The sequence below is a fragment of the Perca flavescens genome, chromosome 13 (genome assembly GCF_004354835.1).
Source record: "Perca flavescens isolate YP-PL-M2 chromosome 13, PFLA_1.0, whole genome shotgun sequence".
NCBI classification, from domain to species: domain Eukaryota; kingdom Metazoa; phylum Chordata; class Actinopteri; order Perciformes; family Percidae; genus Perca; species Perca flavescens.
In genome coordinates, this window is record NC_041343.1 from 24,772,221 (window position 1) to 24,844,309 (window position 72,089).

The window sequence follows — 72,089 nt, forward strand, 5'->3', positions numbered from 1 at the left end:
CGAGTGCTAACTGTTCACAGTGTTGTAGCAGATCAGGGCTGATTGTAAGAGATTAAATAGTAAAAATGTCAGGAGACAAGGCTGGCTGTGAGCAGCGAGAGTCATGAAACCGCATATGGAAGATGTCAGCTGTAAATTGGACGGTGGAGACGGGGAAGTCTAGCGGCCGTACAAAATGCATGAACCCACAGCAGATTGGCTGTTCGTTGTTCTCTCTCTCTTTTTTCGCGTCGTCCTCGCCACATTTCTCTTTGTGGGCCAGAAAAGCACAAACAATTCTCTCATTCTCTTTGTCTTGTCTCTTATGTTTTCTCTCCCCTCATGAGATCCTCGGTGTGTGAGTGACACACGTCAGGTGGCTGCAGCTGCATTTCTGAATGGGAGCTGTGGGAAGAGAGGATGAAGGGCAGGTCAGTTGGGAGGTACCAGGCAGCAGTTTGGACAAGGGTTGCTAAGGAAGGGCGAGGAGGTTGGAGAGACAGCACGTGGAGGTGCGTGGAGCAGCGTTGACGTGGGAGAAGGCCTGATGCCTCGGATGCATACGGGGTGAGAAGAGGAGGAGGAGGCGGTGTGAGGGTTGATCCCTCTAAAAGCCTTGGTTCTTTCAGCAGGCTCCAATTATTACAAGCGTGCGAGGAACAAGGGCTCTGCTTGGGGGTGAGCCACCCAGGAGAGTGCCTAGCCTCGGGGCGATTTTCAGAAGAAAGTAACATGGGAGAAAAATAATAGGAGGTGGGAGCACAAGAAGGAAGGAGGGGATGGAGGGAAGGAGTGGTGGGTTCAGGGTTTTGGAGCTGTTGTTGGGAAAAGTTAGGGGGATTTTTTATTTTCTTCTGTTTTTTCTGTTTCTTCTTGCCTTCATGGCTCCTCGGCCCTGCACTCTTTCTCTGAGGCCTTTCATGCTTTCCGCTACACTGTTCTCCACTCTGGCCTTTCTCTTTTCTTTCTATCAATCCTCCCATGCTCAGCTCAGTTTTTTTTCCTGACAACGCCATCTGGAGATGTCAGTTAATATGGTAACAAAGCTCTTTAGGCAGACAGATCGCTCCTCGGACAGGCGAAGGGCTCCCTCCCTCCTCCAGGCGTCTTTTTTATTCACCTACCCCAACTTCTCTCTCTCCCTCCCTGCCTCTGTCTATCTATTCATGATTGATCAAGCTCCTCAGGCCAGCCAGGTTTACTGGTGTTGAGGTCTCTGTTTCTGCCTCTTTCTTGTATTTCTTGTTTCATGTATCTTTTTTGTAAACTGTCACTTTGTTTCAAACTAGTAGGTTTTTTTTCCCTACTACTCTTCATTTTTATCTACGCTACCAGGCATTAAAAGCACAACAAACTAAAATGTGACGTTAAACTTAAATAGACGACTTTCTACACATATAATGTTCTGTTTACAATCATCCTTGCATATTGAACCCATAGAACAACAATTTTCAGTACAGTCAATAAAATCCTATCGCACACAAGTTTTGAGCAGCACTGGCCAAGGCTATTGAAACCTGAAGACAACATGCAAGTTTTAACAAACCACCATGCCACACTTAGGAGGGAATGGGCCATCGGCATGCAACGATCCGAATTGACGGAAGCAAGGATTGCAAGGCATTTTGGTATTCACAGAAGCGCCGTGTCACGTCTGCAATTGGGTTATGCACAGACTGCTGCAACCGGATTGACGTGTACGCCGTCGTGTCCCACTGCCAACAACAGTTGCTGAACTTCTACAGCACTATTGAAAGAGGTGGATGCGATTCCACGTGGCAAAACCAACACCCTTGTCACTTCCCCCCTAACCCTAACTCCTAATCTGCTGCTATCACAGTGTCCACTCTTCTGGTTTCAGGCTTTCAAGATTTTGGAACCTGGCTGGAGGGATTTGCTCCCATTCAGCCACAAGAACATTAGTGAAGTCCAACACTGATTTTGGGTGATAAGGTCTGGCTCACAGTTGGCGTTCCTGTTCATTCCAAAGGTGTTGGATGGGGATAAGGTCAAGTTAAAAACGGTTTGTTTGAGGGATTACTTAGAACAAATGTATAAAATATTCACAGAAAACAATGGTAGGAATTCACTGACAATATAAATGTTGCATAGCTTCACAGAGTGGAGAAGAGAAGAGGAGAGAAATAAATATGTTCCTCCTTATTTGTGATTTTCGGGTGTGGTTCTAAAGTTGGATGTAGCTGCAATTAGGAAAATCCCAGGAATCAGCATAAGAGCATGAGAAGAATTAGACAGTAATGCAAAAATGTATATTGTGTCAGGTTGGAGACAACAAATGTATAACAGAAATGGATATTATATTTCCTGCGACTAAAACCACTTTTTTCAAACTGCTTTTTTTCTAAAATAAATTCTCTGTCTGTTTCTCTCCTCTTCCATCCCTCGTGCATCCCCTCTTCATCCATATTTTTCACAAACCACACACACGTCTTAAGACTTTAACATTGCCTGTAAACCCAGGCCCTAACCCTAAACTTACCCCTCGAAAAAGTGACAACCTGCTGAAACCGCCTCGCTTCATAAAAACGTCCTCATTCCAAAGAGATAAAACTCAACCAAGGACAAGAACACACTCACTGACGCACTTACCGCTCTTACCCACACCCTCTCTCTCTCTCTTAGTTATTCGAGGCCCACGGGCCATGGCGTGCTGTGACTGATATGGTTTCTGACATGTCAAACGGGGAGGCAGTGCGGCGCTGCCTGTGGCAACCAGAAGAAACATGCTAATAGCGAGGTGCATTAGTGCACTCACAGACGGCCTCGCTAATCAGACAGGACATTCGCCCCACTCTGACTCCCCGGCAGTGAGAGTGGCTCCTCCATCAATCTCACCACCCATGAACCATCACCAGCAACAACTCTCTCACCCACACACCCACCCACACTTACCTCAGCCGTCTACACCTTTAAGCTTTGCGCAAACCCACAAGGAGCTGTTATTATGTATTTGAATAAAAGCAATAATAAAAAGTGGTGTCATGATGGACAAAATTTGTCATACTGATTCATTAATGTAAATACTGTAATTTTCAAAAATAATTTAGCCTTGACATACATATTATACATATTCTTATTATTATTATTATTATTATTATGATTAATTAACTAATCTGCGGTATAGTTCAACACATTCTGCAGATTCAAAACCTTACATGCGTTTCGGGATGTTTTTCTTTTTAGGAATTATGCAACAACAAATATTTGCTTGCCACAGCATTTACACTCTTTGACTTGATTACCGCGGCCAGTTTTTGCTTATTGTTATTAATTTTTACATTTTGACTCGTAATACCTTTTGAGAAAGCTACTGCTTTTTGGCCAACCGTATAAAAACATTGGGCCTCATTCACCAACCGTTCTTACGAAGAAATGTGTTCTTAAACCCTTCTTACGAACTTTTTACGAAGATTCTGGCATTCACTAATGTTTTCTTAACTTGGATTTGTTCGTAGCTAAGAACAAAATCTACGAACACTGAAAAGCACTCTTACGCACATTTGAGAGATGACAATTTGCTCCAAATGATTGCTTACTGCATTTTATTTAATTCTACAGTCGTTTACAATGATAGTATTGTACTGTAATGTATTTCTGATCATTTGTTGAAAAAAAAAATCATATTATGCAAAAAAAAACACTAACACTGCAATTTACATCAGCAATTAAACTGATTAAATCCTGCTTGATCGCTATTTATAGGGCCAAAATCCAGTGGTAGAATGTAACAAAGTACAAATTCGTCCTAACTGTACTTAAGTACATTTTTCACGTATCTGTACTTTACTTAAGTGTACTCAATAGTGCATAGCCTACTTTTGACTTTTACTTTGTTACATTTTGCAGCAATTATCTATACTTTCTACTCCACTACATTTCTACAATGTTCCGTTACATTTTCTGATCAGTTTCCCCCTTGCCAAAATGTCTTCCTGACCGTCACACGTTTGTCTCACCAGTAAAGTTTGGTTGCCGTAGATACTGTATATATGGGGCACCGCTGATCCAAGCCGGCTCCGGTGCTGCAGAACCCGGGCGCAGCGCCGCTTACCCTCGGTAATACACCCTCCGGTAAAAGTGAAAATTAAAACGTTTGTTTTAATTATTCCCGTTTTTAAATCATAGTTGCTATATCTATTTCTCTCCACAGCGTAGTTTACTCCTCCGCCAGGCTGCGTAAGACGCGTTCATATTTTATTTATTTGGCTGGACCTGTTCACATCTCCCCATTTGCGCTGCTTCACACACTTTATTTGCTTACTTGCATGGTTAAAGAAAATAAAATACATCCATGAATAAAACCAACCGCATTCTGATTCTAACAACACATTTCCGTTTTATGCTGGTTAGGATAGGAACTTCTTTTAAAAGCCAGGCTTTGTTTGTGGTAGTGGACACCTTATACTTTTACTAAAGTAAATATGTCTCTGGTTATTTGTACTTTTATTTAAGTACTGAGATTCAGTACTTCCTCCACCGCGGCTCCGACAATCTCCGAAAACCTGTCTCCCAGGAGGTGCACAGGAAGTGTCATGTTCTTATATGGGAATTTGCGGGGCGTTTTCTTATGCTAATTAGGAACAACTGGCACGCGCTTTCAGTTACGAAGACGTGGGATTCATCAATCCTAAGAACACAGGTGCGAACAAATCTGCTGTTTAAGAACACGTCATGAATCCGACGTAGACTTTTCTTAAGAACCTTCTTAAGAACATATTTAAGAGAAAACTTAGGAAGATATTGGTGAATGAGGCCCATTGTTGTAAGCTTGCAGTACAGAATCAGAATATTTCTAAAAATGTTACTGCCAGAATACAGTACATGGTCAGCAAATGTTCCCTGGATAAAAAGGGTTCAAGGAAGTTCTTTTAGCTGTTAGCCCACTACTAGCTCCCCCACTACACTGCAAAAAAATATACATGTGAAGTAATTTACATCAGCCTTCAAATATGAAATAATTGCTCCTCTGTCTTAACTTGGGGATCTCTTAATTTGTTATTAGGACAGCTCCAGAAATAAGCAGAAACTCCACTAAAGCTAAAATCTTCCTTTAAAGTGGACATTTTTTGCAGTGAGAGGGTCCCACTCCATTCCATTAGGTAACCATCATGAAATGCTGGCATGTATTAAGCTAATAAAAGCTATAAATATTACATATACCATAATATACATACCCTACATACTTAATGTGAACTCCCTTCCTGTCAGTGTACAGGTGCTGTCTCGAACAGATTTTTAAAATGGCCAGCACAACTATGATTAGGATTTTAAAAAGTAGACCTAAATATTAAATATACTCAGGCAATTGAGCAATGACAATTATATTCCTGAAAATAAAGTCCTAGCCATTGATTTGATTTATCATGATACCATTGCACACACCAAGTTAATTGCTAAGCTGTAGGAACATGGCAACATCAATCAAAACAAGTCCAACAGGGAAAGAAACCCCCAGATTACCAAGACGTATCTGTAAAACAAAACTAAGACAGAAGGCAAATAACCCAAACTATCAGTTGTAAACATCCTTAACAGTTTAAAGACTAAGTTCTTGGTTCAAACTAAGACCTACTGTACTCAACTAAAACACTAATCAAAGTTACAGTACCATTCTGTAAAAGCAAAACATATGGTTAAGCAGAATGTCAGAGAGAATATCATAATTTACATTCTGTTATTAAACCCGTCGGTTCCTCCCTAACTTGCCATCCACCTATCACTCTCCAACGCAGAAGCATGAGAAATGGAAGTCCATCACTTCGTCCTCCAAATAATCATGCTGTCAAGTCGCGGTGCAGAACAAACTGTTCTCCTCAGCACTGTTGTTCTGCTAGCAGCAACATGGATTCTGCTCAGCACTTCCATCACTCTGGGTTTGACGCTGCTGTTGTGTGTCACGGCACAGATAAACTATTTTGTTGAGCTGCCTCTATAGCGAAATGCTCTGAGTGAATTTAAGTTTTTGTTGTTAAGCTTTTGTTGTGAAATATAAAACAGAAAAGAGTTAAGTGCTGGCGTTGACAATGTGGAAGTTAATAAAGGCCATCTTGGTTCATGCTGGTTCAGACTTCAGAGCCTATATGTTTTTATTTTATTATCTACATAAGAATAGGCGCATTTCATAACCCTCGGCTATACGAGTGATGCAAAAGACAGTTTGAAATACGGTTTGAGCGGCCATAGCGTCCGGACTGAGATGCATCTGTAGAAATCCGATTGGATTTGCAAAAATCACATTTCATGTTTATTTTCTGGATGTGCCAAAAAAAAGGATTTGGTCTGGCAGTCTGAACAAGGCCATAGAGGCATGGGCCTATGTCGGGGCTGAGCCCCGAACAGCCCCGATCCAATTGGTTGTACCTCTAACTAATCAGGGTTTGCAACCCCCTTATTTTGGTGTGTTGAAGATCATGAACAATAGAAAAGATGGCCAAAGCAACAATAATAAGAGTTATAAACCAACTTGGTAATAAACCAGAAAAAAAATCTGGTTATTCTGTGTGATCATAATCAGTAAAGCCTCGGACTCTTCGCCATCTCACACCCTCTAACCCCCATTCATGCCAGGCTGACAGACAGCTGTACCACATGTGGAGCTGGATTCAAATCGTTGTGATCACGCTAATTCAAAAGCTCCCGGATTAGGCGAAGGATATTATTTTTTACTGAAGGAACGAGTCAAATGGACTCCTTCGGCTCCGTTATACACTAACGGGTTTGATGTTGAGGACATAAATCAAAGACGTATAATTCTATTTGATTTCGTCCATCAACCATGGGGATATTATTAAGAGCTATCAAAGAGCCCCAATTGAAACCTTTTTGCTCCATGAGAAACACGTACCCTCTTCCCCACCATCCGTTCAGTCCTGCTTAAGGGAATTATAAAAAAATGAAAAAAAGAATTTCATTAAAAAAGAGGGGGGGTTAGAATATTATTAACACCGAGGAGGCTGATTAAACTTTAATTGTGAGCCAACAGTCTTCGGGCTCTCTCGAATAGTGGCTTCAACAGGTCTTAATCTCCAGTGGCTGACCAAACAAACGCCTCGATTGGAATGAAAGTCGAGTAGAAACAGGAGAAGAATTATTGACATTTTCCATTCCCCTTCTTTAGAATTCAAAAGCCGCCAACTTTATTTGGAATCAATAGGTTTCCACATCTTTTTGTTTGGGATCACGGGTGATTCAATTGGGTGATTACAGTGTTAGTCCGTCGGAGCATTCACAGTCAGTGTGCTCATTAGGACCATCCCCAGTGTTGATGTTCTCATCAGAACTCATCAATCCATTATTTATGCCTCAAAAAGGAAGACAAAGAAGCAAGGCAGTCTGGACTTACATGCTCCAGATCAATCTCCTCTCCTTCCTTTCCTCTGCTATGTCTTCCTACTTCTCCACCTTTCCCTCCTCCCTCTCTTCCTCTTTTTCCATGCACCTATTCCCCATTTCTGATTTTACTTTGTCTTTCTTTTCCTTCTCTACATCTTCTTTCTACCCCCCCCTTTGTTTCTTTCTTTACCCTCCTCCCACTGCACCTCCTTCACCACCACCAGCCCTTTTTTGTCTCCTTGTCCTCCTCAGCTTTGTTTTTCCTCAATATACAAGAATATACAACATATTTTGACTCTTCTTCACCACATCCTCCTTCACCACCTCTATGTCCTCCATCTTCATCCATCCCTGCATCTTCTCTTCTCCCTTATCCCATTACTTTTTCCTGCTCCTCTTTTTCATACATGTTGGGAAACTCCTCCACCATCCCCTCTTTCGTTTTCTTCAACCCCACGTCCTTCTACTTTCCATCTCATCCTTGTCCTACCCTTGTCTCTCCTGTCTCACATTTTGCTCCTCCCCCCAGATCTCGCCCCTTGTTCTCTATCTTTTTCTCCTTCTCTCCACCTTCTTATCCTCTTTTCACTCAAACCTCATCCTTGTCTTCTTCTTTCTCATCCTCTTCCTCCTCATTCCTTACACCAGCGTCACCACACACAGATTCACCAGCACGTCGACTGAACCAGCACACAAATTGAGAACGAACCGAATTTAAATTCATTGTGGGATTTATAGGCTGCAAGGCTTGTACGGTAATTCTGTTAACAAAAGGTATCCTTAGATGGAATTAAATATTTATCTGTTCTATGAATAACAATTGGCGAGGGAACGTGGAGGCAGTGTTTACTTTTTCGGGGTTGGTGGGGAGGACGACTGATTCTGTTCTGCACACCGCCTCGGTGAGCTGATTACAGAAATGGGGAAGGGAGGGGAGGGGAGGCAAGGGGAAAGGGGTTGACTGGCCGACCCAGGGATACAGGCGGTCATTATGCACGGTGAGGAGTCCTGTTCCAGCTCTAATCCTCAGCCGGAAAGGAAGCCGAGCTGCTCGGGACTCAGCAGGGACTCCGCTTGACGTCCGACCTGACATTCAGGGCTCCTGCTGCTTGTTTGTGAACCAGGAGCTGTGAGGGAGCTGACCTCACTTTGCTCCCTGTGATGACATCTATTTGATCCACATGTGGAGTCACATGAGATAAGATCACATGGAAAGAGGAGGCCTCCATATTACATGTTGACATAGTAAGTTAAGTTTTATTTAGTGATGTCATTTTTTTAGTCTGTATCCACGAAGTTCCACTTCCGCGGTTGCTCTCGTTCTGCTGGAAATTCCGCCAAATGTCACTCTTTTCGGATGTCCCGTGTCCTTCCGCTTTCTTTGTGTTGGAATTTTAAACTCTGGTCGATTTATGAGAACTATGTTTAACTGCTCCTCAGATCTCTGATCTCTGCTCTCTCTGGTAAATCCAGACAGCTAGCTAGACTATCTGTCCAATCTGAGTTTTCTGTTGCACGACTAAAACAACTTTTAAACGTACACATGTTCCACCAAAACAACTTCCTTCCCGAGGCTATTTTGGAGAGGCAACATGGCTCGGCGCTTAGCACCGCCCAAGATGATTGTGATTGGTTCAAAGAAATGTCAATAAACCACATTATGTGTTTCTCCCATTGCAGTATGAACTCGCCAGAACCTCCTCCGTACACAAAGCTGGAGAACAATTACACATATAGTACAAACATAAAGACATATCATCAACCATGACAAAGAAACATGTTTTATGATATCCTCGGATCCAGGTCTTAACTGGCAGCAAACAGATTTTGGTTTAGCAACTGGGTAGCCTGATGTATAAAAGAGTTCTTAAGCCTGTTGTATCTAAACAAAGGGACTCTAAATCGCCTGTACCCGAACCCAAGACATGAAAAAGAGGATAGGTGCTGGCTGACACAACGGAAACAATTTAGGTTTAGATGTACGTAACTACATAGGCACCAAAACTATTTGGTGAAGTTAAGGAAAAGATTGTGGTTTGGGTTAAAATAAGTATGATACGTAAGCTATGTGACATAAGTTAAGTTATGTATACAAGTTAAAATAAGTCAACGTTGACTTTTGGTTTCAAAAGGACACGAACAGTGGCCTCCTGGGTGACAGTCCTGTGTTTGTTTGACTTTTCCATCCACCTGAACCTCCTCCCTAAGCAGGTTTGAGACAGCTGTTGAACCAGGGAATTTGTGTTCCCACCACCACAAATGATCCCAATTGACTTTTAATTTGGCATTGTTTCCGTGATGCCAGCACGTCATTTTAAAACATTATGTGCCACCACCATGTTGTAAGAGGTTGTGGTCATTCCACATATTTCTGTGAGATGAGGCTGAAACAAGCTCATATACTGTAAGTGAAAGTCCATAAAAACTTATTAAGACCTTGCACCTTTCAAGCAGTTTGGTAGAACCTCTGATTAAAAACGAAGTGTCTCTTAATTAAACACAATGTGGTAATTAAACACAATGTGGTCACAAAGCGTCCCTGACCACCTGGTTTGGTCGATCAGATCACAATCCGTCCTCAATGCATTTTGGGCGCAACAGTAGCGGCACAACGGTAGCTTGTTCAAATCAAGTCAGGGTTAATTTCTCTAGGGATAAACAAAGTTATATGTTATACTAGGTCAAAAAACTATATGTAACAATAAGTTTGATAAAGTTGTCCCGCCCTAATAGCTGCAACAAAGCTAACAGGCTGTGGTGGAAATGTCAATCAAGCTCAGTCTGTACAAGCCCAAAGTGCAATCCACAAAAGAGGTCTAATCAGACACATTAATGTGTAAGTTTAACATGGGTGTGCAGGGCTTTTTAAATAAACCATCAGTCATTTTTACATTGTACATGTCATAAGGAATCTGACTTATGGTAGACTTACATCTTCATTGTTCCAGTTGCTCTTATTGTGATGGTGGAACTTTAATTAAATTAGTATAATGTTCATACAGAGAAAGAGGTCCAATTACATGTAAGGGTTGCTGAAACTATCTTAAGGCACTGTTTTATGAATAAGCAGCTGTTCAAACTTTAGTGATCCAAAACTTTTCATTGTGTAACATTTTCACATCTTTAAAACACCAAAAAAATAAAACCCATCTCAACACTGAATTGGATCTTTTCCACCTGCTACTTGGTGATTTGTTCCTCTTTACATTTTTCCTTTATAAATAAAATTAGGCGATGTGACTTTACACGGGGTGACCCTTCGCTGACCCCATACAGGGTGGAAATACTTTTCCATTCCTCCAGATATAGATCTTTTCTTTAATTACCAAAGGCCGGTGTGGCTCCCTGCTTTACTGAGTGGAGCTGGCAGAGGCTGGAAACACTGGTTAAGCAAATTGGTATTTAACTGGAAACTTGCTGGCCTCCGAGCACTGCATTATTCATCACCTAGACAAGAAAGTAGCGCTTCATACATCCCTTCAGCAGCAGCAGCAGCAGCCTCAGCCTCCAGAGCTGAGAGGGAAACGAGAGAGTGAAGGCGGACAGATATATAGGGCAGAGAAATAAAGCAACTCAGTCCACACGGAGTGAATCCCCAAACACAAGCCCCAACCAACCATACACACACCCTCATATCCACACATCCGTCCAGCCTCCACACACCAATTATTGGTTTCTCTGTCAGTTTGTTGCATTTGAAAGGGACTTCTGGGAAGATGAGTTTGTTTTTTAAAAAGTGGCCCAGCAGCCCAATTCTGAGTTTTTCATCCAGCCTACTTAGCATTTTTCCAGTGTATTAGTGTGTGGTGTTTATGCTAAAAATGCAGAAGTCCAGCGATACTCTGGAGTGATGAAGAAGCATTTCAACAACCTCCAACTTATGTGTTTCTGTGCTTGTAAAAAACAATTTTATATATAAGGATTATTGCACTTGAAATGATTGACTTTTTGCATTATGCCATATAAGCAACATTCTCCTTAGGGGTTTGTTTGTTTACTGTACATGTTGATTATGTACATATGTTAGTGTGTTACCTGAAATTGTCGATGATTATGTAAAATGCATGGAGGCCTTATTTGAATTTCTGCACACCTTTCTGAATGTTGTCAGAGACGATCAAAATCATTGATCTGCCTAGATTTATTTATTTGCCTTAACAATTCCAATAGATTTTTATGAACATGCTGTTCCTTCTATCTGGGAACATGTCCACATGGTGATGATACAATTCTAAATCTAATCAAATTTGATTTTAAAACAAACTGTAATTGCAAGAGGTTTATAGTGATTTAATATGCTGCAGCAATATGGGCTCTAATCCATTTTATAACATCTGGGCTTTTCATCTGGCTGAAACCAGAACTTTCCTCTCCGCTGTCAATACATTTAATTTCATTAAAATTGTACTGTAACTAAACGCTGAAGTTTAGCCGGTGTCCGTCCGAGAACCGGGGCTTCATGTTGTAGCCGCTACGTTTCGGGCATCCTGTCAGTTTTAAAATGCATTATTGATGAGACATGATTAGAGAAGCCCATACCAGTGCGTTTCTTTGAACATATTTCTGTGAATTAAGTGGAAGTTCGCATTTATATCTTCCAGTTGGTTTTCAAAACAGTTAAGAGTTCTTCTGGATGCATTTTGGAAACTCCAGCAGGCTGCGAGAGACAATCCATCCAGCAGCAACACATAGCCTAGATGTATAGCCTAATTAAAATAGTGTTTGTTAAACAAAAATAAATGATGAAAAGATGAATTCACCCACCTTCAAAAAGCATAGCATCATAACCTGCGGATGTTGTTGTTTTTTGTTTTTTTTTCAGGGAAAGTAACAGACAAATCTGAAGCTGTATTCCTCTGGCCCGCGTCCCAGTTCTGACATGATGCAGACCTTTCTGCATTTGAAGGTGAGATGTAGTCGGATGGTTCCGCAGCCTGCAGGCCCACGGGCTCTGTCATTAACTTTCACTGCTGATTCTTATTTCGTGTATCGATGCGGTGATGATAAGCATCCGCCAGCAGCTGATGAAGAGCTGATTTCTAAATAATCCCGGTGTGTGCCACTTGCGCGCGCGTGTGGTGTGCATGCACGTGTGCATGAGAGGGAGAAATAGAGGAAAAATTTCGCTGTCCAGAAGTCCGGGGTGCTGGATCTTAGAGGATTTAAATGTTTGAGATGAATAAATATGTCACTGCATTACCATCACCACAATAATAACACTAATAATAATAATAATAATAACAACAAAAAGCCTAATAATAGGCTAATAAAAGCATATTTAAATGAACATCCTTTCTAGTTCCTTTATTGATCCCTGGCAAAAATGGTTCCCTTGTCTTACAAGCAAAATAGAAATGAAAGCAGGCCTCAGCCTGACACAATCGGTCCTGCAATAAGTAGGCCTACATGTATTCTGAAATCCCCTCACTTCCCTTTTGTTGCAAGCATGCGTGTTTGTTTGTGCGCCGGCACGCGGGTGGTCAGTTTGCCGGTCATATAGCCTACAACCAGACTGCCCCTGTATGCCAGCGCGCGTGCGTTTATGCAGCCTACTGTATGTGTGCGTTGTATTTATAATAGAGGCTATGGGATGCGCACGTGCATTCGCTATTGCGCACACACAGCACACTGATGGAGGGCAGGCCCTCTCCTCTCTCGCGCACATTAAATACAGAAGCAGTTACAGGTTGGGAGAGGAACAGCGGAGGAGATCTTTTTTGGTTTTTAAATTCTTACAGAGAATATGACTCATGTTAACTTTACGTAGCAAATATAGGCTGTCTGTATAAACTGAGTGTAAACGCGAAATGAATATTTAAATGGAGGGTGTGCTACATTATTGATAGGAATTGAAATCGCGTATTAAACGTGAAGCTTGACACAAACGAGACAGAGAGACTAACGGGGGGAGTGATGCCGGAAATGTATGCCCATAACAGGAGTTAAAGTTGAATTTGTTATTCAATACCGGTCCCGTAGTTCAGTTATAGACGCTCCCTCTGTCAAACCAAACATAAACCGCAGAAGCCGCTCGATAATCAATAAATAACAACGAAAATGTGACTGGGATTTATACTGTATTTTCTTTCGAATTATTATTATAATTTATTAATCCGATCTGGACTGTGGCAGAATATAGGCCAGTTTTGGTTAAAAAAAACCTATAATACTTCTTCTTCTTCTTCTTCTTCTTCTTCTTCTTCTTCTTCTTCTTCTTCTTCTTCTTCTTCTTCTTCTTCACTAGAGTAAAGGGGTTTCCCAAGATCTGGGATTCCTGTTGTGTAAATATTGATATGCTGCTACGATATTGTTATGGTTTTCATAATTCATGCCATTGCATTTTTCATTGAGTCTGGAGTTTATCCAGTCGATCCTGTAACGGTTTTGTATAAATATATGATCACCACACACAATAATAATAATTTATTATTTTATATATTTAATTTATTATTATTATTATTATTATTATTATTATTATTATTATTATTATTATTATTATTATTATTATCAAATCTCACAATCGTGCAGCTCCAATAATTATTTTATCACATCTTTTTACCCATACATCCTGGACTGATTATTTATTTTCTGAATTGTCCTGAATGAACGGTGGGACTGCCGTTCTGCTCTCCGCCCATTAAGCCTCATAACTCGGCCGTTTGATCACCTCCTTGCCCGCCCCCGATGCTCATTAGGCCTGATTAGTTATACAATGTTCCTAATTATGGCCGCCATGTTTTAATTATCGCTTCATGTGCATAATGTCGTAAGCCAACCCTCTCCCTCACCTCCACCACACACACACGCGCACACACACAGACGCACACGCACACACACACACGCACACACACACACACACACACCTCATTACCATTCATTAACCCATCCAAATCCTTCCTCAGACGATATTTAAGCTTTTTTTTTATCATTATTTCCAGGTTTTCTGTAGTGCTCTTGAGCAAGACAGGACTGGACACCTACTCTGTGTTAGTCTGACCTTTGACCTCCATGTGGGGCCCTTGGCTCCTACAGAAGGAGGACATGAGGGAGAGTACAAGGTTATTGTTATTTATGATTATGTTTTATTTGAAGCATATCATCCAACTCAGCTTTCATTTAATACACAGTGACTTGCACTTGAGAGGAAGAACTGTAGCTTTCAAACATGCTCTTTTAGTGTGTGTGTGTGTGTGTGTGTGTGTGTGTGTTTATGTGTGTTTATGTGTTGCCTCCGTACACCACGTCAGACGGCTGAAACGTAGGATTTATCTATGAACGTCGCTGATGAATATTGCATCGACAGAACTGAACACTTCCACTGTGTGTCAGCAGCTTCTGTGTGTGTGTGTGTGTGTGTGTGTGTGTGTGTGTGTGTGTGTGTGTGTGTGTGTGTGTGTCTGCCAGCATTATCTTGTTTTTTTATCTCCATAACGGAACACTAACAGGGGTCGATACCCCTCAAGATACAATAAAAAGTAACTGGACATAAAACAAAAAACACACAAATAAAAACCTCTACTGCACCCCACCCCTCCCCCCACACACACACACACACACACACATCTGCTTTTTCTTAATCCCCAACACACACACAAACAAGCACACACACACACACACACATACATGCATGCATGCAAGCACGCTCACACACACACACACACCCTCCCCTCAGTCTGGTCCCGTTCCAGCCACGCTGTCAATATGCAGCCGTGCCCCATGCACCAATGCAACAGAGCTGTGAGTGTGTGTGTGTGTGTGTGTGTGTGTGTGTGTGGTGGGGGGTTATATTTGCATTAGTGTGTGTGTTTGTGAGAGAGAGAGAGAGAGAGAGAGAGAGAGAGAGAGAGAGAGAGAAAGCCATAGTAATGTAACAGAGGGCTGATTCTCCAAGGCCCCAGCTCTGCACTCAAGTCTTGGCACTTCATTAAAATTTCATTACCGCAGTGCTCGGCCAAGGTCTATTTATGAAAATGCGCTTCCTCGCTTCATGGAAAACACAAGCCGGAGAGGAGTGGATGGAGTAATCTGAAAGAGAGTGGAATTAACAGCATCTACCGCTTATTCGTATAGATTCTGGTCCCAACTGGGCAGCTCGTGTGCTATCACAAAGCAGTGCTTGGCGTTCCGTGGGCTGATGAGGGACCAGAAACTGTAGAGACCACTTTCCAGTTGACTTGATGTCTTCGCCTGGTGCTGAATGGGCTTGAACTGCATGTTTTCAAACCAGAATAGTTTCTGCTAAGGGTCTGGAGTGTTGCATTAAGGCCCCTTTTTAAAGTTCCCTAATTTTGTATCTTTACCTACTAAGATGTTTTGTATTTGTCTTAACGTCTGGTACAGACACCACTATGTCTTAAACAGTAGCAAGTGAATGCTTCATGCAGAGAAAACTGGAATCACCAGTGATGAGTGAATCTCTTCTTTATCTCTGTCTACTACAAAATGTGTTTGTATATTACTAATTTGCTTTGCTGTGTGGATAAATTTCACTGGCAAATGTTTTTTTTTTTTTTTCCTGGAAGTAACATCATTATGCTGTACCAAACAATTAATCATGTGGAGGAGGTCCTAATGGCTGTGCATACAAAGCATGACTAACAAGACTTGTTGACATATACTTTTTCTTTTATTTTACCTAGACCAGTGGTTCCCAACCTTTTTCCTTGGCGCCCCCCCTACTCATGCCTAAGAAAAGCCGAGCCCCCCCCCCTCCCCCAAAACCGAAGTTGAGGTAACTCTGGAAATAGAGCCTTACTTTCTTTTTTGATACAGAGCAGTTATCAGCACTGTGACGTTTCTCCGCCATGTTTCATTCATAAAATAGTGATGCCGTGGCAGCAGGAAAAACGAGGATACAACAGAATATATAGTTTTTATACAAACTTTTTTATACATTATATATTCTAGTTTGTTTAACATGTGCAAATTTTTTTTTTTTACCTCAACCTCAAACCAGATAAAGACTCGCGCCCCCCTGTGATCTTTGCCGCCCCCCCTGGGGGTGCCCGGACCCCAGGTTGGGAACCACTGACCTAGACGATTTCTATAAGTGCTTTGAGTTGCATAAACATAACAACATGCTTTACTTTCCAGGAGAAGATTTTGTAAGGAAAACATAGGAACAGCTATTTCAATCGTGCAAGGTTGCACGATTAAAATAAAATATATAAAATAGATATAAAATAAATAAATAAATAGATAAATAGATATAAAATAGCTGTGTAAAATAGATTGGTCTGATTTTTGCCTTAGTTTTATTATTTGATCCAGCACCTGGAGAGGTTTATTGGATGTGTAACCTACACTATATGTTTGCATAAAGAGCATTAGGAAATCGATTTAGATACGGAATAGAGCATTGGCACACTACTCTTGCACACTTTTGTAGAGGTGCTAAGTCTGATATTCAAGGTTGGTTGCCATAATTAAACCCACGTGAACCCCAAATTTTATTTTACAGTGTAATCAGCCACACAGCCATTTGGCTTTTCTTTTTTCAAGTTTACATTAGTAGTCATTACTTAAAATCAACGTACAAAAATTATCTTTTTCTGGAGTCAAATTAAGCATGAGCTTTAGTGCGTAACTTAACGTAACGTAAATAATGAATTTTCGTCACCTTCAAGCCTCTGCTAAATGATTTGCTACAAAGCTAATTAAGACTATCGGCTAGGCAAAACTAGGCTTGTATCATTTGGACGCGCCAACAGTTTTGTTGTCATTACTTAGAATTCAAGTAAACATAAGGCTACTTAGCACTAAATTGTTAATATAAATATTTTTTTTCCCCTTTAAATCAGCATGATTTTTAGAACAATGCATTATATACATCCAAAAGCAAAACAAAAACAACACACTTTAAATACTGTAGTTTACCAATGAATTGTACAGCATGCAAACTCTCACTTCAAGAAAGAGTTACTAGTTTCCATAGATTTTCTGTGTGTATGCCTCCATACACTCTCTCACTCAAAGTTGAATTACAACTAAATCTGGGTTTACAGTACAGGTACTGTAGTAAGCTTGTGTGTGTGTGTGTGTGTGTGTGTGTGTGTGTGTGTGTGTGTGTGTGTGTGTGTGTGTGTGTCCACAGGTACTGCTGTAGTTAGCATGTGTGTGTGTGTGTGTGTGTGTGTGTGTGTGTGTGTGTGTGTGTGTGTGTGTTTGTTTGCATGCGTGCGTGCGTGCATGTGTGCTTGCTTGCGTTACGTAGAGCCCATGTTGTCATGATCCGGGGTTTTGTTTTATTTCCCGTTTTTTTGCAGCTTCTTCTCATGTGTGTTGTTTACTTCCTGCCTTGTGTGTTTTCCAGTGTTTGTGATTGTCTGCCCCGTCCTGATGTGTTTCACCTGCTCCCAGCTCTCATGTCACCTGTCCCTTGTTACCACCGTCCTTTTCTTGTTTTAGTCTTGGCCTCTTCTTGTTTCAGTTTCGGCTTGTCTGTGTTTGTCCCTGGCTCTCAGTGTATCTTCTAATGCTAAGTGTTTCTAGTGTTCTTTGTTTTTTGGATTCAGCCTTATGTTTATTAAAGGAACACGCCGACTTATTGGGACTTTAGCTTATTCACGTAACCCCCAGAGTTAGATAAGTCCATACATACCCTTCTCATCTCCGTGCGTGTCCTAACTCTGTCTGACGCACCCACCGCTAGCCTAGCTTAGCACAGATTCTGGAGGTAACCGGCTCCACCTAGCCTACAGCTCCCAATAAGTGACAAAATAAGGCCAACATGTTCCTGTTGACATGTTGTGATTTGTATAGTCCCAGCGCGTACCAATAACAAGGTCACATGAGACACAGCCATCTTCTAACCGTATACGTACTGGGAACTATATTCTCAGAAGGCGAAGCACTGCTACTTCTGTTACTTGGGCGGAGTGATTTGCTCGCAGCACCTGAGAAGCACCGTGGTGAGGAGCAGAGAGTTTGCCTGGAGTTCGCTCAGAGTTGGAGTAATATCACTTCGCCCAAGTAGCAGAATTATTTGTTATTTGTACACCCTGTGACTATACAAATCACAACATGTAAATAGGAAAATGTTGGTTTTATTTTGTCACTTATTTGGAGCTGTAGGCTAGATGGAGCCGGTTACCTCCAGGATCTGTGCTAAGCTAGGCTAGCGGTGGGTGCGTCAGACAGAGTTACGACACGCACGGAGATGAGAAGTGTATGTATGGACTTATCTAACTCTGGGAGGTTAAAGTCCCAATAAGTCGGCGTGTTCTTTTAAAGCTCGCTTTTTGTTCTGCCAACCTGCCTGACTGGTCTTCTGACTGGACTCTCAAACCACAACATATGTATGTATCACTATGGGCTTATAATCATTATATGACTTATATTTGGTGCTGCAAGAGTCACGCAATTAAACTGCAGTCAGGAATGACTGTTGATGCATTATTGAATGCAAATTAAGCTTGGCTGATGTTCGTGCAGGCTGGACGGGGCAATAGTTGAGTTGTGATGGTGCCACAGGTAGCATCATCTACCAACAGTCCACCATGGCTGCGTTATTTTACCAAATCGGTTTAGTTGCCTAAACTTAACCAAACCTTAACTATAGAGGTGATGGATCAGAAAATACTATTTAACAGAAAAAAGCTTAAAAGTTGTCAATGGCAGGCAGAAGGCCTCTCCGAGGAGCTGGAGAGGTTACAAAACGATGCTGCCGGATCATTGCCATTCTGCCTTCTTCTTTTCTATCTCTAAGTCAAAAGGCGTGATGGGGCCACCCAGCGCACCCTCACCAACATCCTCATGGCTGACTCAGGACAGTTCATCCCCGCTGAACAATTTTCCGCCTGCAGCCTCAACACTCACTTTGTCAGCGCCGGAATTCGCAGAGCCACTTTCCTTTATTCCTAGTGCTCTTTTGCCAAATTGGTTTAGTAAATGACCAATTTAATTAAGGCTTCATGCTTTTAATTTGATGCTTTTGCTTATGATGTGGCTCGCTGTTATGTTTGACGAATTTCACGAGTTATTTGTTGAAGAACTGTCATTATGATGCTGCTACCTTTAACCCTGATGATATCTATTAGGCTGCTAATTATTGGAGACACTTGACTGACTCTGGTGTCGTTTTCTTGTAATAACCAGTCCACATATTTGCCAATGACTTAATTGTTTCACTTTTGTTTAAAGTCAGGTATTCATTTTGTGTGTGTGAGTTGCGTCTCACAACTGAAGCACACACTAACGTATGATTTGGTCCTTTGCTGAGTGTGGGCCTACACCAGAGAGGCTGTACGTCACGTTATTTCCCATTGGTAACCATCAAGACATGAGCACACCGGCTGACTGAAGTTTGAGGATGCAAGGCAAGAGTGTGTGTGTGTGTGTGTGTGTGTGTGTGTGTGTGTGTGTGTGTGTGTGTGTGTGTGTGTGTGTGTGTGTGTGTGTGTGTGTGTGTGTGTGTGTGTGTGTGCCCTCTACTGGTTCGAGCTGAAGGAAAGCTGCAGTCTGATTTGCTCTTGTTTGGTTCCGACACAGGAAAACACAGCGGAGGAAAATGAGGCCTCCCGTTTCTTAATTATTTAAATCAAACAATTAACTACCGCTGTCCTGGGAAAAGCTCTTTTATCCACTCATCCACAACAACAACAACAACAGCCACTATCCTGGGTGGAGTCTGGAGGAGAACAGATCACATGGAAAACACCAACCAATAGAGGAAAACACAGCCATTTTATGTTGTTTTTAATTATTAAGCCAACTATTTTAGACTGTACAGGTGCTGTGCATCGTGCAGGATGTGGCCAGGCCCCTAAAAAAGAACCCCATTTCTTCTAAGTTACAGCATCCTGTTCTTTTAGTTAATTTTCTGTTGAAAGCTCAGCACAGAAGTTTGTCTAGTGAAACTTACAGCAACATCAAAGATGCGTCAACTAAACTCCAATACACTGTCGTGAATATTTAAGGAATTCTTTAACTTTCTCGCACAGCAAATGAACCATAAGGCCACTTCCATCTATTGAAATTAAAACCACCATCAGTTGACAATGAACGGCTTCATCACTCACCACTCATCAGTAATTTGAATTAGTTAGTGACAATGTGGTAAAGGCTGACCAAAAGGAACTGCTACAAAAGCTGTTATACAGTATAAGAACATTTTGGTCTTACCATGGATGGGAAAAAGAAAATAAAAGTCATATTAAACAATAACTAACTTCTTCTTCTTCCTCCCCGTAGGAATATAAAGCCACAATGTCATAGCCAATTTTCTTCTGTATAATTTGCATCCCATCACTTTGTCTCAGGAAAGATACACTGTTCACATTGATTACACAGTCAATTATATATAATTTATAGGCTTCAACTGGAGAGCTGCTCAACAATTAAACTTTAATGAAGCCATGTTCTACATTCTTTGTTATAGACCAACATGCCAGCTACTGTCTGGTGGGATAAAACATATCTGGAAATATTGACAAACGCACAATAAAGAGGTCGATTTCTTTTCCTCCTCTGAACTAAAAATACTATATATATCAAACTTGATCATTTAAATATGAATTGGGTAAATACAAACACTTTTTGAAGAATTTTAAGAATATGGTGCAGGGCAATACATTTTTAACAGCAACTTGTAATCAAAATATATTATTAACATTACATGTATTATTATATTTTTTTCTTTCACTTTGAAAAAAATGGTACCCTGTTGTCATTGTTTTCCCTATTTTAGTTTAGTTTGTTCTTTATTTGCTGTCATATTAAGTCATCTCCGATGGCCTCTGAAAGACCTCTCAGAGTATTATTTTATGATTATTTTCTTGCATGAAGCGATAAAGATTAGATTAAAGGGGTGCAGAAAGATTTTTTAGATGTCTTCATTTAGCTGGTGACCCACTGGCTCCTCCATCGGCTCCTCCATCGGCTCCACGTTGGGACCAGCTGCTTTAAAGGCCTGTATTGGGTTGATCCGAGGGGATCAGGGCCCGAGCTGCTGTTGTACGACAGAGAAAAGCAGCTTCTTAACAAACACACGTAAAAATCAATAGTATCATAACAGCTGATATTTATTATTCATTAATAACGACTTTATGAACTGAAACCACCTGCTGAGCTGGCTAAAGGAAAAGACAAAAACGGATACTATAAATATATATATATATATATATATATATATATATATATATATATATATATATATATATATATATGTATGTATATATATATATATATATATATATATATATATATATATATATATATATATATATATATATATGTATGTATTCATATATATGTATATATAGGCAGATAGAGGATTTAATGGTACTCTGTTTTAACCTGAAGACAAAATGTGCTGCCATATTGTGATTCCATGAACCATTTTGTGGTAACAGTGTCCTTAAGGGTGTCAGGTTGTTCCTCTCTCCCAGAACATTGTAAAAAGTGATGTTGTGCAGATCCCATGAGTAACATTCATGCACATGTACAGTATATATGCTTTTATTTTGCAGGTAAATCGTGTGCTTAAGGTTTGTGTATTAATGTCCCCGATATGCAACATGCAATTTGTTTCAAGTATTTCTGCTCCTTGTATGTGTTCCATTTTTTGTTTTTACTAAATTTGTCATAAAACACTTTGAGTATCTCAAAAAGTGCTCTGTAAATAAATGTATTGTAATTATTATTATTAACGGATGTTTAAAAGTCTGTAATTGTGCGTCTTGTACTTTCAGAGTAAAGCCTCATGGGCAGAGGGATACTGTAATGTTTTGGGGTTTCACGGACACAAGTGGAATGCAAATTAACCCCCACAAAACACTGCTTTGCAATGTAGAGTTAGGTTATTTGTTTTTATTCTCTTGCGCTCCTAATTGTAGGAGAGCTGAGCTTTGGATTTGTTACATCTGAGAGAAATGTCACTATATATAAGCCGATAGTTAATGAATGAATGAAATTGACACTTTGAATTTGAAGCTGATGGACAGAAACAAGTGGAAAATCCAACTGCATTCATGTGTTATCTGTCACCATGGATTCCCTCTGTTCATCAGCCAGGTAAAGTTTTCTTTCATGTGTAAAAAGTTCAGAAGTTAAGCAGAAGAAATGTTCTCAGTGCATGGTTGGCACAAAGCTAAAAGGAGAGGGAGAGTTCACATCAGGAGTCTTAAAGGCTCAGGGCCCTGTGATGTGGTCATGTTGAACTTTTTTTTTTATGAATTTGGGGGTTTTAGCAACCTTAGTTTGGTTTAGAAATTTGCAGCGTTTTATACGCTGATTGCAGTGGTTTAAGACTCAATAGCCTATGTTTAAATTTGACTCATTTCAGGACAACAAACTAATAAAAAGATAGAGGCGTCAACATTTTCCTTGCACAAGTGCCGAGAATGCTTCCAAATACAATTTTAATGTTGCGGAATTATAATTGAAAAGTGAACTGAATCAATACATTAAATCAATTAGAGACATTGTTTTTGGTTTAAAATGTTGGGTGTCAGGGGGCCCATGATCACAGTATTTCTAAAATCTTGGCTCGCATGGGTTAAAAAGAAAAGAAAAAGATGAGTCTCTCACGTAAACCTGAAGCAAACCATTATGGGCAGAATAATGGGGTGTGTACCGCATGTTCTTGGTTCGCTAAAGTGCAAAAAGAAGCCTTTTTGGTTTATAAACTAGGTCAATTTGTTTTTTCCCGTGCAAGTTTTCTAACTTTGAAAAACAGTGGCTCTTTATTTGCTCCGCCCTCTTAAGTTTTTAGGATATTATTGTGCCTCAGAGAAACGTTTGTTAGATCTAAAAGCATCAGATCCGAGGCCTGCCTGCGTATATACAGCCCTTCATAGCCGGCGAAGTGGATCAATATTAGAGTCACTCAAGTATCAAATGCTATTCATCACCACTGGGAAGCAGCTTTCAGACGGAGCTCCTTCACCTTCAGGCTTCTCCCGTTTCAGAGCAGCAGCTGCTCTCCTCTGCCGGGATCACAGACACACACACACACACACACACACACACACACACACACACACACACACACACGCGCAGACGGGCTGCTGCTCATGTTGCAGAGTCCATTAAATCTATCTTTCAAAGATCATTAACACCTCTATCAGCAAACACGGGCTTAATCTGCGGGTGTGATGGTGATACAAAAGCTGATCACAGGTATCGATTGGTGTGCACACATTTAAAAAAAAGAAAAGAGAGAAATGTTTTATAGTGTAAAATTAGATTAAAACGTGATAACTATGAGTTATCACATTTCTGGTTGACCCCATAAACCTGCCTTTTTGATTATTTCGATTTTTATTTCATTTTCCAAAAAACAAAAGGCTGTCAGAGGATGAAGTAAAACGTGCACGGTTTATTCAGCTTCTGTCGCTTACACAGACACATTTAAAGCACACTTTCACAAATGAAATATGTTGTTTTTCTTCTCCAAAATAAATTAAGTTCAAATAAATAAGGGCATGATAAGGAAAACAAAACAAAGCATAGCGTTTTCTCAGAAGTGTTGAAAAAATATGTATAAATAAGGCCGACTATTTCCCTTCATTGGAATATCTACAAAGTGCGCTCCATTAAGGTGTCAGTGATAATAATAATAATAATAATAATAATAATAATAATAATAATAATAATAATATATGCAAAATGATTAATGTTCATGAGGACACGAAGGGAGATAAACAACCTAATAATAATAATAATAATAATAATAATAATAATAATAATAATAATAATAATAATAATAATTTGATTGTCAAAGCATCCTTGCAGTGAACTTGAACATACAACAGGTTTACACATCAGTGAGTCTTCTAGGCCTAATTCACCATTAAACCGGTGGAAGAGAAACAAAAAAGAAGAAAAAAAATACACATTAAAAAACAAACATAAAATGATCCTACTCGTCTTTTTTTTGCGTGTTTTTAAAATCACCATGAACGTGCCAACACTTGCGTAATGAGGTAGCCACACAGCTATACCGTGTGAATGTGTGTATCCGTGCGAGTGTTTGTGTGTGTGTGTGTGTGTGTGTGTGTGTGTGTCTCTCTCTCTCTCTTCTTATTGCAATGCATTCACATGGGGGGGTTATTTTCATATTTTTGGAGCCATTACGCACAGAAAACAACCATCTCCCCCTTACGAGTAAACCATGCAATGGATTACAGTTATTGTGCCTCATAAATAAGCCACAGACCAACATTTGTAGTCATTTTGTCCGATCTGTCCCCAAAAACTATTGAATTCCCTACAGAAACAAACACCTGGGAGAAAAGACAGCGAAAATCCAATACATTTCAATGAGCTTTTCCACACACGGAGGTGCAACATAATTATTCACAGATATGTACAATGATAAATATAAAAAAGCTATTCCGACTAAGGAAGATAATATCGATTATTCCTCGATTCCCGTCATTATTATGCTTATTTTTTTGTACAATAATTGCCATATGAATGAATTGGACGGAGCATTATTCCCCCTCTTTTTCTGACACGATGGCGATCTCTCTCTCCTGTCTGTCAGAGAGCATCGGCCTATTCTGTGGAGAAGCGTAAAGATTTAAGAGTCTCAAGTTTTTGGACAGGAACTCAGTCTTTCTCCCAGTCCCAGTGCTCCGTCTCCACTGTCAGAATAATAATTTTTAAAAAAAAGGTACACCGTTGAATCCAGTCGTTTTTTGTAACTACGTGAGGCTGAACCTTCCAAAAACAATAAAAAAAAATAAAAACAGTCCCTGGTTATACTGAGTGGTGATTAATCGGCAGGTGTCCACACATGGAAACCTCTCAGCGCCTCTAAAATACACAGCTAATACCCCAGAGACGTGCAGGTGTTTCTTTGCACACTCTCCTACTGAATACTTTCTGTGAAATTGTTTCCACAACTGGGATTCAGGCACTGGTGCAAAAAAATAAATAAAATAAAATAAAAAATACAGGGCTGTGGATGCTGCTCCTTTGCAAGGTGGACAACACTGTAGTGAAACTTAACGAGACATTTAGTCCATTACTTAGTCAGAAAATGGGATTTTCTTCTTCAGTAAGTAACGAATTCAGCCAATGAGGTAAAACAGCATCTTACGTTTTTTCAGGTGTTGCAGGTGCATTTCAGGAATTCCTGAAAGCAAAAACCCTTTTAAGAAAAAAAATAAAATAAAAATCAAGACTTGATAAGAGATTAAATGACTTGTTAAAATGGATATAATTTTTTTTTAAGCCCTGGCTGTGTGTCGAACAGGTCCAGCCCCAGTAACAACAGGCACAACGGTGTACCTTGTTTTTGTGACAGTGTGCAGCAGCTTGTCTCTGATTTGTCTTTTGTGTAAACAGGGAAGAGTCCCGCAGGTTGCCCCAGCATGGTCTTAGTGCGTCGCAGAAAACTTCATTCGTTTCTGCTTTTGCCTCTGATTGCAAAACCAAACCCGGACCACGTTCTTTTTCAGGTCAAGTTTCTCGGCGATTGCGGCGATCTTCTCCGACGATGGCCTCGGCTGCACGGCGAAATAAGCCTCCAGGGAGCGCTTCTCCGGGGCCGCGATTGACGTTCGTTTCCTCTTTTTGTCCCCCCCGTTGAAGATCTCCGGCTTGGACATCTTCTCCCTCTGCGCCCTCTCCGCCTCCTCCAACCAGGCCTCCAGGATCGGCTTAAGGGCCACCATGTTGTTGTGCGACAGCGTCAGGGACTCGAACCTGCAGATGGTGCTCTGGCTCAGACACCCGACCCCGGGGATCTTAAGGTTGGCCAGGGCCGAGCCCACGTCCGCTTGTGTCACCCCGAGTTTGATTCGCCTTTGTTTGAACCTCTCAGCGAACGACTCCAGCTCCCGGGGATCGGGCTCCGAGTCTAAGCCGGCGGACCCCAGGGAGCCGTGGGACAGCTGCGCGTGCGGGTGCATGTTCATGGACTGCTGGTGGTGGTGGTGATGCTGCATGTGGTTGATGGCCGACATGTGGGCGGCGTGGGCGGTGTGCGAGGCCGTGGAGCAAACGTCCGAGCCGGCCATGCCTCCCAGGGAGATGCCCGGTGTTAGGTGGTCCAGCAGGTCGCCGTCCAGGCCCTGCGCCGACTGGTGGTGCACCGGGTGGTGGTGGGAGGTGAGCACCGACGGGTGGTGCAGGTGCGCGGAGGAGGAGGTCGGGGTGCAGGCCATGCTGGTCATGGTGGTCATGGTGTGGTAGGTGGCGTCTGGTTTGAACGGATGGCTCTTCTGGGCCACGATGTCCACCGCGGCCAGAGCCTCGGCTCTCTGCAGCAAGCTCTCATCAAAGCCGGCGAAGATGTTGCCCTGAAGCTGCGAGAAGAGCAGATGCAGGCCGGTTAGAGAAGGACATGGGACAGAAATCAACACATTGACTTCATTCAATCATAACCAGTTTAAACCATTATTTCTTTTCTCCAATAACGCTCCTTCATTATTTACAACCTTTCTATTACAAGGACCATCTTAGATATGAATTATTTAAATTTCACTGTAAAGACATTTATGTTAAAATCTGTGGAAAATAATAGAATCAATCGACACAGTTTAATTTATGTAAATATCTGTATGTTTATAATTCTAAATGAATCTGTGTGAAGAGCAAGTTAGAAAGAGACAACCGAAAGTCAGATCAAAATAGAAAAAAGAAAAAAGTAAAAGAAATTGCAGACTGCAGACTTAATCATCAGTCAAGTCAAGTTATTCGTATTTTATTTTACACGTATAAATATCACATCACTTCGTATTATTTTACAAAATGTTCACAAGTGAAAGCTCCAAAAATTCCTACCTGTGAGATTGATTACCAATCAAACTTGAACAATTGGCAGGCTAATATAAAGAAGCGTAAGTGCGGACACTTTGAGATTACCTTTAATGCAAAGTATTTTCAATATTTTTTTTTTACAGATTCAATTCGATTTAAATTCATTTTCATGCAGCTTTCACTTAACTTTGTTTCTTACTTCTCAGAAAATGTAATCTAATACAACTTGGACATCACTGATTTGCCAGAACGCCCAGAAAGTGTGTCAGCGCGGATGGCTATTCATTTAAAATTAATATTTACGATCTCCTGAATAATTTCTGCGGACAATGAAATGAGACGAGTTTGAATATGAATGGGACAATATGAGATAACACGCGCTTAGAGAATCCACGCCGCATCTTTTTTTCCTCCTTCATCTTTTATCTGTCTTCACTTTAAGCAGCATCACTCACACTTGCCTGAGTAGTAGCCATAAGTAACCAGGATGCCTTGCCCTCATTGTGCTGCGGCTGCTGCTGCTAGGATTTACGGTTGTCTCAAACATTTAATTTAATTCTATATTTAATCTATTTCTGTCATTTATATACATACACCTATTTCACTACCCCAATTGTTTCCAAGCATGGCACTTTTCATGCTCTCTGTTTTCTGCTGGTTGCATGGGGACATTTTAACTTCATTAATTCATTGTGGTTTTTATGATACAAAAACAGGGCTAGTTATATTCTGTGGACACAACATTTTAACTGAAACGCAAAGGGAAGAATCCAGGGAAAACCCCATATCGAATAATTTACGAGCTTGCCACTGTACAAGTTATCAGATTGTCCAGAGGAATGATCTTTTTTTCTTTTCTTTTTTTTTGCCAGCCATATGTCATTCAGAAGTTCTGTTGGCAAATGACAGGAGCTGCAGGAATAAATGTTGAACTCACCGATGGTGTGGGCAGGCAGGCCCTTCGGATGGCCTCCGAGCTGGAGTGCAGAGGAGCGTATTTGGGTTCGTGGAGTATGGGGTGCATACTGAAAGGCTGCTTACTGTTCATCGACATCATGATTGCAGAACTGAGTGAGGGTCGTTTCAAGTCTTCCTCGTTTAGCTCCGTGTTTGGAGAATTTCTAAAAAGAAAAGCCTCGGAAAAGAAAAAAAACCTGCCAGACGCAGACGCTTTGAATAAAAGGTGGTTCGTGATCGGGGTCGCAGAAACAGTCAGGTTCGCTTAAAAAAAAACAGAAACAGAGAAGGAGAGGTAACTCCTGGGCTCCTGCGGGTCTCCTGTCTCCTTTTCGCCTGTAAATGAGTTCTATAATAAAGATGCTCCTCGCCTCCAGCTCCTATATTGGACCACTGCCGCGCAAGACTCCTCCTCATTGGTGGATCCTTACTCCCTCCCTTTGGATGCCTCCACCAATCACCTACTGTATCCACGCCTACAAGCGTGCCTGGCTCGCTGGAAGAGGAGAAATGAGGAAGGATGCTGTGTGGTTGCACTGTTAAAAAAAAAAAAAAAAAAAACATTCGTTGAGCTAACTGAAAATCAACACCTGAAGAAATTGGCAACAGTTAGACAAAAAAAGCAGCTGCACCAAAAATCCTGAAAGCAGAACGTTGATCCAAAAGTTAAAAGGTTGGACATAAAACATGTATGCTATTAGTCTGGGTTGCAGAGATCGTCTGCAGTGTTGCAGAGATCTTTCAAAATGCAACAGCAGAGCACAGAAACATTATTATTGCTGTACTTTATTTTCTTCTGAAGCTTACCTGAATGTTATTTATTCTTTATGCGTCTTTACAATATCTCGTTATGATGATGATTACATCACTATATTTGACTCTGAAAAGACAAAAAATCAATTAATCTATATGGTGTGTGAAAGAGGGAGAGAGGGAGAGAGAGAGAGAGAGAGAGAGAGAGAGAGAGAGAGAGAGAGAGAGAGAGAGAGAGAGTTATTCTGCGAAAATTATTAATTGATGGCAAATGCAGGAATTCCCGTGCCTGAACCCCATTCACTTTCTTGGCAATTAATACATTAATTAATCATGCTTCATTTACTTTTGTGCACACACACACACACACACACACACACACACACACACAAACACACACTTCTCTCAATTAAAGAATAAACAGGCCTGAACGACAACTAAAGAGCACAAGCAGTAGACCATGAAATATTTACCGCGCGGGTCAGCGGGGCAGCACCTTGTCAATCAAAGAGGGGATTTCCGGTGGCCAGACACGCGCGCGATAAGACGGAATAATGATCCCTATAATCACCTAAAGGCGATCCGGAGGGGGAGGGTTTAAAGGGTGGGCCTTGGCCGTTGCTACATGTACAATAATAATAATAATAATAATAATAATAATAATAATAATAATAATAATAATATAAACAGATTTAACAATAAAAAATCTCTCTCTCTCTCTCTCTCTCTCTCTCTCTCTCTCTCTCTCTCTCTCTCTCTCTCTCTCTCTCTCTCTCTCTCTATCTCTCACCCTCTCTCAATTTCCATTTCTTATGCACATTGTATTCTCACGACTGTTTTCATGTTTAAATGTACCAACATTTAATTTTAGTAGAGCATTCTCTTGAACAAACTGGACACTGACTCATATATGTTTCTGCCACGGGTGCATCTTTTCTTTCCTGGGTTTTTATGGTGTAAATTGAATCAGTCGGAGCTATCAACATAAAGGTGCTGTAGGTAGGATTGTGAAAATCCAGGACTTAGCCAAACATCAACATCTTCTCTGTCCCTCCCCCCTTTCCGCTAAAGCCCAAAACTGTCTCCTAAGCCCCTCCCCCCACAAGGGAGAATGAATGCGTGTGCATGAGCAGTGATTGACAGTTAGATAAGGGTTGAAAAAAGTAACAAACTGGATGATGATCTTAAAGTGTCTGCTGGAAACATTTCTTTATGTTTCCCTCTGCTGTACATCAACGCTCATCATCCAGGATGTTGTGTATTGGATATGTCTTATCTGTACTTCATTATCCCAAAAATTTAAATACTAGCTTAAGGAGGATATCCATTTTTGTAAAGGTCAAGGTTGCTTTCACTGACTGAAGAAAATTGTCCCCAAACTTGGCCACAAAATACAGCATCAACGTCCTATTTAAATTCTTCCATGCATTTGTAAATAACTCCATCATTTATTTTTAATACGCTCAAAAGTTGCCATTTCAACTTTCAAAAATAAACATACAAGACAAATGATCATCTAGTATCATTTTACACTGAGGGTTTACTCCTGTAAAAAGTGACAAAGTATTGGGAAAACAAAGTATCAAATCAACGAGATGTAACCAAATATTAAATGCCTGGTCGTTGGTCACTGTTTGGTGGTTTTCCAGACAGTAAAATGAAGGTGTCAGGCATCAGGCTGGACTGTGTTGGGCCTTGCCGCCGCTGTAACCCTGCCTCTTGGTCTGCTGTCCTGGTTGAAACTCCAGCCCCTGGCTCACCGGCTCGCCTACAAAAAGAGCAGCAGTGTCAGTGTCAGTCAGCAGGAAACCTGAGCGAGGCCCATTGTCCTGCTGTAGTCATGGCCCTCCAGAGGGTCCCCAGCACCCGCTCATCAAATATACATCACCCGCCTCTGCTGGGACGCCGGCAGGCAGGACGCTCCTCTGGGAAGGCGACACCGGACGGACAACATGCAGGGGATCCAGCTGGGGTGGGAGGGAGGAGAGACAGAGAGAGAGAGAGAGGGGGGGGGGAGTTCTGGCAAAAAAGAAGGGAGGGAGAAAGGAATAAGAGAGAGGCAGTCAGGAAAAAGGAAGTTTAAGGTCACCACTTACTATAAGATAATGCCACAGTTTATTGAAATTGGACAATGGTTTTACTTTACATCTGTATGTAATGTAGTCATCATATCTTTTTTTTGTCTAATAAATGAAAGATGAAAAAATGAACATGATTCGGGAACTCTATTCAGAAAGTAAAAACAAACACTAAAAATCTTCAAATTTATATTTGTTTGTATTTGTTTATTAATAAACAAAGGCATGCTGTTTCTGTAACTGTAAATCATATTTATAGATATACTGAAAATCTTTCATAGACTATTAAGAGTTGAGCGCGTCAAGATCAAAAGCTGGAGGCGCTAATTTTCCAGTTAGAGGCAATAAACCATTGTTAAAGAAGGGCGTGTAATGAAAAGAGCGCCAAATAATCCTCAAACTATGGAAAAAACATGTGGAAAACATGATGGAAACGTGACATTTCATGTATTCAGTTTTTCTCCTCAACTGTCCAACACTTTTTTATCTGTCGCCATTTTTAGTGTCTTCAGTGGAGCAGGAGCTTCAGATGACCTTTAGGTTACATGCATGTCTGTTTCTATTGCATTTTGTTACATTCTGTTTTTATCAACACACAAACTTTTCTACCTCGGTCTCGCACGGACCTCCACTTTTCCTTCGCTACCGTCCAACTCACATTTAATTCCTGTCCACAAAAAAATGCCCAAATACGGACAAAATGAACACAGAGTATATCTAACGTTGAGCATAAATGAGCCTAAAGGAGACATGTTAACCCAAACGATGCCAGGAACCCCCACCCCTACCCACCCCACACACACACAGCATAACAGAGCCACTGGACCCCCTCACTGTTTGTTCCTTTAATTTGTCAGCTGTCTGTATATTTGCTGCCACTACATGCAGCTTACTTGTTCGATTAGATTTTGGAAATAGAAAATACAAAAGTCTAATTTGTCCCACAAAACTTTCATTTAAAAACACTTCATTGAGGATCAAAGGAAAAAGTCAAATCTTAACTGGCAGTGTGACTCTCTAACATTCTTTTCTGTTAGTTGTACTTACATTTAGCCAGGGGGAGCATCTTTCACATTGCTTGATTGGGCACTAAAATTCAACTACAGCATTTTCCTTGTTTTTACAATCACTCCACAAGGGGAGCATTTGTAGCTGTGCAATATGTGTTTGTGTGTTGGTGCACTAAATATGAAAAACTGTGTATATGAACAATATACTGTGTGTGTACGGTGTGGGCAGCTATGCATTAGTGACTGTGTGTTTGTCTGTGTGTTTAGAGTGTAGGATGGCCTCTGAGGGATCAAACGTCCGGCGAAGCTTTCAGCGAGCACAACATGGCCGCCACACTGCGTATTTCTGCCACATGGACACTGAAGTGCAGCTTTCCGCCGACATCCACCCGTCTGAATGCACACCTCCTCACGTCGCTTCCCTCCTCCTCTCCTTTCCTCCTCCTTTCCTTCCCTTCTTTTCTGTTCACTCTTGTTCTTCTTTCCTCTGCCTCCCTGCTTCTTCCAGCTCTGAATTATTGATAGTGAGTAAAATCTGACGTTGTAAACTTTGCGACCATTCACCAAATCGGCCTCCGCTTCTCACCGAGGGGGCCCTGCCGAAGGGTAGGCGGTTTCTAACCACACACTTTTAATGTAATTGCCTGTAGAGTTCCTTGTAAATATTTCATTGTCTGCTAGTACAAATTAAAGACACAAGGCTAGAAGAAAAGGTTAGTTGGTTCGCTCAGGGAGAGATCCTGAGCACTTTGCCTGCACCTGCAGGTTTGGAAAAATGTTTTTTTTTTTATTATGTCCATTCGTAGAGGAAACACACAGAGACTGTGGTAGACATCCTTCTGCTTGACTTAGCTTTGACTGATGACACCAAAGTCATCCAGCAGATCATCATGCTGTGTTGAACGACGGCAGATGACTTGTTTGACCTAAAAAAAAAAAAAAAAGTGTACAAACTACATCTTGTAGCAGCTCTAAAGCTACATGATGATTTTAAATCACATGCAGCTGTGTGTCATTTTGTTAGCATGGAATGCAGGGACAACCAACCGATCACTGACACACGGGTGATATCTCTAAGCTTAAAAATGAGTGTGTCTCCCAGGGACACAAATGTTACTCTAAGCTTTGATGTGCATGAAGTAAAACAATTCAGATATTCCTGCTGACATGTTTGTGCTTCAGCTTCATTCAGTAAGTGTTTTCTGCATGTTGTACTTTGCCCACTTTTAGTGTTCATGTTGTTTCAACACCAGCGTCTAACTACTATGTGTCTAGGTATTGGCTTTATTAGGAGCAGTAGTAAGAACGCTCATATTACAGACAATAACAATTTTAATGTTCAAAATTTCACCTGAATCTTTTTACCCATTTCTTTCATTGAATGTTTATATTTTCCAGCAGCACAGAACTACAGTCTACCACTGGTGAGCATATAATGATAACCACTTTGTTTAGTAAGAAATGCTCAAACAACAGCCCTCACTAATCCACGTACAGTAGATTAAGTCAATAATCTGTCAGATAGCTGGCCAGTTAAAGCTTCTGAACACCCACACAGGTGTTTTCAGCTGTGGCTGATTAGACCTCTGCTCAGGTCAAAGGTGGGCCAGAGCTTAGATGGGAATTTATTAGGTCAGAAGTCTTCATCTACCAATAAGAATGATAAAGGTGTAATTAGTCCTGCCCTATGCAACAGAGCTAACAGGTGACTCAGGAAGATGTCAATCAATTAGTCTATACACAACCACACAGTCCTGGGGAAAGAGGTCTAATCAGCCAGATTAACTGGAAACACCTGTGTGGGTGTTCAGAGCCTTTAACAAACCAGGAAAGGCTTTGTCGCTTCTAAATCCACCTCACAAACTGAGGAAAACTTCGAAAAGGCTCCTAAAAGCTAACAAACTACAGCTACCACTCTGCATAGAGCAAACCTTAGAAAACCTTAGAAACAACTAACTAATTAGATCCAGGTCCGGTGAGAGGGCCTTCAGTTACTGTGGTCCTACTCTCTGGAACGAGCAGTCTGATGACCTGAGGTCCATCACAACTGTGTCCACATTTGAAAAATAAACTAAAAACCATCTTATTTTCTCAGGCATTTGTTCAACACTTATTTGTTCTAAACGCTATGCTTTGTTTTGTTTTCCTTATCATGCCCTTATTTATTTGAACTTAATTTATTTTGGAGAAGAAAAACAACATATTTCATTTGTGAAAGTGTGCTTTAAATGTATCTGTGTAAGCGACAGAAGCTGAATAAACCGTGCACGTTTTACTTCATCCTCTGACAGCCTTTTGTTTTTTGGAAAATGAAATAAAAATCGAAATAATCAAAAAGGCAGGTTTATGGGGTCAACCAGAAATGTGATAACTCATAGTTATCACGTTTTAATCTAACTTTACACTATAAAACATTTCTCTTTTTTTTTAAATGTGTGCACACCAATCGGTACCTGTGATCAGCTTTGTATCACCATCACACCCGCAGATTAAGCCCGTGTTTGCTGATAGAGGTGTTAATGATCTTTGAAAGATAGATTTAATGGACTCTGCAACATGAGCAGCAGCCCGTCTGCGCGTGTGTGTGTGTGTGTGTGTGTGTGTGTGTGTGTGTGTGTGTGTGTGTGTGTGTGTGTGTGTGTGTGTGTGTGTGTGTACGAAATTTGTAAGGTCACACTTGTATGTTTTGTTTGTTTTTGTTGATTGTCCTGTTGTGTTTATTTCATTCTTATTTCTATTCATGCTTTGTTTGAATGTGTATGCTGTTTTTTAATGTAAAGCACGTTGGGTTTACTTGTAATGAAAGGTGCTATACAAATTAAATTGACATTGACAACCAATGAAATCATCATTCATTACATAATTGGAAAATCTTTCTGTCTCATCCCCCACCGTCCTAAAACCCAATGCTTATGGTGCATTCCAAACAACTCGGAACTTGAAAATGTATGACCTCCTACAAGAGAAAGTACAATCGTGGAACGCCACTCAAAGTCAGGGTTCCTACTTGTGAACTCGGGGTAAATCCATCTGTCCAGACTTCATGAAGTAGCAGTTTTCTGACGTCATACAACAATAGCAGCTCCCATGGAAGCACATATTATAAATTATAAACATTCAACTAAAAAGCAATGTATTCAGTATATTTACCTGAGTTAAATAATATTTATGGTATAGTTAGATACGTTTCCAAGTATAAAAGTGCCATCAAATAAAATGTATAATGGCGTCTGTTACCTCATGCGTCATTTTTCCTTCTCGGTTTTGTTGATATCTATGGTTTATATAAGCAAGGAGGCTGCGCTCCTAAGAGTTCATTGTGTGTAAGGTCAGTTTTCATTCACGTTTGGCGTTGTGAACCTCAAACGCATTTTATCAAAAGATAAAAAGAAAGAAAGAAGGTAGAGAGAGAAAAGTAAAATATGCATGAAGGTGGTACTGTAAGCCGAGCGACCAGGACAGGAAGTTACAGTATCGTCGGTGCTGCTTTAACATGCTAGCCATGTTGTGGCACACACTCAGTGGAATATGAGTGTGTTCCAGTCTTTAACAAACAAGTATTACACATTGCACAAAAGACCGTGATCACAATGTTTTTTTTATTTTTATTTTTTAGACTGTAAATATACAGCGTGTAGCAGAAAACTGGTAAAATGCAAATGTAGAGAAGCATTTAAAGACATTTGAGAGGGCATCCCTTGATAATGAGTTTTTTTATTTATAATTTGTGGTTTGTATAAATGACACCTCTGATTCAGTGGATGCAAGCTCAGAGACCCAATCGTATTTGATATAGTACATGTGTGTCCTGCAGTAGGTGGGAGTCACCCATGAATATCAGATGATCACCTTTAATAGCTAACATCCTAATGCTACATACTCTGCTAGACTTCCTGCTATGACATTGTTGTCATACAAAGTAAATACATAGGTCCACAGTATGATGCTTCACATGATTGCTGTATGAAATGGATGTGCACGTTGGATTATCAGATTGTCAGATTGTTGGAAGGTTACAAAAGGTCAGGTGTACCCAATTCCGACGTTGGAAAGGTTCAAGGTTTCTGACGCTGTCGCACAATCCAACAAGCACTTTGTTTAAAGCATACTGACCACTTTAGTTGCTGCTATCATCTTAATTTGGATTGATCAACACTACTACAGCAAGCAGCATTGGGTATGCTAATGTGTTGGCAACCACAGCCCAGTATCCTACGAATTCATTTTTGATTTTGGTTTAGTTTTTACGCAGTAAACCTCTGATGAGGGTTTATAAGGGTACCATTACTCGTTATTGTGTGGAAACAATTTTTCACCTTGAGGCTACTTTCCCAAGTTATTACAGCTGTTTTATATTTTTTTTGTAAAGGCTCCAAACGGTCTGGCCAGACTCTGAGCTCCAGCCTGTAGCTGTTATTATAACTACATATGATTTGTGAATTATTTGGTGGTCAAGTTGTTTGCATCTTTATTTGTGACTACTCTCACCTCACATGCCACTGGGTTTAACTCCTGTCCTTATGTATATGTTTGTCATCGAGGTAGATGGCTTGTTCTGCTCTAACCACTGTATTGTCTTATATTTATATATGTTAATATTTCTTATTCATGCTTTCTGCATTTTTTATGGTTACACCTTCTATTATTTCCACATATTCATGTCTCACCCTTCCATCTCTTCTTCTTCTTCTTCTTCTTCTTCTTCTACTAATCTGTTGTTGTGTCTGTCCACGTGCTGCAATTAGCCTGCTGATGGGGGGAGGAGCAGAAAAGAAAATGGAGAGAAACAGTGAGCAAGATGCAAAGATAGGGTATGACAAAGTCAAAGAGAGACAGACAGTAAATGAGACAGAGAAAGAGAGAAGACATATTTTGGATCAATAGATTAACTGAGTGCTCATGTATTATGCATCTGAGCCCTGCAGCACTTGCACATAAAGGGAATGTTGGGCAGGATTGGCGTGTAAAAGCTTTATAACCGCGGGCCTGTTTACTCTGAGTGTACAAGGGGGCCGCTGTCATGCCGAACCGAACTGAGATGAGACTGTGTGCCTGGAAACAATCTCAAACCTACTACCTCGCAATATGTAGTAGGGTCCACCCGATCAAAATATATATATATATATATAATCAAAATGCAGCTCGGAACAACTGCAGATGTCTCAACTAAAAAGAGACAGAACAGCAGCAGTCCTTTACCTAAAATAATATAAAAGATATTGGATCATGCGTGAAATTGTTCATAAATTGTTTGCTCATTTGTTATTTCATGAAAAATCAAAGCCACACAGGCTTCTTCAGTCCAACTTAAAGAACATCCTAATTAGCATGATTAGATCCACCCGGACAGGTTGGTTTCATTCTCATTTTCATTTTCATTTCTTCTCTCCTCTTGTGTGAACACATAAAAGGACATTTATGCATTTGTAGAGGAACAACTCATGTAATCCAAGTATAATAATGCAGTTTGACACAATATTTTGTGTAAATGTGTAAATTCACAATTAGGTGGAAAATCTTTGTCAGCTCATTTAACATGTAATTATGTTCTCCAAAAACGGCCATGAACATTAACAACAAAACGGCCAACAAGACATTATTACTTTCTATATAACACTTTATTCCTTCTCCTTCCTGAAAAGCAGTGACCTTGTGATGATGACCAGCACATAAAGAAAAACTTGAAAATACATCACACTTTTGAGCCATTCATCCAATAAAACTGTTCTTGGCTACATTCATGCTATAGGCAAAAGTGGCTCAAATCAGATTTGATTTTTCTTTTAGAGTATGTGACTCAGAAGTGTAAACAGCTAGCCTAGAAATCTAGACGCACCCTAGTGGCAGCAAATTTAATTTGAGCCAGGGGGGTCTAGGCACTCTCCGTTGACTTGCGAGCTGGAAAAAACAAACTGGTAATCCCAATCACATCATAGGGGGAATTTGAAAGACAACCGTTTATCCCGCCCCTCGGATTGAGCCCTGCCAATGGTCAGTTCCCAGACCCTACATCTTCATGTGGGTCTGGCTTGTCAGGCTAGTAAACAGCATGAATCACACATTTTTTCAATTCAGATTTGGGCCACTTTCATATGTGGTCCGAAATCTAATACAGATCAGCAATGCGACCACAGTCTGAACAGTCATATCAGAATTCATGGGACTTTTACGTCACTCACTCCCTCACCAGGCCACTGACTTCTACAAACTTTTAGGAAGATGGGTGGCCTAAACTGGTTGTCCTGCCGTGGATGTACCAGATGTAGTTAAAAGTAGCCTTTGACATCCTGAAATGTTGGATGAAATCTGTTTCAGTGAAGCCATTTACGTCACGATCTGGCTCCAACTCTGCATCCACACCCCTCTGTACAGAGGCTGCAGCCATTGCTCCACAAAAAGTGGGGCTCTCTTTCTCCTCATCGTCATCCTCTTTATCATCTGATCACAAACTTGCAAGCTTCCATTGACTGAACATTAACTTATTAATGAAATAGTAAGCACTGACTTCAGTGGCCTCCATGTTTACTTCTGTACGACAGCCTTCTGCTGCTACTGCGTGTGACATCTTTGTTATTGTTCTTTTGCGCATGCAGTTCAGGACTGTGACCAGTTCACACTGGAATCTGATGTTGGCCACATTTAAAAAATCGTGTGAACACCAAAAATCAGAAACAGAGCAATAAATCTGAATTGAAGGCTTGTAGAGTGAACGTAGCCTTAGTCTTACTGATATTCCTGTTATTTATTTCCTATTTCAGGCAGCAGACAACTTCTCCACATGTAAGAGTAAGCTTAAAACTCTCCTCTTTGATAGAGCTTATAGTCATGATTCTACTATCTTTATTGTTACTACAATTGCCACTGTGCATCATGCCAACTACTATAATTATTATGAATCATATTTCTGTATATCTTTATATCTGTATCAGTGTCTCTGTGGCAGATGGCTGCCCACTAAGAGCCTGGTTCTGTCTGAGGTTTCTGCCTGTTTAAAGGAAGTTTTTCCTGGCTGCTGCCACACTAAATGCTTGTTATTGGGGGGAATTGTTGGGACTTTGTAAATTATAGAGTGTGATCTAGACCTATTCTATCTGTGAAATGTCCTGAGATAACGTCTGTTATGATATGACACTATAAATAAAAAATTTTAGTAATCCCTCTGTCCTCACCACTCCAACATTCTGTTTCAGTTGCTCTCAAAATGCTGTTTCTCTGGAATTCTCAATTCATATTTCAGGTATTTATCTGACAATACTAAAACAACCTCCATCTCCTACATGTAGATAAAGGTCAGAGCATTGTACTGCAATGAGAGAAGGGAAAGGTGCTTTAAGCTATTATAAGGGCTTGAAGAGACTTTATTCACCTCAGGTCCAGTGAGTCAGAGTGAACTTTGACCTTTTTAATGCAACATCAGGGGTCTTCATATCACCCTGCTGACTCCTCTTACTGCCTCTTCTTTTTCCTGAGCTTCTCAAACAGCGACATCCCGACACTCCGCGGAGGGCCAGGCATCAAACAGCTCAGCCCTCTGAGCGTTTCCCCAGAGAGCCGCCACACTCATTTCCATACAAACAAAATCCTCAGCTCTCCTCTCCCCTGTACTACAAGAATAGAGAGCAGTCAAACAAAGGGAAAACAAGTAAACAAACAAAATGATGTATATACATGTCACTGGGACGAGAGGGAAATACCAAGGATTACAAGAGTATGTATGTAAATGAAATTGAATTTTTTTTTTTTTTAACTTCTGTCTCTGGTGTTTGGGACTGGAGGGAGCAGAAGGAAAAGAGGCTGTGATACACAGATGAATCAAAAGAAATGTGCCAAAGCTATTTGAAGACGCTGCAGTGAAGCGTAGTTTCAGCTCTGCTCCCAAACATAGCTGTGATATGATGATAAGTGAATTACCTTCAAATCAATCAACGACAAGGTTGCAGAGAGTAAAGGAATGACTTGTGAAATGGACAGAGAGTATGGGTCAAGCTCCAAAAATGCGGGATACTACATTTCCCATACTGCAACTTAGTAGCATTTTTCATTGGATTTCCTGCTTGGTAAATGGCCTCATCTTTCAAACCCCACACTTGAAGGGTTTTCGTTAATTGAAATTTTTGGCTGCTTTAACTAATTGTTACTATGTTTAACAACCATATCAGAACATTATTTAATGCCGTGCCAGTGGGTGTAACACACACACAAAGAGATGAATACACTCAGCTTGTTAAGTTGTACTAAATCATAAAATCCTTTTTATCAATACCTAAAGTTTTCTTACATTAACGAACCTTTCCTTTTGTTTGTATACTTCTAATTTGCAGCATTTCTAGGAAGTGAGATTCCAAAACACAACTGCAATTTAAAAAAAGAGAGAGAAAGAAAAGGAGATCTTCGAGATTGTAATTTTAAGAAATGGATTGGGCTTTATGACACTGATACTGATCCATAAAAATAAAAAAATAAAATGGTATGGATCGGCTTCAATCCCAATCCTGCAACAAGAGACATTCTTTATTATATCGATCCTAGTTCAGTGTTGAATGTGGTTCCACTTTCTAACTTTTCTCAGATGTGTTTGCTTTGCCTCTTTTTTTCTAAACTTAACCTATCAAGTTGGGGTGCCTAAACGTAGCCGTCATGTAGCCTACCGGTCGCCATTTCACAGCCTCTAAATAGGACGGTCATATTTCGTAAGATATCACTCGAACCGTTGTATGAGAATACGTTGGATGGTTAGCTAACTAATGCTTGCTGAGGCAGTTCACTAGTTAACCCTTCTTCATCACGATGGACCCACTGGGAATTGAATAAAAAACGCTGACATTGTTAGTGTCCTGCTCATTCAGCAACACAGAACTATATATGAATGATAATGATAATGAATATACTGTATGTGTGTGTTGTGAGAAGGGGTATTCAGGTCTCACGTATACCGCAGGGCTCCAGCTGGTGTGGGATGGGGGGGTTCTTTGTGTCCCATGTAGGCCTATCCCCCCTTTCCTTGTCTTCACCCCCTGTCCCTCATATACGCACACATCAACACTACCCCCCCCCCCTTGACTCCCCCGTCTCCCACTAACAGGATTAGAGGACGGAAGGTGCTCGCTCGGCAGACCTCACGGCGTATGCGAGAGACAGAAAGCAATGGAGGTGGTCTGTGTGTGTGTGTGTGTGTGTGTGTGTGTGTGTGTGTGTGTGACAGGGGCTTAGTGGGAAAACGCCCTCTCTCATGTAGCTCTGATGGAGCCCAAAAGCTTAGAGTCGGTGGCCCCAAGGGACAAGAGACACAACTGGGACTGTGGGTCTGTCTATGTGGCCATGTGTCTAAGCATGCTCTGTGTGTGTATTGAATAAACAGTATATTAAACATACCAAGTATTGTTCACTGTTTATTATATCCTCACTGTGCTTTTCAGCGTGACTTGATATACATTTCCCTCTCTTGATTGTATAAAGTATGCATCTCTGTACAAAAGATACAAATAGTCATTTTTATCTAGATGTGGCTACCACAAGGATCGAATGCAGGTATTGTTTGACTGGAGAAGTTTCTTGGTACTGGGTTGATTTGGTCGAAACCTTAAAGGTAAGATAAGATGAGATAAGATAAGATTTTATTATCCCGAAGGAAATTTGTCTTGGACAAACAAACAATATTTGCTGTTTACAGAATTCAACACAACATAGTGCATACATACATACATACATAAAGTACACAGACACAGACTGCTGCATCACTCTGCATGGACATGCCCGTTGTACAACACATCATAATAGTCGTCAAAGATAAAGGTATTGAGTGCCGACACACAGCCCTAGATATGACACACAAAAAAAGACAAATTGTATCAAGTCTTACAAGTGACACTTTTGTTTTGTTTATGTACACAGCTTCTGGGCAAAAAGATAAAATATGAAGTCAATATACAGGAGATATACTGTATGTACTCCTTCATTATGTGACATTTTCAGTCTTGATACCATGACGGACGTGGCAACACAAAATCAGACTGTTAACACTCAGATTCAGAGTCTAGACAACCTTGGTCCTGTCAGCTAATTCTGTCAAGAAGCCTCTTTGTCACGGTGCATTACATAACCTCCAGGTTCACATTCTCCATCAATGTCTTCTTGAAAATTAATTTACAACTTCCCTTTGTCCCCTCAGCCAAAACAACTGTCCCAGTCGTCCTCTATGAAGAGTCCTCTTCACACTTGTGCCCATCATAGACACAAATGTGTGGTTAAATGAATGTGCATGGGTCTATGGGTCTTATGTATGAAATTGACTTTCCATTGAATGGCATATTGTCACAGGCAGCACGCTTCAAAACCTGGCCCATGATGCAATAAGGATGAAGGGATCAGGGGCTTTACGGCTGTAGGAATATGTTGCCTGGACCGTCTGTCATGAGGAGACATGAAGTAAAGTAAGTGTATCACACACTTTGTCACTATATCAATACACAGTATCAGATCACCTCTCACTCTCGTTTTTCTACAACCATTGCTTAGATAGGGACAGATAATGGATTATTTAAGGGCCCTGCACTCATGTTGAGCCAACAGGCCGCTGTCAAGCACTGTTTGGAGGAAGCAAAAAAAACAGTTTTCTTGTGTTGAGTCTGGTACTAGTGGCTCTAGTCAGCCTTTATCAGTGGCCGTTTGTCGGGGCAGCTGGTAAGAGTGAGCTCTCTTGAATAAGTGAATAAGTGATTTAATCAATTTTCATCCACATTTTCCACTTTCCCAAACAAAAGACAAAGAACTGCTAAAACCAGTGAAAAGCAGAGCAAATTCAACTGCACCAATTGCAAGTTTTTTGTTTTGTTTTTATCAGACATATATTTTCAGTTCTTATTCAAGGTATATGACAAGACCATTTAAAGGGTAACATTCAATGGCATTAAACAAGTTGGCAGCTGGCAGTTTGCTCCCTGGATTGGCACATCCCATTTATTGTACCTTGATTACTTCTGTCTGTTCAGTTTGGTGTGTGTGGCCACAAATGACGCACCACAGTGTGTGTGTGTGTGTTGCCCTTAACTCTGTATTGTAACCAGTTACAAATTGGGCAGCCCACCCTCTCCAGTCTCTCACCACTATTAGGTTGTGACTTGTCTCGCATTGCCGGACCAATCACAATCGTCTTGGGCGGAGAAACGGCGCCTCTGCAAAATAGCATTGGGCGACTTGTTTCGGTGGAACATGTGTACGTTGAAAGGTTGTTTTAGTCGTGCAACAGAAAACTCAGATCGGACAGATAGTCTAGCTAGCTGTCTGGATTTACCCTGCATAGATCCAAGAAAAGGTTAACCATAGTCCTCATAAATCGACCTGAGTTTAAAATGTCAACACAATGAAAGCCCAAGGTAATGGATATCCTGGCAAAATGAGTAAAATCCTGCAGAGTGATCCCGGAAGTGGAACATTGTGGACATATCTAGGGTGTTATGATCCTGTGTTTGGCTCTGGTTTTATTGGGGTTTTTTTGTTTTGTTTTTTCTTTCTCCTCCTCTCCTCTCTGCAGTGGTAGGGAGCGTGGCTGGCTTCCTCAGGCAGTTGACGAGGCACGTCTGTATCCATTCACCTCATCCCTCTCTTCATAAAAGCCTGGTCTTCACTCCACTACTATGCCAGATAATTTCGTCACGTTCGGTATCCCGTTTCTTGTACCATATATTCCTACCAGTGAGGTACTTTGTGATTCTGGTCGCTGCTGTTGGCTGGTCCACTTACATGCATTTGTTTTTGTCTCAGCTTCAAGCTTGCCACGCTGCCTACCCCGTTTTTTTGGTTTGAATAAACTTTTGTTCACTAACTTACCTGTTTCCGCTCTGTGCTTTGGGGTCCAAACGCCACTCGTTCATAACACAGGGTGTGACAATGTTATAATATTGGATGGAAAATCAAACACTGGCAATGGATTGTAATGTCCTGTTCTTACTTGTAAAATGAACTTTCCCAAACACTGTTGAAAGTTTGCGGCATGCATTTGAGAACAGTTGCAGATTTGTAGACATCTGTCTTCCACTGTATCACCATGCAACAGATGTCTCCACAGAAACAGTAATAATGTCCGATCTGTACCTTGTGTGTAAATGCAGCACGGGTCCACCTCTTGCCTCAGAGCCCTGGTTTCCAGAGAGGCCTACCTGCCAGCGCAGGGCACATCAGGAGGGCCAGCACTCTCATTACAGCTACAATGAAATAATTATGAATGCCGCGCCGAGACCTCATCACAGGAATATCTATTGTATTATTTATTCAGCCAGTCCCCTGGTTCAGGGGGAGAGAACACATATAAACTTCCAGCCTTGCTCCTCTCCTCCTCACTCAAGCTCCTGTTTGCTGCTCAAAGCAGAGGTGTTCGCTCGCTTGCTCTCTTTCTTTCATTCTTTCTTTTGTTGTTCTTTTTCCTTGTTTTTTTCTTCCGAGATGAGACACAGGGACTATCCATCGGGGCACTGAGGCCTTTACACGGTCAGGCCTGCCAGCTGTGGACGCTCTGCACCCTCATCTTTATTTAAAAAAATCTTTTTTCTGTTTTTATTGTTTCTTTTCATACAACTGGAGCAACTCATCAAAGGACTTCAAACAACTAACTGGGATTTGTGGAATGCATTCTTAGTTTTTATAGAAATACTTTGGCCAATACAAGATGTTTACAGCATATAAAGGAAACAGACCTGAGTGTATGTGTGTATGTGTATGTATATACACACACACACACACACACACACACACACACATATATATATATTTATTTTTTATTTATTTTATTTTATATTTTTGTTCTAATGACTGCAAATCAACATCCCTCGATCAACTCGGCACAAAAGAGAACGAGAACTTCTTTTTTGATGAAAGAAAGCAGGATAATGTTGGATGACAGCCAGACATACTTGTGAAGAGAAACTTTGTTTTGCAGAGCACAGAGGGTCATGGAGGACGATGCTTCAGCAGCAGCAACAGCATGCAAAGCTACACAATAGGCCTCATTCAGAGGCAGCACTGGATGTGGAGGTGGTGCAAAAGTGGATGGACAACAAAGGAGGATAAAGAGAGAGAGATATAGAGAGAGAGAGCGCAATGGAGTGGCTGGGATGACAGCTGCATCATGGGGATCAGGAGGGAGGCGTCGCCTGGGGCACAACAGGTGAGTGATGCTGCTGCCTGGCTGACTGTCCGGCTGGTTGACTGGAAGCACTGAGCGATGGCTAATTATTACTGATTGGCTCTCTTGGCAGACATGCTGTTTGAATGAATGACGCCTAGTCTTACAAATAAGTAGTTGACACAAAATGAAAAACCAGTGACCTATCAGTGATGCTTCAGATTAATGGACATTTAGTGTCATTGGATTATTTTTTTTTATTTAGGAGAATGCTCACAAACAACAAGATGAGAGTAAAAGTGTTAGCATGAAGTCAAACTAGCAGGCCCAACCATCTGTGTTGTTGTTGTTGAGTGGTTTAATCAATTAACCAAGCTAAATGTCTGATATATTCCTTCAGTGCGTGTTTTAATTGGCAGTAACTCTCTGACTTGTTGGCTGATCGGCTGCATGGGAGACTACTGCTGCTACAAGGACTCTGAGTGTTGTGCTCAAACAGATCTTGTTACACCTTGCCAGAAAAACAAATGTTGGAAGTCTGACTGGTTAAGATTAAGTTATTGTAAATAGAAAGACAAAATGTTTCTGACATCTGTGATTCACATAAAATAGTTTATTATTCATGCTCATCAACTGTGCAGACCCGAGAACCCTTAAAAAATATAAACTACAACTTTTAGTTGAGTTAACACAGCATCGAATGTAACTGCTCTTAATTTCGTGACCCTCAGTTGATAAGTACATGCTCATCAGTTTCAAATAATGTCTGTTTATCTTTTCAAAGGACTATGCAGCACTATTGCAACTCATGTATTTACATGTACACCCATGTATGAAATATAATTGTGTGACATTTTCTTTCATCAGTCTTAATGCACAAACAGGAGCTGAATAAAACTATATAACATATTTTTGATGATTTTAATGAGTGATAAACTCAGACTTGCAACTTCTTTTACATTGTTTCTGATAATCCACTTTCCTATAATTTCATTTTAATTTGCTAATGCTGTGTGTGTGTGTGTGTGTGTGTGTGTGTGTGTGTGTGTGTGTGTGTGTGTGTGTGTGTGTGTGTGCGTGTGCGTGTGCGTGCGTGCGTGCGTGCGTGCGTGCGTGTGTGCATGTGTGCGTATACTGTAGGCAGAACTATGTTGTGTTTTTAGGGGTTTTAATTATTGTTGCTGTTTTGATGTTGTTTGTAATTATATAAATGTTTTTCTTGGTGTTTTATTAGGCCTTTGTCATCCTTTTATTTTTGGTCGTATTTTTCACTTGGTTTTTATTATTATTATTTTATTATTAATATTTGTTTATTTTGTGTTTGCCCTTTAGCAAAGTCCTTTGTCATTGCCAGTTTCAATAGGTGCAATATTATGTGAGGCTAAAATAAAACAAATCCAGTCATGACCATGCTCTTGACATGACTTTTGACTATTTTACAGAAAATGATCTCGATGCTGAGTAATTCAATAATGCAGGCATGCATTCAGAATGAGTTCTTATCCCTTAAGAAATAGTAAAAATTCAATTATAGGACATTTTCAGGAAAAACTTCCCATTAGAAAACTCCTTAAGACATACAAAATGTACATGTTGGTCAGCCGATTCTTAGAGCGCTGCAGAAATCTCACTGTATGTGTCTTTTATTTATTTCAATCTTGCTGGCTGATGCTTTCTCTGCCAGTGAGAAAGCTGCGCTGTTTGTTGTGCTCTGCAGGGACAGTTTGGGTGCTGCTTGGGACGCAATGAGCGCGCTCCATCAATAATGCAGAATGTTTCCGCGGTAACTGCCTGGCAACCACGGGCGCAGTGGCTGCATCCTGTATGGGAGAAAGAGAGGGGATGAATGAAAGAAAAGAATGAGAAAGAGGGTGTGAGACACAAGAAGAGGAAGAGACAAAATGGGTGAAAGAACAAGGTTTACGAAAGAAATGAAACAGATTGTGACCGGGATAGCTCAGTTGGTAGAGCAGGTACACGTAGAGGTTTTACTCCTCGACGCAACGGCCGCGGATTTGATTCCGACCTGCGGCCCTTTTCTGCATGTCATTCCCCCTCTCTCTCCCCTTTCATGTCTTCATCTGTCCGGTGGAAAATAAAGGCCTAAAAAGCCCCCCAAAAAATAAATGAAACAGATTAATGCAAGAGGAGTGAGTGAGGAGAGGGAGGAAAAGATGGAAAAAGGAGTGAGAGCAGGGCAATATAAGAGAGAGGGAGTGGAGGAAGGAAAGAAAGATGAGTGGAGACAGGAGAGATGGGAGGAGTGGAGTCCCATGAGCACCCTTCTTTCTGACTTAATACCTTTATAACTGTATAACAAAAAGTACATTGCAACTCCATACTATCTGAATGACCAACACAAATACATAGACACAGCAGCAGCAGCAGCAGCAGCAGCTGCAGCATATGTGCCTGATACATCGTGTGTTTGTTTTGTGTCTGGGTGCCTATCTGTTTTCCACAGTATTCCAAACTTAATATCACCATAGCATCAGCACTGTGTACCTGCAGAGATAGGGGTCTTGTGTGTTATTGTATTATAGCATTAGTATTATAGTTATAGCATTTCCAACACATCCTCATACCTAATCGACAGAATAGGTCAATTTCCAATGACTCCCAAAACAACATATATGACCATTCTATTTATTAAACACGTGACCGTTACACGTTACCGTGACTGTAATACGTGACCGCGGTGGCTGTTTTAATCATGTGAAACGGAACTAGGTAAGTTCAGGCAACAAAAATACTGAAGGTTAGGAAATCATTATGGATTGCCTTAAAATGAGTCACGTAAAACTACTAAAAATGAGGATTTAAGTGCCTCACGGACTAGGGTCCGTAAAAGCTGACAGTTGACTTTTGGCTTTCACACGGAACACAAACCCTGGTCTCCTTGGTGAAAGTCCCATCCACCACCATCCCAACCTGACTCCTGATGCAGAATTTGACGCTCTTATACTTTGTCACCTTACTTCCTGCGTTGCTCCCGGGATAGTTACTACGGCCGCCTAATAGCAAACGTAAATATGGGGCGTTATGAGTTGCTTGCACAATCGTCCATTTTCTGGGTCAGGTCGGAGTATTGTAAGCCTTAACGCCAGTTTTCCCCCGACAGCAAATATTAACAGTGTATAATCTTTTCCACATTAGCAGGCTGAATAAAACAGGCTAAAACATGTCAAGCAGCATGGCCCTTTAAAGGTTCAACATTTTTGGAAACATTCTTATTCACTTTCTTGTTGTGAGGTAGATGAAGAAGTGTAGAGCTGGATCCAGGAGGCGATTAGCTTAGCATAAAGACTGGAAACAGGGAGATACCGCTAGCCTAGCCTCTTTCAAATATAAAAAAATACACCTATCAACACATTAGAAATGAACACATTAGTGTGCGTGTGTGTATGTGGTTTTGTGTGTGTTTGCAGTTAAAAATTCTCTCTCTGTGTTTAAAACATTCATCACTCACCTCCTCCCCTCATTTGTACCAGTGAATTATTAAACGCTCACCTATTTTTCAATTATTTAAGTGGTAGATTCCTGCCTTTTTTTGTCAAACTCGGGTTTACAGAAAGATCCGCATTCATTTAAATCTTCAATTTCAGCCTCATCTGAAGGTATGAGGCATGCTTAGGAAGTTGTTAGACGAGAAAGGCTTGATAAAGGCCACTAAACTTGTCTAGATGATCCTTTTAAAAGGACTGCGTTACTCTAGCTTTAACTGAATCATTACTGTGTGTATGCCAATGGGCTGGCTTAACTAATAGCCACAGTTCTCCTAATTCCTCCCAACAAAACTTCTGTATATCTCTATTGGATGGTGGACTCCTCAGTCTCTCTGTCTCTGGTGGGATGGTGCAGTTGGATGAGGATTCCTTCCTCCCCTCTCTAAAACATGATTAATACTTGATGCTGCAATGATATCTATCCTTTGAATGGTTAGGTGCTTGAGACTATGGGAAGATGACACTCTTTGTGTGTGTGTGTGTGTGTGTGTGTGTGTGTGTGTGTGTGTGTGTGTGTGTGTGTGTGTGTGTGTGTGTGTGTGTGTGTGTGTGTGTGTGTGTAGGGGTTTTTATACAACTTTGTCAGGGTGATTATGGCCACATGTTATTGATTACCAGACCAGTTGAAGTGCAACATCATCATAAATAATTCTTCTGCCTTCTAGAATAAACTATCACCTTTGTTGGCCTCCCTGACCATGTTCCATTGAAGAGGGAATGCATTTTTTATGTTTTTACTTGACCTTAATTTAAGTTGTACAAGAGTGATTTCTTATTTACGAGCTCTCGCGGAAATCAACAGATGTGCAAACCATTTAAGGCACCCAATATGTCTATGTATTTATTCACTAGGGAATATCTCATCTATAATCATGCTGTATTTTTTTGAAGCTTCACCCAAACGCCAGTGATATTGTGACTTTTCACTGGGAAATTTAAAGTTTTATTTCTATGCAAACACCCATACAACTAATAATTCATATTTTTTAAGATGACAAAGTTTTCACATTCAGTTGAAATGTCTCACAGATTAACAGATTATACAGTTTCTAGACATATTAATTGATGTCTAGAAACTCTAATGTAGAATATGATAGTTTGTTTTAATTTTATATTCTCTTAATAAACCACTATAAATATTCAAAATACATAGTTTCTTTATGAGTTTGTTTAAATTGTTCGTGCAATATAGGCTACAGTGTGACGACTGTCTTTTGCTTGCATACAAGTCATTGTAGACGTGTCTTTATTAAGCCATGCTTTCCCAATGCAGCAGCCACAAGACAATGACTTCCCTTGAGAGAGTATAAATATTTAAAGTTAATGTCGTTTCCATTCTCGTTTCGCCATCTGCAAAGTCAGATGTTCAGGAATGATGTGTATTTTAGGAAAGGAATTTGTCTACAGCTTTACAGGAGTCTTCAAATAAGTACAGCAACAGTAAGTAGATATTTTTTGATGGTTTTTGTGCATCCTGTATCATCCTAACATTCACCAACGATGGTCTGAAAACCAGTCAATATCTGGTGTGACCACCATTTGTCTCACGCAGTGCAACACATCTCCTTCGCAAAGAGTTGATAAGGTTGGTGATTGTGGCCGTCCACTCCTCTTCAATGGCTGTGCCAAGTTGCTGGATATTTAAGATTTATTTATTTTGATTAGGACAATGCACATTAATCAACATTTCTGTAAATGCTCCAGTGTTAGCCAGTCGGCTAATTTTCAACTGCAGTCCTAGTTGCATCCATGTCTTTATGCTGGGAAAAAACCAGAGGACCCGAAGGAAACTCACACAAGCACGGGGAGAACATGCAAACTTCACACAGAAAGGCCTGGGACGACCTGGGTTCAAACCCAGAACCTTCTTGCTGTGAGGCAGAAGTGCTAACCACAAAGCCACTGTGCTGTATTGGCAGTACCTGCAACATGCTGACATATACGCCGATCCAGAGCATCCCAAACATGCTCAATGGGTGACATGTCCGGTGAGTATGCAGGCCATGCAAGAACAGGGATGTTTTCAGCTTCCAGGAATTGTGTACAGATCCTTGGAACATGGGGCTGTGCATTATCATGCTGCAACATGAGGTGATGGTCGTGGATGAATGGCACAACAATGGGCCTCATCACGGTATCTCTGTGCATTCAAAATGCCATCATTAAAATGCACCTGTGTTTGTTGTCCATAACATACACCTGCCCATACCGTAACCCCACCGCCACCATGGGCCACTCGATCCACAACGTTTACAAACCGCTCACCCACACAACGCCATACACGCTGTCTGCCATCTGCCCTGTACAATGAAAACCGGGATTCATCCATGAAGATAACACTTCCCTTTTTCCAGAGCTGGTGGCAATATTTAACTGCCATTTCCTCCTATATTTGTTTTACAAGAGGAAAAGTGTCTGTAAATGAAATTCTGAAATATGTCTATTGGTTACTTTACATTTTCTTTCTTAGATTTTCTTTATAACTTACTGTTTTTACATTTATTTATTTCACTTCTTAGCCAGTGTAATGTTGTTTTTCATTTAGTCTGCCATTTTATTTAACACTTCCTGTCTTTTTTACTCACTGTATAACTCAGTTGTTATACAGTGCTCATATTATGCTTTATAGCTTTTTCCTCTGTAGCTAAAACAGAGAGCTCAACACACAGGGTGAAAAGAGGAGCTGCAGCAATGTGCAGTACAATAAAATATGGTGTTTTTTGAAAATTAAACCATGTAAACCTATTCTGATGTAACCTCTAAATACAATTATGAACCTGAAAATGAGCATAATAGCAGAGATAGAGCACTTTAAGTTTCTTCTGTAAATCACACTGAAAGTGTGAAATGTGCTATCCAAATTCACCTTGCTTTCCTTTTTGTCCAAAGAGCTTTAGACCTCCATTATGTCTGCCGGGCGTGCATTAAGTCACTTAAAAGCCCTCTCCACAAAAAGCCAAAGACACACACATGTTCAAACAGTAACAAACATACTAACCACACACAGAGGACCAGATATAAAAATGAGAAACAAGGGATAAAAGCGACCGTCTAAGAGTGTCTCTAAGCATTTTTCTGCATGTGAAGTCGGTCCCTCTGCCTTCTGCGATGCTCTGCTGCCTGTTTGATGCCTTTGAGACAGTCTCATCCATATTGCATCGTCTTTACTATAGCTCTGATCGCTACTCATAGAGACATAAAGCAGCACAGAGAGAAGAGGTGAAGGGAGTGGGGTGAGCAGGGTTGAAAACAGGAGGGAGGAGAAGGGGAAGGAAGACAGAAGAAGGGGAAATGAAGAAAAAATATCAGGAAGAGATGAAGGACAAATTGGAAAAGAAGAGGATGGAAGGAGAATTTATAGGAGTAGGATAAGAGGAATGAAGAGATGAAAGAGAGGGGGAGGATACATTTAGACAAGTTGGGAGAAGAGAGAATGAGGAAAAGGAGGAGGATTCAAAAGCGAAGAGGGAGACGCTTTTATGCTAAATGACACACCCGATTCTTGAGTCATCTTTCTCTTCCCTGCCTCACACACACACACACACACACACACACACACACACACACACACACACACACACACACACACACACACACACACACACACACACACACACACACAGCCTCCTGTCCCTCTGCATTAGGAGCTGCCTGGGGGCATGCAAGGCAGAGATACTGAGAGAGTGAGAGTAGAGTGGTGGTTGGGGGGGAACGGCCTGTTAAGAGCTGTCATTTAAATAAAGGTTAGCCAAGGGAGTGAATGGGAGCAGCCTGGGTTGAGTGTGTGTGTGTATATATATATATCAGTCAGAAGTATGTACATTGAAAGGGTTCTTTGTAGCTAATCATTCCCCCATACTGGCCACAAAGTGATTCCTTTCTAATGCAACTATTGTTTAGGTGAAGTTATGAGGCTTTAGCCATCTGATTAAGCCAAATCAAGTGGGTGTCTTCGCCCTGGCAGTTTCATGTATTGCTGGTGTTGTGTTGGCTACAAATCTACAAGCAGCTAAGGATGTATAGGATGTATCTCTTTGACATGATTTTTTACAAAATACTGAGGTCCACAATCCGACCAGCTACCTACTGCCCAACCAGAATTGGCTGAGCAGAAATCTAAAGTTTTCATTGTTCAACTTAGTTAAGTTTTCTGTGAACTTTATCTTCCAACATCATAACAATAAAGTTGAATCTAATTTAATCTAATGATTGTTAGATGACTGTTTCAAAGCCTTCACCACATGCCAGGAATACAATTCTGGTAGAGAAACAATAAAGCCATCTGTTTAGTTTTTGATTAGATTGATTGATTGATCGATTGAATGATTTTTAATTCATGCCAGCTTAAAAAGTAAAACTCTTCCTTAGGTGATCAACAGTACAATGGACATCTGCAAGGAAACACTGTCTGTTGAAACTGTACTCAAAAGAATGTAACTTTGGAAGATAACATCTAGATTAGTCTACCCCAGTTTGCCTCATATTAGCTTTAGCTGGACTCTATATGTGTTGTATTTTTTTCAAACATACATAAACAGAGAAATCTTTTTAACTTGGATTTAAAAATTGCTGCATTGTCTGGAAGTTTGTTCCAGTTGCATACAGCATAGCAAAAATGTTGCTTTACCATATAGCGACAAAACTACTAAATATCCTAGGTCACACCTATAGTTTCAATGTAGAATTTCTAAAATGTTCAGTTGCGGGGAGGAGGAAATGCTACAATTACCAATAATTCTCAATGTACATACAGGCATGTGAGTAATGTATTATAAGACTGACTTCTGAAACCTATCCTGTAAAACAAACTCTCTAATATGAATTATTATGAATTATTATTACATATTATAATTATTGTTTGTTGTTCTGTTTCAGAAGTACCATTCAAATACTGTAAATAAAGTTCCCTGATGTGAACTCACATGAGAGATAGAGATAGAGAGAGAGATAAAGAGAGAGAGAGAGAGAAAATAGAGTTATAGAGAGATGGAGGGAGGGAGGTGGGAGGGAGGAGAGAGGGAGGCATGATGGGTTCTTTAGTGGTTGTGTGATCTCAGCCACCAGTTCCACAGCTGGTGCACCAGCAGGCAGCCCGGCCTGGCCATATGCTGCCTAGGCTGCTCCCATTGCTCCCATTATCCTCTGTGGGGCAGCCCCCCCTGCCCCCCCTCCCCATCATCACTACTGTGCTCTCATACCCTCCTCCACCATAACCACCACCACTTTTAGCCTTCACAACAACTACTGTGGTGCAAGGTAATAGTAGAATAATATGGAAAACTATTGATAAATTGATTGGAAAAGAAAAGTCAAAATGTGAGAATTTTCGTCTCAATATTAATGGAAAAATTATTGATGACTCTTTTGCAATAGCAACATATTTTAATGAATATTTTTTAAACAGTGTTCAAAAACTGGCTCAGAATTTTCAAATTGCTCATCCATCTCTTATAATCAGTGACAAATCTGATTTTAATCTTAGCTTAATAACTACAACTAAAGTTGAAAAAATTAATTAGCAAAGCAAAAGATATCTATGGATTTGATACTTCTTTTTTGAAACAACATAAGGACATCTTCTCTGATCCATTGACAACAATGATCAATCAATCGATTAGTGAGGGTATTTTTCCAGCAGCCCTAAATCCTGCGATTGTCACCCCTATATTTAAGTCTGGAAACAAACAAGACATGAATAATTATCGTCCAATAAGCATCCTCCCAACTGTGTCAAAAGTGCTCGAGAAGACTGTGGCGGAGCAACTTACCGCCAACTTTGACTCACAATCTCTCTTAAATCCAATGCAATTTGGTTTTAGACGCAAATACTCAACAGACTTTGCCTGTTGTTACTTCCTGGAAACTGTCAGGGCATATGTGGATCAGGGAAGGGTGATGGGAGCAGTCTTCCTTGATCTGCGTAAAGCTTTTGATAATGTTAATCACCAGATACTTTACAGAAAATTAAATCAATATAGTCTCTCTGAGCACACTCAAAACTGGATAAGATCTTATTTGAGCGACCGACATCAGTGTGTACAAGTGAATAACATCCAATCTGCGTTTAGAGCCACCTCGATGGGAGTGCCGCAAGGGTCTATTTTGGGACCCTTGCTTTTTAGCATCTATATAAATGACCTCCCTAGAGTGTGTTCGGACGTTGATGTAATCATGTACGCTGATGATACAGTGATCTTCACTTTTGGGGATAACGAGCTGGAGGTTGCTGACAAATTATCAAAAGAGATGCAAAAAGTTGCAGTATGGTTGCAGACGTCCTGTCTGACCTTAAAAGTTGATAAAACGGTTTCAATGGTTTTTTCAAATAAACGTAAATTACAACTAACTCAAGAAATTCCAGTAAATGGACAAAAAATTAAAAATGTAAATGAAACAAAATATTTAGGTCTAGTACTTGATTCGAACCTTGGTTTTAAAAGTCACATAAAACAAATTGGTAATAAATTGAAATTTAATTTGATGAATTATAAACATATTAGAAATTCATTAACTACTGCAGCCTCACATATATACCTCAATACTATGATTGTTCCACATCTTCTGTATTGCATGTCTAGTTGGTCTCAGGCGTGTAAAACATCGTTAAAATTACTTGAATCATTATATAAAATGGCCATAAAAATTCATGATAAAAAGTCTTGCCAGTATCATCACTGTAAAGTTCAAAATAAATATAACATTTTGAGTTTTGAAAACCTAATTAAATATAATCACATTTCTGCTCTATTTAAAATTATTCATAACAACGCTGCTCCCCCTTTGAGAAAATTTGTCACATTGAATTCGGAGAGAATCTCTAGAGCCACACGGTCGACAGTCAGAGGAGAGTGCAGCGTTCCAAGACGTAGAACCACATATGGTCAACAATCGTTTTCTTATTAAGCAACGAGCCTTTGGAACACTCTTCCAAACGAAATTATTTCATGCACAAATTATAGTACTTTTACACACCTGACCAAACAGTGGTTATTATCAAAGCAAATTTGTACGCACTGAATGACTGTGATATGAATGATGTAAACTGTGAGTGAGTGAGTGAGTGATAGATTCCTGAAGTGGAGAGTGTTTCTATGATGTGAGTGAAGTAATGCTTTCATGTATTATTGTGTATATATTTTATGAATTTTTGTAAGTATAACATCAACCTGTCCAGGGACTGCGGGTGGAAATTAGCATTTTCTGCTATAACCTGGCACATGACATCTCTTCTTTTATAGACTATTGTTTTTTTCTGCATTGTCCCTCATCAAATAAAGAAATTAAAAAAAAAGAAAAAAAAGAAAATATGCATATACTCTAAAGTGTACATATAGTTCTTTAAAGCCTTCTGGCTTTTATTGTACATCAGATTGCTTTCATTATTACATTTTGATTTTATATTAGACACGCAGCGAATTTAGAATGCCCAGGAAAAGTTATGATACTGTCCAAACCAGAATTAGACACACTAATGAGGCACTGATAAATGATGTTGTCCTGTATATAGAGGCGTCAGCTCATAAAACGCTCACATTGGTCGTTTTAGGATGCAGTTACAAACAACATACGGTATTTCTTTGTCATTGATTTTTAGATTCTTCTTCTTACCTTCAAGTCCATTCACAACCTCGCTCCTCTGATTCTCATGGACCACCTTCATATCAACACACCCACCCGTACACTCAGGTCTTAACTACACCTCCTGCCCGTTTGACCACCATGGGCTTTAGCACCTTCAGCATCTCCACCAATCGCCTCTGGAATTCCCTTCCATCAGACATTCGCAACATTAACTCGCTTTCCCTTTTCAAAACCCACTTGAAAACAAATTATTTTTGATCAACATGATCACCACTCATCTGTACTTAGTAATGTTCTGTTTGTTTTTACTATTAGTATTTCTTTAATATTGTCTTGTAAGGTGACCTTAAGTGTCCAGAAAGTATTATTGTTTAGTTTGAAGAACTTGTCAGTTTTTTTTGTGTACATATAATTCCATAAAGCCTTCTTCAAGCTTGTATTGTGTCTATTCGGAGAATGCTTTTATTATTACATTTCCTTTTTTTTATATTATACGTTGGGCAAATGCAGGTTGCCCAGAAAAAGTGATTTGATACTGTCCAAACCAGAATTAGAAACACGAATGAGGCACTGATAAAGGATGTTGTCCTTAAACAGAGGCATCAGATCAGTTTTAGGATGCAGTTACAAACCACATATTTCATTGTTTAGTTTGAAGGACTTAATAGTTTGCTTTCTGGTGCAAAACCTCGGAGGTGCACTCAGTGTTATTTCACTGCTTCATGTTCTTGAAGGTGAGGAGATTCCTGCACAGTGCTCATGCATGTATGAGTAGGAGGTCTGGAACTTCTTCTTGTTATTTTAATCAACAGACATATGAATCTGACTAGTTTTGTTAATTGATAACTCATTTAGGATTAGGATATCATAGCGGAATGTGATGTACACATTTTAGTTCCCTTTTTAAAATAACATCAAGCTCATACAGTCAAACTCTTCTCTAACAGCATGTGTGGTATTTTAATGTGTAGATTTAGGCTGTTTGACCCACCTAAATACTTGATGCTATTTTTTTTTTCATTAAGATCATGGCAATTCATTTAATGGATAAGCAATGTCCTCAAATTCATATTTTGTCTTTATCTTACTGGTCTTGCATGTATCTGCTTACTGGCCATCTTTAACTGTGTGTTGGCAAGGTCTCTGTTGAAAAGCTAATCATTCCTCTCTGGAGTAAAAAGGATATTTTTAGATTATTATCAAAGGAAAACTGAAAGGAAAAACATGTTTTGGGGGAAACTATCTTAGACAAAAAGAAAGGCATCATATTCATCATTCATACAGTGTGTCCCTGGTGTATCATTGACACCTTAGTATTCAACATGTTGGTCATTTGTTCAAATAGCTTAAAATGCCAAAGCAGAAATCAGGATGATGATCTTATACCACCAAAAAAATTGATGATTTTTGTGTAAATGTAACCATAATCATGTCTCTTAAGATCTGGAGAAAAACAGGAGACTTGAATATTCTATTCACCTCAAGCCATTTTCAGCCACCCTACAGTGTCCCTCCCTCAATCTCCCTCTCAGCATTTACCCTCAGGCTTTTCTCAAGTCTCATAGCCCTCTTACCCTCTCGACTAGCCCTCCCCCTGCAACATTACAACCACTCCTGCCCCCATGTCTCCTCCCTCCTCCTCACCCTCTCTCCCTCTCCCTCACCCTCTCCTTCTCCCTCTCCCTCTCCCTCTCCGTCTCTCTCGTCCTGTGTGGGCCTCTGTCAGCAGCTTGGGGTCAGCTACACTTTCACAATTCCTGCTCTCACTGCTGTCACCAATCTACTTATCTGTAACCCCCCTCCACACACACACACACACACACACACCAAGCCACATAACCATACCACAGAAGCTGTCTTTTCATCTTCTCCTCCCTCTCCTTCCTCTGCCTTCATAATTGTTTCTTTGTACTTTTTTTTTTTTTTTGTCTCTGTAGCCACATTTGAATGTTCCTAAATTGATTATTACTCATATTGTAAAAGATTAATGAATTGTCACATTGAGTGGAAGATTGTAGTTTGAAAAATCGGCAAAACATTTGATTAGGAAGGGTTTAAAGCTCAAAGGTGAACCCTATCATTAGTGAGCATTTAGCAAATAATTTTTTTTATGTTTCAACTTGACTTGTGTGACAGCTCTAATTCACTCTGAACTCCCATTTGTGTTTAAAGCATTGATGGAATTGTAATTACTGTTTTCTTTTATTCATCTCACAGCATATTTAAATCTGAATATTATAGAGTGAATATACGTTTTAAACAAATTTATTAAATTGTTATTTTACACTTTTACACTTTATTGCAGATAAATTCAATCATAGTGATGATCATCAGCTGTAAGATGAGGCATTTCAGTCACAATTTAATTAAAATGTACTTATTTGTTAGCCTGGCTCCGCCCTCCTACGTACTTCCGCTCAATTTTCATTTTTTCTTCAGTACTATGTCTGGGTTTGCAGTATATTCTTGGGTTTTCTCCCGTCAAATCTTTACCTGTCCAATCAGCGAACAGAGGGAGTGGCTAAGAACGATGACGTTGAGTTTCGGTATGTTTGGTTATGGCAGATCGTACAGTTTTAAACTTCAACAGAGTACCCGCCTTCAAGGAAGTTAACACTTGTCAATGTGGCCAGACTCTCTGTACAAATGAAATGTACGAGAGCCTGGTAGGACTTATTCGTAGCCTATATTTGCCCAATTTATCATGTCAGCATACAGCAACAATAGCGACTTTCACGTTCTGTCTAATGTCCCAATAGTTTACTCTTTTCATTCTGCCCTTACATTATATTTCAACAGAAACATCACATTTAGCAGCATGCTATCAAATGCAATGTTAGGTAATATCCATGTCTCATCCATCTCACACAGTCTGGAAAAACAGACTTATGTTGTTGATGAGACGGATTTGGACAATAAATCACACTTTATATCCTAACTATACCATAGCGAAACTGGATTAACAGACTGGCAGTTAGTCCTCATTACGTATTGATATGGCAGAACATACTGTAAAGTGTGTATTAAGTATTAAGCACTTTAAAATTTTCCCTCTCTCCAAATTTGTGAGTCTTTAATGTTTTATTTACTTGGAGCTGGTGAGTATGATAATTTCTGCCTCTGCTGTGGGGAGTTTGGGTTTCTTGTGCCACGCTCTTCTGGGTGGCAATGTGGTGTTGCAGCACACACACACACACACACACACATACACACACACACAAAGATATGGACTGGCACAAACACATGAGGAAATACACAAACATGGATTTAGACACACATAAAATCAATGTAGGTATAAAATGTTGTTGCTTGTGAGTTTTAGTTCTGAGAGGCAGAGCTGTTATAAATACAGAAGCAAGATTTAAAGGAAAAATTCAGTGTCTTAGGTTTCTAACCCTGATATCTCAGGAAATCTCAGGAAAAGTCCAGTTTTACATGTTTTCTCTTTAACATTATAGTAATTTGATCATTTTATCAATAGCTTGTGATGTGTTTGAATGTTTCCCTTTTGGAGATCAATAGGCTTTTTTCACAGTAGACATTTTAACTTGTTATAGTAGGAAAAGCACAGGTGTGACTAATAGCATTACCGAAAATGTCTTATGATTGAAATGGATTTAAAAAAAAAGGCCTATTTACATCCTAAGATACCCTTAAATACTTGTCTGTGGGCAATGATATGAAGTTGTGGTACTGCTTTATAAAAGGTCTTTGTTATTAATGGCTCATAATCAATCTATAAAGCCGCATAATACAATGTATTGACTATTGATAAAAAATTGCATGTTATAAACCTTTCATTAAGGGTGCCTTATTAGAAAGTGTTCCAACGTTTTGTTTAGAAGATGATATCTGTCCAGCCCCCACCTCATTCCAAGGCTGATGAAGTGGTGGGGCGCCCAAAATTTTTAAAAAGGGATTTTTAAGAAGCTGACAGTAAGCTGGATATGTGCAAACACGAGTGTGTTTATTAACAAAACAACAAAAAATATACTTAAACAACAGGCACAAATTGAACCCAGATAGATACACAAGTTAATGAATTAAACTGAGGCAAAATAACAGCAAACAAACAAAACAGCAACTTATCAGCAAGGTGCCCAATCCTTCATCCCTCTCCCCTTCTCCTGAAGCTCATTTAGCTCAGCCTCACCTAACTGGCACCTACCACCTGGATGGGTGAGCAAAAATGAAGAAAAAATTACAACAAAACACTCAGATCTGGAAAATACCATGACCTGTAGATATATTAGTTATTGCTGATATTTCTAGTTATATGTATATGCATTCATAACAACAAGCACCCCAAATAATATAAAAATGTTAACTGCTGTAAAACTATTTTACCCATTGTGGTAGCCACTCCCTGCTGAAGGGACATAATCATGCAAACCTGCAGGCACTCTTCTTAATTGCACTGGTGAGCAGCTGATTACCTTACAGGCAGCACTAAAGCAAAACACTATGTCCCCATGAACCAAACAGGCCTATAGTCTCCAGAGGTGTCAAGTAACGAAGTACAAATACTTCGTTACCTTACTTAAGTAGAAATTTTGGGTATCCATACTTTACTGGAGTAATTATTTTACAGCATACTTTTTACTTCTACTCCTTATTTTCACGCAATTATCCGTACTTTCTACTCCTACATTTTAAAAATAGCCTCGTTACTCATATTTCAGTTCAGCTTGTTCATCGTTCAAAAACACACACACACAAAAAAACCTATCCAAATCGCTCTATCTGGAGAGAGTGAATGTGATTGTGGTTGGATGAGAAGTATAAACATAGCTATTCCGACACCCTATTGGTTTGTACGCGATCCATCAAACTGCACAGACCCGGTGCTAATACGCCACCGGTGCCTTAATGCCCGTTATCTACCGGACCGAATAGCAACGCGGATTTCGGTGCCTTATTTCGGTGCCACTTAGATGCCTGCGCTTCTCTCTGATGCTCCGAAAACGGACGTTAGGGAACTGAAACATCGCCGCACGGGACGCTAGTTAACACTACAGTTGGCAGCAGGTAACATTAGCCTAGCGTTAGCTAGCAGCTGGAGTAAACATGATAAAATGCTGAGAGCTAAACAGTGTAAACGTGTGTCTGTATTTCACTGGAGAGGATTGTAACACCAGACTGTAGCTGCCGGTGTCTGAAAAACACAGACACAGAGATGTGTCACCTTTTTCAGCCCTGAGTTTGCAGGTACGATTTTAATATAACATTATTATAGTCATATGGTTTTGTCCCCACTTTTTGGGGTTACGTTTTTGTCCTTAATGGCATTTTTCCCCCTTACATCAGGGGTCTTCAACGTTTTTTTAAACCAAGGACCCCATAACTTAAAGTGAGATGTAGCAGGGACCCACTACTACATATTGTATGAAATTAAGTTGCATATTAAACTGGGCCTACAATAACTGTTAGGGCAACCTAAAGCCTTCTTATGTACCCTTTTTTCATAAGCTATTAAAATATTAATTGTTGGCATGATTTTATAAATCATATTTTAATGTTACATATGTGGCACAGTAAATCTAGGATTAACTGTATCTGTGGGCTGATATCTTAGTGACTACCTTACATATAGGCTAGTAAGCCTATCATCAGTGGGAATTTATATTTGCTAATAATATGTTGGAATTATGGAATAATTTGGAGGCCCCCCTGCAATGACTCTGAGGACCCCCTGTTGAAGATCTCTGCCTTACATTACTTTTACTTTTATACTTTAAGTAGTTTTGAAACCAATACTTTTACACTTTTACTTAAGTATAAAGCTTGAGTTGATACTTCAACTTCTACAAAAGTCTTTTCAAACCCTAGTATATATACTTCTACTTGAGTAATGAATGTGAATACTTTTGACACCTCTGATGGTCTCTATTCCCCACACCAGACTCTGTACCTTTGGAGACAGAGCCTTTAGTGTTGCAGCCCCATCTCTCTGGAACACCCCCCCCTGCAGATCTTCGAAATGCTAACACCCTAGACATTTAAAAAAAACTCATGAAATACCACTTGTTTACCACAGCCTACAACCTCCCTTAGTATAGCCACTGTAATTCTGTAAAGTGTCCTTGAGTTTCATGAAAGGTGCTATATAAATAAAAGTTATTATTATTACTATTATTATTATTATTATTATTATTATTATTATTATATTGTCATTTTGCACAGATCAAATGATAATGTATCAAATAAAATATAACTGAAATTAAGAATTAAACAGACACAAAACATTGTTCATTTTGGGAACAGGGCCCAGTGAAAAGGGAGAAAGGCAGCCTTTACACAATAACACTGCACACAAACAATAACTATAGTAACTTTTAGTGCAATAAAATGTGTAAATGTATTCATTTCCAGTATGCTTATATTTTTTATTTAGAGAGGTCTAAAAACTGCCTGAGTTTTTGAGTGGGGAAGAAATTCAAGCAATATACTTTATGAACCAAAATTTGTGTGTGTGTGGAATCTGCATGAACACAACCTAAGATGCACCTCTACACCCCCCTTAGTTTGGCGTCACAGTGCAGTTATATGCTTTTTTTTCTTAATTCATAGCACAGATTTACAGAACATGGACAGTCTGTTATCCCATAAATAAACTTGTTATGGGATGTCAAAGGTAGTATAACCACATATCTCTGCATAAAATCAAAACAAAAGTGCATTAAACCCGAGTCGCACATTTAGATAAGGTTGACCTTCCCATATGAAAAAGCAGAGGACACACACACTTTGATACATTCACGGGGAAACCAACACCTCCAATGTATCTGTGTGTATCTGATGCTGCAGGCTGTGGTTTGTGGGTTGGGCCTCGCTACTTTCCTCCCTCGCTTCACCCCACACAGGACACAGCAGTGGTCAGTGCTGTGTTGGTTAAAACAGCACGACAACCAGGTCGAATGTCAGAGAGAGGAGAGGAAGAGGGGTGTGGGGGGGTGGGTGGAAGGCTAATATGACACCTCTTCTCAACATCGCTTGGAAACTCCAATACATTACACGCACACTAACACACACACACACACACCTTTGTTTACTAAACATTCCGCCTTTAAAATATTTATTAGAGTTGGGAGGCTTAGTGTGTGTGTGTGTGTGTGTGTGTGTGTGTGTGTGTGTGTGTGTGTGTGTAAAAAGAGAAAGAGACCCGTGTGTGTCAATGAGCATCAGTACAGATTATATCTTACAGATTCCTCACTTCAGTACTTTATGCTACTTTATACTTCGCCACTTCATTTCAGGGGACAAATAGTGTGTTTCTTTCTCAGGCATAGTTACTATTTACTCGACAGATACACACCTTCACAAACAGTTAATCAAATATGATACAGTATTAAACCACACAAAAGTATATAAAGCATTTAAAATGAGCTCCACCTTAACAAGCTGTAACATTTAAGTACTGTATGTGTCTGTGTATTAATGCATCAAAAATTATGATTCAATAATATAATAACTGACAGTGGCCATTCTGCATAACGAGCACTTTTACCTTTGACACTAGAAGTACATTTTGCTGATAATACTTTTGGACTTTTATCTAAGTGACTTCACAATCCATACATTTTGTAAAGTAAATCTGAATACAACAGTAAAATATAAAGTTGTGGTAAAATCTGCCAGATACAAGAATACAAATGTGTGTAACCATGGTAGAGATTAAATGGTCTGACTGTAGAAGTTATCACTGCAGTGTAAATGAATAGGAAGCAGTAAAGGAAATAAAGAGTCTGTTCAGATGCTCACATTGTTGTCAAAGGTCATAGAGCTCCACATGGGATGTAACTCAAGACAGCAGTCCAGGCAGGTCGAGGGTCAAACAGGAATAGAAAGTGGAGACAAATTTAACCTTGTTCTTTTTTCTTTCTTTTTTTGCTTTCTCCCTCTTGTTTTCTTCTTCTTTCATATCCTATACATTGGCTCCTTTTAGGTAAATGTCTATCAGGATTTCTAAAAGGCCTGAATGTTATCTCAAACTTGTAAGCATGAAAAGAAGACAGACGGACACACACACACACACACACACACACAAATACACACACACACACACACAGTCACACTCTCTTGCTCGCTCTCTAATCACATTTTGTTTCATTGTTTTAATTTGCCAGCCCTTCCATTTCCCTCCTCTCTCCTGATTCTCATTGGACAATGAAATCGGGAGTGGGAAAGTGGGACCGATCCTCATAAATCATTAAGCAAGGTTTGTTTTGCCTTGCGAATGTAATTAATACATAATTAATATTTAAAGATCGACTCGTTTATCAAATTTAATTTCTCCACCGCAACAGATGCAGTGCAACTAGGAAAACAAACAAATGGAGGAGGTGTTTGTTTTGGGGGGAATCTGAGATGGAGAAAGAGAAAAGAATGGGAAATAAACAAAGGAGGGAGGGAAAGAGAAATTACCACTAATGAGGCAGAAATGAGGCGGCGTCTTAATTAGCCGACAGGTAGCAGCTCAGTCCCAGAGGCACATGAAGTTAACTCAGCATCTTTGCTAAGTCATAAATTAGTATTGATGTCTTTCTTGATTTTTTCATTGAAAGTATTAAGTTATCCCTTGTGTATCAAATGTACTATATAAATACATTTTGACTGGTCTTACCATGTCACCCTGTCTTCAACTGATGCTACTATAGTGTATGTTAATTCATGTTCATATGTGTTTTGGATTTGGATGTATTTTTCATAGAGACAGATGCTCAAATTTAAAATGAGCAAACGATTGTTTACATAATTCAAAACAGAAAAAAAAAAAACTTGAATTGTATCCATATGAAATTAGGAACAATGTTAACCCTCCAAAATCTGCTCATTCTGCTTTAATTTATCCTTCCTTCTCTTTTTTTCTCGCCCTCCCCTTTTTTTTGTCCTCACTTGCCCTTTGCCTCTGGAGACGGTCATGAGAGCGAGGCGCCCTGCACTGTTAAGTAGGACCACTTTACCCTGTCAATACATTCAATAGAGCGCTATTGACTTGAGCTGTGAGACGGGCTCCTGGTGACCAAGAAAGAGAGGAAAGATGGAAAGAAAGAAAGTAATAAGGAAACATATGGTCACAAAGGAGAGATGCAGCACTTTGGCTGTAAACCTGATATTGTAGTCGATTTGTAAAACAATATTTATCGGTCGTTTACTTCATCAAACCTGCAAAAATGTAAATTAACTCACAGAAGGTACATTACCTAAGTTGTGTTACATTTTTCAGGAAAAGATCATTGTTAAGCGTTCACCTCTTCTATGTGAAAAAAAAACAATGAATAGGTTATAGATTGTAATGGTTGTTTGATTGGTTATTGTACAAACGTAAAGGTAGATCTCCAGTTCTCAACCTTCTGAGTTGCTCCATGAACGGCGAGTACACAGCTACCAAAATGTTTAACCTGCTCATGTGAATCAAAAGTACATTCACGTAAAAATATAACAAGTTATTTAAAGTACAGTTGTTAACAAAAAAAATGCCATTCAATTTCAGTAATAGAAGTGATGTGAATTAGTTTCTTCATGCACCTTTAGAGAAGGTAGAAAGGAATCAGTGAGATGGGAATAAATGAGAGGTAGGCGCTTTTAACAAAGATCCAAGAAAAAGACAAAACAGGCAAAATTATGTAGAGACATAGAAACAAAGAAATAAACCGCCTGCTTTCAGACATGTCTCAAAGTCCCTGAATGATGGCGTTTGAGCGATACATCAGTTTAGCATGCTTTATGTGTGTGCGTGTACCTGCATGTCTGCACGAGTGAACACACACACACACACACACACACACACACTTCCTGGCCTTGATGCTCCGATGAAAGCGGTTCCTGGCTAATGGGTTAATTTCATTCCAGTGCTCTCTGCCATGTTGAGGACAATTAGCCCCGAATGGAGCTGTGAATATTTAATAACATTCTCTGGAAGACACAGAAAGACAGGCATTCATTGGAAGATAGATAGATAGGGGGTGGTGGGGGGGAGAGCGAGAGAGAGAGAGAGAGAGAGAGAGAGAGAGAGAGAGAGAGAGAGAGAGAGAGAGAGAGAGAGAGAGAGAGGGGAAGAAACAAGGAAGGGGGGATAAACCTGTGGTGGAGGAATGAAGTCCAAACAGAGAAAAAAATAAGAGACAAATGCCTGTTAGGGGAGTGGGGGGGGTGGGGTGGGTTAGAGGTGTTATGAAGGATGTCAAAGTGGTCAAAGCTTAAAATAATGAGGTAAACGTATGTAAATGTAATCCCTGTGAGCAAAAACCTCAGATTTCAGACAGAACACTTTTTTTCTACTCTTGGCTCAAGCCTACATCACCTTGCACCAGATTTCTTTATATGGTCACCTGCTCCAGGCACATTACTGCAGTGTTGAGATATAGCTACATGCTATCGCCTGGGAAACTTATAGGTATATCTTGGTTGCCGATTTTGCTAATTTCTCCCTAATTTCAGATCACATTCATGCTAGGAACATGTCCGATTGTAAACATTGCAATTATGGCAAACACACTGCTACTGCTACTGCTACTACTACTACTACTACTACTACTACTACTACTACTACTACTACTACTGCTGCTACTACTACTACCCCCATATGAATGACTTGGATGTCCAACATGGTCCACACATACTGTAAGCGAGCGCAGTATGCAGAAAACTTTTACCCTTCTTTTCTAACTGAACTCCAATATTTCTAACTTACTCAATGGCTCTCTCATAGTTGAATTGAACTCTCATTTACTTGCCCACTCAATCAATTATTTGGTCGCTTACTCATTTATTTACTCGTTCACTCTCACTTGCTCTTTCTCACTCACTCTCTCTTTCTCTTCTGCTTTCTCTCTCGCTACACATTTTTTCTCTCTCCATAATTTTTGTCTGACTCTGACTTGACACTCCAAACGCAGCTAAACCTACTCAACAAAGGCCAATACTTCCTGCCATGGATATACCAATGAATTAACAACCACATTACTTCATACTTATTGTATTGTTTCAGTTAACCTTGAAATTCAAAACACATCACTTCCTTCACTTCTTCATTTAATGACAAACTTTACAATACTTTGACCCTGAAGTAGAAGTTTGAGCAGAGGACTTGTACTTTGAGGTATTTGCTGACTTCTACCACCAGAGTTGACACAGACTGACACAACTTTTCAGCACTTGGAATCGTGTTAAATATATTATGGAAAGAAAGGAGAGAATGAAGAAATAGAGATTTGTTTACCTTTCGCTCCACAAGGGCATCGTTGCTCTTATTTACGAACTTCTGTCACCTGTGGACTCAACAAGGGTGAATTCACAATTACAGTGAATGCGAGATGGCAGATTGACAGATGGACCGGTCAGTTTGTGCCCTGAGGTTACAAGCGTGATTGCTACAATATGGCATGTCGATCAAACTCAGCTGCAGCATCTTCGGCTTCCACAGAGAAAGATAGAAAACAGAACAAAACCCAAATGTAGTGTAGGACCTTTAATTGGTTAATTGATCCCCATCTGACAATCAAATGTCTGAATTATTAATTGAATAGATGACAGTGTTGAGGAGGAGATCTGAGGAAAGAGTCATATTGATTGTGTGAGGAGCATTGATGCTGATGGGTTGTTATGGTGATGAGTTTTTTTTTTTGGGTGATAATGGAAGGCTCATTATTGAACAGAGGAAGGTATTGATTGTTTGTTTGACAGCTTTACTGTCTCCATGTGTCAATATGTAATGGATTATATTACATGTTGCATTCATTTGACTTTTCCTAAAATGTCTTTGTACAAAACAGCTTTTATAAAAAAAAAAATTTTTATTCCCACAGAACTTGATTGTTTATCTTTTATGTACTTTGAATCAAATCTGGCAGTTTGGTTACCTGATATTCATTTTATTGTTATTTGCTGAACCAACGCATTGTCATGAACAGGTTTGTATGATATCGTATGAAAACTTATGCACAACAATTCGTATGATATCCTACAAAATTACGGTGAGTCATATGACAGTTACTGAAGGTTACTGTGAGCCAGCTACAGAGCACCGTGAGGCCCCGGTCGTTTCAGTGGCCGTTGTCATTAAGTTTAGCCGACAAAAAGTGACATGCAGCTGTCATGTCCTCCTTGGCTACTAGCAACTGTGTGGAGGAGGGGTGGGGGTGCGGGTGGTTCGCGATCACGGAAAGCTTGTATCATGTGGATGCGCCGACAGTTTTGTTGTCATTACTTAGAATTCCTCATGGGGGAGACAGAAACTACGCTTGGTTGGGTGAAAGTCTTGTGTTTTCCCCTTAACTTCTTCCGGGACACGAACCCTGCTCCCCTGCTTGAAAGCCCTGTGTTTTATGACCCACCCATCCTCCCTACGCGGTGCTTCACGCTATTATACATCAGCAATCATTGTGATGTAATAAATATGTGGAATATATACACATTTCCATTGCATTACTTTTTATAGCTAAGAATGGTTCATGAGAACAGCCTGACTGAACATATTGTACTTGTTTTGAAAAGCAGCATAAAAAATGTGATTATGATAAAGCTTCACTAGACAAAATGTATTTAAAATGCATTTGTCTTATTAGTATACATCATTAATTGAGGTGACCAATAGAATCACATGGTAAAATATGAGGAGGATTTCTGGGTAAATCATTTAAAATGTCTGCAAGGCAGCTGGATTCTCACAATATCACAAGATCACACAAGAATTGCGGAATCATATATCACACGAAAATCCATCTTGTCAGGCTTCAAGTAATGCGTTTGTGTCCGGACCAGAGTTGGCCGGACCAATCAGCATCCAGTGAGGAGCTACAGGCAGCTACGGGCGTGGTTTAGGTGTGTGCTGGGCGACTGTTGCTGACAACAATGGTGGCATCTAATGAGGTAAGCATAGATGCTGCAACAGCATCAGTTATATCACAACTGGAAAGTATTTCTTAACTGAAAGAAGAGCAAAGAACAGCATTGAAGGCTTTCCTCGATGGAAAAGATGTTTGTGCTCTTCTCCCGACTGGCTTCCACAAGAGTTTGATAGACAGATGGTTCATCCAATCATCTGTCAGGTTGTTGTTTTTTAAGTATCTGCCCTCTGTATCAAGCACTTTGTGCTACATTTTTATTTAGAAAAAGTGCTATATAAATAAAGTCTGATTGATTGATTGATTCACAAGTAATTTCTACAGATTTTGATTATTTCAAAATGCATGAAAGACACTAAACAGTTGTCATTCCAATTTAGCTGTGTATAGCCTTGCTACCGCACAGGGAAACATTCTGGGGTAAACACAGTGACTTTGGAAATAAGAACCAGTGCCACATACAGCAGCCTTTCTGGTTAAGCTTTACCTGGAGCCGTGGGAGAGCATATGGCACATGGGCCAAAGGATCAGCTATGCAAACTACTGAATGCTATCCTGTTACTCTGTGGTGACATAGGCCGAAAACTAGCTGTTGTCACTGACAGCTGCTGCTCATGAATGCCACACTTGTGCTAGGCTTGATGTTGAAGCCAGAACAACATGTATATCTTAAATCAAAGATCTTAAGATGTGGTTAACATGATGGAGCAAGTAGAAATTAATCGAGGAGGTGCAGTTGGGAAAAACTGCAATGAGCTACTGGTACCAAAACAGGACTAACTATCACTAAAAATATCAGAAAAAGCAATATATGATTAGTGTGGATTCAGTAATTGGTAACTCCCAAAAAATCCCCAATCAGCGCAATGATCTAATATGCCATGGCTTGACAATAAACTAAAATCTTCTTCATTTTTTTTGGATGTGATAGACTTGAATAAATTTGTTTAAAAAAAGAATCTCTAATTGGAATTAAGTATTGTACTTTAGTAGTATTTGTTTTTTTTCCCATTAGCTAAATTATTTCACTTAAGGTTTGGATGCAGTTTGAGTAATGGTTTCACTTTATGTAAAACAGTCCTTTAGTCTAGTCTCAGAATAATCAACTTTACTCTTCATATGTTCAGATGTCCCATGAGAACTTCCTTCTTAAGCAGATCTTTTTCATTTCAGCAACAAAAAACAAGGAATCAAGTGAATTACTCTCTGCTTACAGGCCACTTTCTCAAACCAACGCTGTCAACGGCAATTTTCTATCATGCACTCTAAGCAGTTTTCTACTCTTATTCCCTTGTGTATCTGGATGAAATGAAGTGCAAGAGCATAATGCACCATATTGATATCTGACATGTCAAAACGTAGCAAATTACCATCTTAGAGGCTTGCAAAGCCTCTGACCCAACCTCAAGTACATAACATCCACACTTGCTCATCAGGTCCCGTCATTCACCAGTCGACAAATGCGTTTAGTTGCCTTCTTCCCTAAGCTTTAAGCTTCTGCCGTCCTTTATCATAACTTTGGCTGTGACCAGGTTCAAGAAGTTCATTTCCAAAGGAAATCTCCAAAAAATGACAATAATTAAATTGTATTACTACTGTAAAGTATAAATATAACACTGTGCTGTTAAAGTAATAGATTTATATGGACTGAACACAATATTGTAACTAAAATGGCTCGGAGCATTGCTGTGTGACCAGGAAATGTGCTGGGTATACCATCAAGCACTCTGAACCAAGATTCAAGCTTTAGTCAGCTTTAGCTGTCACACCTTTGAGTACTGTCCAGTCAAGTGGTCATCAGCAGTTTATGTTGTACCAAATGGTTTGATGATGGATTTTCTTTTTGCATGTAATGAACTGTTTTGAATGTATATAATTGTTTGTTAAATTGTGTGATTTCTGACTTCATGGGGTTAGCTGAGGATCCTAATAAACTAAACTAAACTGATGTTACAGCCTATTTTAATTCTTCATTTACAAAAAAACATGACATTTGTGAACATTTAACAGCATGGATTTAGCTGCCTTTTAAAAGCTGAGCAATGAAGTTGCTATTTTATCGAGAGTGAAAATATGGATATTGTATTCAGTGACTGTCAAAAAACAAACAGCATCAGTTATTTGTGCCAATGTCCAAAGCAATCAATGTTTACATCAACCTAACAGGAACCTCAGAAAGTGTCTGAATTACAATTCTTGATGGATATGAGATCATTCATCTAACTCTCGACAAGAAAGCAAGAAAATGTCCCCAAAATGTCCGGCTGATCAGAAAATGACCATATAAATAATTCTTATAACAGTCGTTTGAAACAGTTGTGGGAGGCTGAATGATGTAGTCCAGTCAGATCAGAAACACTCAGATGGGTCATTTTTGAAGGCAATGTCATCTATTTTTTGGCGGTTATTTTAGAGAACTTACTGCGTATTTAAAATCTTTTTTTCATTCTATTTGGATACAATAAAGTTCAGTGAATCATAGTTGAGTTGATGGCTGACTGTGTGCATGGTTCTGTCCCACAGGAACATTATGAAAATAAGGACAACCTGCAACTCACAGGACACAGGTTCAATAGTCTGCGCCGCGGCTCTGGGACTGTCCGCACGTTTGTGACTGGGTTGAAGAATCCTTGAGGAAGAACTCACCTTCCTTTACTGGAGGCCATTGTGAATTAATGTCATCAATACATGCTTAAAAACTTGAAAATGATCCCACTTTCTTCTTCAATTAATTTCTTTTACCGGCTTATCTTCATATTTAGCTTCTCTTTACATTTTTTATCACTTCACTAATATATGTAATCATATGAAAATATAGCACAACTAAGGTACGCTATAAGTACAGGTGTTTAATCCAACACACTTCATTGTCAGATCTCTCTGTTCTCTGCTCAAATGCTGTTTTCTTCCTCATGTTCACTGGTGTGTTTGGCTGAAATGAAGTGCACGAGCATAATGCACTGTATTGATAGCTGGACATGTCAAAACACAACAAATTACTATCCTACCATCTTGGAGAAAGACTCCCTAAGATTTGATCCATAGATCATCTGCACTCAGCACTCATCAAGCTGTCTCACTCACAGGGGCATTAATGCGTTTTGTTGATTTCAGCATTCCAGAGGCCATTAAAATGAGAAAGCACTGATAGGAAAACCGTATGAACGGAGAGCACAGAAACCTTACAGACCTACCTACCT

At 40.0% G+C, this 72,089-nt stretch overlaps 1 protein-coding gene across 1 annotated transcript; it reads right to left on the minus strand.

Annotated features, from left to right (window-relative positions):
* Positions 1 to 25,658: 25,658 nt before the first annotated feature.
* On the minus strand, positions 25,659 to 28,099 carry pou4f4 (POU class 4 homeobox 4). Its single transcript, XM_028596201.1, has 2 exons — positions 27,980 to 28,099; positions 25,659 to 26,588 (listed from the first exon to the last, which is right to left on the minus strand). Exons 1-2 carry the CDS (start codon positions 28,097 to 28,099, stop codon positions 25,659 to 25,661), a joined length of 1,050 nt encoding a protein of 349 aa, XP_028452002.1.
* Positions 28,100 to 72,089: the final 43,990 nt, after the last annotated feature.

Excerpts from the sequence above, each read along its gene's own strand:
- pou4f4 (XM_028596201.1), bottom strand. The coding sequence starts at position 28,099 with ATGATGTCGATGAACAGTAAGCAGCCTTTCAGTATGCACCCCATACTC. Across the intron at positions 26,589-27,979 it reads CCTGCCTGCCCACACCATCG|CTTCAGGGCAACATCTTCGC; the intron begins GTGAGTTCAACA and ends CTCTTCTCGCAG.